This window comes from Chenopodium album, chromosome 19 (genome assembly GCF_948465745.1).
Source record: "Chenopodium album chromosome 19, dcCheAlbu1.1, whole genome shotgun sequence".
Classification (NCBI taxonomy): domain Eukaryota; kingdom Viridiplantae; phylum Streptophyta; class Magnoliopsida; order Caryophyllales; family Amaranthaceae; genus Chenopodium; species Chenopodium album.
Genome location: NC_137852.1, coordinates 3,093,696 through 3,165,784, shown reverse-complemented (window position 1 = coordinate 3,165,784; position 72,089 = coordinate 3,093,696). Strand labels below are relative to the sequence as shown.

Below are 72,089 nucleotides of genomic sequence, written 5' to 3'. Positions count from 1 at the left end.
TTCTCATAAGAAATTATATTAATCAAAGATAAATTAGATAAGTCAATGAATTAATTACCTCATATTGTAAGAAGTAAAATTTTACAAGATGTTTAATTATGTGTTCACCTAAAATAAAATAATGGTTCATGGCCAATTTACTAACAAATAAAATAAGTGTAGCTATTGTCTCAAAAAAAAAAAAAAAAAAAAAAGGTGTAAGTGTGTAACTATTCGAACACGAGTCCTTCCTACCAACAGCCAAATGTTTATCTACCTTACATTATGACCTTATACGGAGTAATAAGTGAATGATTTAATATGATATAATTCCTGTCAAGAAATAGAAATAAAGATAAAAAATGATAAAATCCACTTGCTAAGACGTGCCACCGTCCTACTGGCCAGTAACCACCGCATAAGAATATAGCTTAAACATTAAACAACCACCACTCCTCTCTATTTCCTTCTCTCTCTTTCTCTCTCATACAATCGTCGGCTACCTCACCTATATTCTGTGAATCCCTGCCCTCAAGAATGTAGGCAAAAATATTTCCCTAAAAATAAAATTAAAAATCCCCCAAAATATTTCAGATTTCTTTTCTTCCTTTTTCCTTTGATTCGAAGATATTTCAACCTGCAAATCGATTCATTTGGGAAGAAGAAGAAGAAATCAATGGCAACCTTGAATCAAAATCAAAGGTATTATTTCTCATTTTCTCTGTTAATCTTCTATTTCTTAACCCTAATTACAAAACCCATTTCGTCATTTTCACTCCAAGGCTTTAATGGCGATCAAAATCCCAACTTTGATGCCGATTTCACCCTTTTGGGTGATGCCCAGATCGCCAATGAGGGTAATTTCGTCAATCTTACTTCCCCTTCATCTGGGTTTACTAGTTCTGGGCAAATCGTTTACAAGAAACCCTTTAAACTCGTTGATTCAAAATCTTCGAAACCAATAATTTCATTTTCTACTGAATTTACCTTTACAATTACCCCTGGTAATGGAGATGGATTAGCATTTGTGATTTTCCCTAGTGATGGGGAACTTTCACAGGTTTTCGATCAAGGGTATTTTGGGGTTTCTGATAAAATTGACCGTAAATTTGTTGCTGTTGAGTATGATACTCGTAAAGATGATAATGTAGGTGATTTGAATGGTAATCATGTTGGTGTAGATGTGGGTAGTAGTTTTGTATCTAAAGATATTAGTGATGTTTCTTCAATTGGTTTGCTTTTGAATGGTGGGATTCCTTTGAAATCTTGGATTGATTATGAAGCTAGTTCTAAGAGATTGGAGATTAGATTGGCTGAATCTGGTAGTGAAAGGCCGGTTCAGCCTTTGATGTCGTTTTCGATTGATTTGTCAAAAATGTGGGGAGATAAGGAGATTTTGGTAGGTATTAGCTCATCTAGTGGAAATTCTACACAAATGAGTAGTTTATCTTCATGGAGTTTTAAGGTCAGGACTGTTCCTAGCTCGTTGCATTCGCAACCATTGGATCCCCAGGGTCATAGTGATGAGGAACAGCCAATTCGAAGGAATAAGAGTAGGTTTTTGACTGTTCTTGGTGCGTTGATATTTGCCACAGGATGTGGTACATTGGTGGCATTCGTTGCATTGTTTTTCTGGGTGGTGTTATTTGGTAGGCACTCGAATGTAGTCCCTGAAATGCCTATGAATCAGGTGGATTTCAAATATGAAAAGGTAAATGTGACTGTCAATAATGATTCTCATGATACCACGAGTTGATTCATTTTTTACGTGACAAGTATTCTATCCCCTTGTCATGCCTTGTATGTTTGTTCGTTCGTTGTATCTTTGCTGTGTGATTTGGGTATGATCCTTATCCACCTTGTAAAATTTTCCGCCATTGTAGGTTTATTTGTAATAGCTAGTATGGTGAAGAACACTCATGATGTAGTTAGAATGTTGTAGTAAATGAAATCCATTTTTTCATATAAAATCTTGATTTTTATACTGGCATTTACATTCTCTGTACATTAATTGTTATGGCTACATTATATTGTTGTATGAGTGGTTGATTGCGGTTCTTGAATTGGAGTTTTGATTACCAAGAAGGGACATCCTCAGCCTTATGCAGATAAGTTTTGAATTGCGGTTGTTGGATATTGTTATCAACTGGGTGGTGTCTAGAAATTGGCTGGAATCTGAATTTTGCACCTTATGTTATGACTTATGAGGAAGCACATCACATTGTTATGATCGTGATAGCTTTGTATTATGCCCATTACCCTACAATGAATTTCGGCACACTTCTTGTCTCGATTCCCTTAGTCATTGTCCTCTTATAGATGGGATCAGATAACTACAGATTGTGATTTGCTGATAGTGATTATATCTCTTCTTACCTCGTGTCTTAGTAGTTTGACATTTGTCCTATGAAGAGTGGTTAGAACTGGTACTTAATGAGAAATTCGACATGGTAGGAGTATTTGTACCATGGGGACTTGAGTGCAAGAAGACTAATTTGAGATGTGTAAATAGAAACCTATACAAGTATTTGTTTGAGAACATGGTGGTGTCTCTCTTTTTACAAGATTGAAGATGATAATGTAAGGTTAGAAGAGCATAACTTTGAGCTTTCCATTTCTTCCTTTGTGCAGGAGGGGACGGTGTGTCATGGGATAATATTGTGTATGTCTGTATGAAACCTTCATAGACCCACTGATTGGACTCTGGACTTGCGAGGGGACCTTGAGCTTAATTGATCACTATTCACTACTTCTATCAGCGAAGGACCTTAGTTAAATTGGTCGTGTCATGTGCTGTGGGCTACACATCCTCATGAGATGGAATTGATTTCCCATGAACTTTTTAAACCTCGTCAATGTGGGCTCGTGAGGAGGACTTTTCCCTTGGAGTGCCTGACTTCTCTCTTGGGCTAACGCCTAAGGGCCTTGGTGCTCACAACATGCTAACCAAAAAAATGACAATTCTACATTGTATTGTATTATATTTAGATGGCTCAGTCCTCAGTGAGACTGCATAAGATGTATACTCAGAGTCCGTGTATAAGCTATACGGCTATACCCCTGGAAGTTAGTGATATATTGACTCAGTGTGACTCGAGTCGAGTGATCTAGACCAATATATTAACCCCTGAAAACACGATGATATCGTTGAGGGACATCACTCCTCTGAATAAGCACACAACACTATCTGGAGGCAATCCTAGTCTGCTACTGCTGGGTGTATCGTGTATGCCATTGTGCCGAGTCATATGAGTATATGACCACTCCCCCCCCCCCCCCCCAACGTTACGTCCCTGTCAGTCGTGCCATATTGCCATTGAGTAGCAAATACTTCCCTTGTAGTCCATCGTGTGAGAATTCTTATTAGTCATGTATATTATACCACAATTTTACTCAAAAACCAATTAGTAACCTAGCAGGATCATTTCACTTTATCTTTCATCAAACCTTTTTATTACATATCAATCAATCAATCAATCAAAGCCTTAATCCCAAAAGTGGGGTCGGCTAACATGAACCAAATTTGATTATTCCGTGTAGTCATCAACATAAATCTTTCTCCTCCATCCCTTACGATCCAAAACTTCATCCTCACGTAAATCCATGCACTTCATATCCTTCCTCACTCCTTCCAACCAAGTCATCTTTGGTCTCCCTCTTCCTCGTTTAATCCCTCCATGGTCCCACTCTTCCACTCTTCGCACCGGTGCACCCTCGGGTCTCCGTCTTACATGTCCAAACCAACGCAGACGATTTTCCCTTAATTTATCTACAATGCCCGCCACACCTACTTTCTTGCGAATAACCTCATTTCTAATTCTATCTCTTAAAGTGTTTCCACACATCCACCTTAACATGCGCATTTCCGTAACCTCCATCTTTTTAATATGCTCTTTCTTAGAAGCCCAACATTCTGTACCATAGAGCAACACTGGTCTTATGGCAGTCCTGTAGAATTTTCCCTTCAACTTTAAGGGAATGCTGCGGTCGCATAACACTCCCGTGGCCGCTCTCCATTTAAGCCACCCTGACTTAATCCTGTGGGTCACGTCTTGATCAATGTCACCATTCTTCTGGATGATCGACCCTAGGTACTTAAAACATTCACTCATGGTCAAATCCTTTCCATCCAAACTCACCACTTCATTGCTTGTCCCCCTCTGAGTGCCAAAACGACATACCAAATATTCAGTCTTACTCCGACTTAGCTTAAACCCTCTAGATTCCAACCTTTGCCTCCATTGCTCCAACTTGACATTAACCCCATCCTTAGTCTCATCCACCAAAACGATATCATCTGCGAACAGCATACACCATGGAACCTCATCTTGAATTGGTCTAGTTAATTCATCTAGAACCGTTGCAAAAAGAAAAGGGCTTAATGCAGACCCTTGATGCAATCCGATTGTAATAGGGAAATCTTTTGTCAACCCTCCGCATGTCCTCACATTTGTTGACACATCCCGATACATATCCTTAACTAGGTCTACATACCTTCGTGGGATACCTTTCTTCAACATTGCCCACCAAAGTATCTCTCTTGGCACCTTGTCATATGCCTTCTCTAAATCAATAAAGACCATATGAAGATCTTTCTTCTTTACCCTATAAAACTCCATCATTTGTCTTATCAAATGGATTGCCTCCATAGTAGATCTCCCAGGCATAAAACCAAATTGGTTATCTGAAATGCTTGTGCATGCCCTCAACCTTTGTTCAATCACCCTTTCCCACAACTTCATAGTATGGCTCATAAGCTTAATTCCTCGATAGTTAGAACAATCTTGAGCGTCTCCTTTGTTTTTATAAACCGGGACCAAGGTGCTCTTCCTCCAATCTTGTGGGATCCTTGTAGCCGTCCATATCTTGTTGAAAAGGTTTGTTAACCAATCAATACCAATCTTACCCAAACACCTCCACACCTCTATCGGTACCCCATCAGGGCCAACCGCCTTCTTAGGTTTCATCTTCCTCAGTGCAATCTCCACCTCTACTCTCCTAATCCTTCGCACATACTCCATGTTGATTTCTTCATCACTCATAGAGGTATCTCCTATCACAACTCCATTACTTCCATTAAATAATTCATCGAAGTACCCCTTCCACCTGTCCTTGATGCCCTCCTCTTGCACTAGGACCATTTGGTTCTTATCTTTGACACACTTCACCATGCCAATATCCTTCCTTGCCTCTTGTCTTCTCTTTGCCATCTTATAAATGATCCTTTCTCCCTCCTTGGAATCAAGCTTTTCATAAACCTCCTGATATGCCTTTTCTTTTGCTTGGCGAACAGCTGCCTTTGCCTTACTCTTAGCCTCCTTATACGCTGCAAAGGTTTCATCACTCCTACATTTTCCTAAGGCTTGATAGCATTCTCTTTTTTGCTTAATTACTGCTTTCACCTCTTCATTCCACCACGAAGTATCTCTCTGTACCGAAGTTCTTCCCCTTACTTCCCCTAAGACCTCTTTGGCCACTCTTAGGAAACAGTTCTTCATTCGTAACCAAGTCATGTCCGGATCCACCTCTCCATCCCAATCCGCTTCTTCAATTACCTTTTCTGTAAAAACCTTAGCTTTTGCATCCCTTAGGGTCCACCATCTTATCCTTGGTTCTTCTTGTCTAACTTTTTTCTTCGCCTTCTCTTTCAGACGAATAGTCATTACCAATAGCCGGTGTTGGGTGACCACACTCTCCCCTGGGATAACCTTACAGTTTATGCAACTTTGTCTATCTATGCTCCTTGTGAGCAGGAAGTCTATTTGAGTTGCATTTGCTCCATTCCGAAAAGTTATCAAGTGTGAATCCCTCTTCTTAAACCAAGTATTAGCCAAAATTAAATCATATGATTGGGCAAAATCCATAATAGCTTCACCACCGGCGTCCCTCTGCCCATACCCAAAGCCTCCATGGACACTCTCATAGCCATCTCGGCTCGCCCCAACGTGCCCATTTAGATCCCCTCCAATATATAACTTCTCTGAGTGGTGGACACCCTGCACCACCTCGTCTAGGTCCTCCCAAAATTGTCGTTTCTCTTCTGCATCTAAACCCACTTGGGGAGCATAAGCACTGATAACATTCACAATCTCCTTGCCACATAGCAACTTCAGCCTTATCAACCTATCGTTCTTCCGATAGACCTCGATCACCTCTTTTGCCAACCTCTCATCGAGAACCACACCAACTCCGTTCCTAGCTCCACCATTCCTTGTTCTGTGGCTCGTTTCTTGCCCAACATACCATACCTTATACCCCAAAACCAAGCCTCGAGCTCCTTCTCCTGTCCATCTTGTCTCTTGGAGGCACATGATGTTCACGCGTCGTCTTTTCATTACTTCTACCAATTCTGCTGATTTTCCCGTAAGAGACCCCACATTCCAAGAACCAATCCGCAAACTAAATTCTTTTCTCCCACGCTCCCTCCTGATCCCAACTCCAAGCCCTTGATTATTTGACACCACAATTGGGCAATATGGCGCGTCGCTTCTGGGCGACGACCTAGCAACCCTTACATACTTATCACTGCACCCGGGTCTGGGAAGTGCAGCGCGTCGCTCAGTAGGGAACGCCCCAATGGCACGCCCTTGCTCATTTGACACCACACTCGGGCAATGTGGCGCGTCGCTTCTGGGCGACGACCTAGCAACCCTTGCATACTTATCACTACACCCGGGTCTAGGAAGTGCAGCGCGTCGCTGAGTAGGGAACACCCCCACGAAAATATCTGTTTGGCTCATGTCATGGGATGTGACGAAGTTTTATACTGGCTGTCACTGGCCTACCGTAACCCTCCTCCTTTATCCAGGCTTGGCACTGGCAGCGGGAAACCCACTGGCGGAGTTCTTTTTATTACATATAAATCTTCTTTATGATTGGTCTGTATCCCATATTTGTAACTCAATATATGCATTGTTAATAACCTCATTTGAATTAAAAATCTCAATGGATTAAAATTTCTCAATCATGTACGTTTGATTATAACTCCACATTTGCATAATTTATAACCCTATTTAAACTTGTCACACCAACAAGTCAACAAGTGATGGTGAATTGGTAAGGGACATCATAAGTAATTGTGGAAAGAAAACACACCACCTTTTAGAATATCTAACAAACAAGGGTTTCGAATAATTAATCCACTTGTCCACTTGCTCTTAGCTTTATCACTTTATTCATTATTCCCCTTTCGTGAATGTTTTTGCATTAATAATCCAATTTTTTTTATGTTAACGAAGAGATTAAGAGTAAGAATGATCCAACTTACTATTATTTTTACACGTATAGTAAAATCGTGTCGGTATATTATATGCTTATACTCGTATCAAATTATCATAATAAGCTCTAAGAAACTAAGAATTTATAGGTAGTTGATCTTCGATTTAAGTTGTATTTAATTTTATTTGTTTATGTCAATAAAACAACTTTTAAGTTTTCATATTTTATAATGTTGTATTTTCCATGCAATGTTTTCAACCAAACTACTAAAATTACTTCTTCACTCTATTAAGATTGATGGAATAATTCACCGTACACAAGACTTGTTAATTGGTCATGAATATAATAATTATACGCATTGAGTTAATGTATGTATAGCTTGTATTTTAAAAAATGAATAAATAAAAGTGAAAATATTAAGCATTAGTCTAATATTATTTAATAACACAAAGGTGAATTTTTCAATAACTCCTAAAAGTTTTAGTAAAAAAATTTAATGCTTATATCCCACCCTTAAACTACATGGATCATAAGGATATTTGTTTTTATGTTAGTCAAGAATATATATAATCAAAGCCAATGAATTTCGACTTAAAAATCACTAAATGACCAATCATTTTATTAGATCGTTTGTGTATGTTGCTCACTACCCGTACTAAATAGGTTTGGTTTTAATTGGGTCAGTTAGGTTTTAGGTCAAATTCTAATTAAGACATATTCCAACTTTTTTGATTTTGAAAACAACCAAGCAAATGTATTAAGTAGACATATTCCAACCTTATTTTCTTGATGATTGGAATGAATATGGAGCTTGAATGATTTCAATTTAGGTCATAGTAGATTCTAAGTCATTTAGTATAAAGTGAAAATTAAATCAATTTTTGTAGGGAGCCATAAGGGCAGATGATGAGAATCAATTGCAAAATTTTCTGGAATCAGGAGAAAAGCTCTCAGCACTTGAGCTATATACCTCACTCTCAATAGTTCCCATCAATTTAATGCTCTCACTAGAGTTACAAGCTTATGTCACTTACCTCAGCACCAATTTCATCATATTCAACTCATATGTTAAAATTGGATAAACTCAAGTTAAGAATAGAACTAAAACTGGTTTTACTCAAAAAAAAAAAAAAAAAAGAAAAAAAAAGGGAGTTAGGCCAAAGTTTGCAATTCCTTAGTACTGTACTGGATTAAGCTGGCCTTGAAATATGAGGTTAAGAATTGGATTATTAATGTTTATTATCAATCAACAGAAGCCCACTACGCTATTATGTTGGGTAGTGGAGGCAAAATATCCTTTGCAGTATGGCCGACTTGCCTACAACTAGTTGACCCTATGGCCCATCTTCTTTTTCTTGGGGGAATTGAAGGAGTAGGAGGGTAAGGAAGAATAATACACATCACTCAAAGTGGATTTTTATGGTTTTTTTAGGTATTGAGAGGATTTTATGAGAGAGCATTCTTATTACACCACACATAAAATTAAGGGATTTTATAAGAAACGCGGATGAGAATAATAATAAGTCCACTCTTTGAGACGGCGTATACTTATTCGAGACTAAGGAGAAATAAGATTGGATCTATCTCTGAGAGTGGATTCTTGAGTCTATTCGAAAAATTTTATTACAAAAAATATATGTTGCGCTTTTCCATACTTAAAAAATCCCTTATAATTAAACTAGGAATCCCCCCTGAAGACATGTTATACAATTACTTATAAATGTTAAATTAATCTCTAAGAGTGAATTCTCAAGTCTAATCTAAATTTTACTTTAAGAAATAATTTTAGTTTGAATAATTTTCAGGCTACTTTACATGCGATAGTGTTTGAAAAATCCCTTAAGATTAGACTCACAGTCGACTTTTAGAGATGCAAGTATCACTCCGTGACAGGATGTTATTAGCAAATGAACAACTCATTGTTGTCAAAATCAAATATGTACGGTGTTGGAGGTCTAGAATCATCCCCAGCTAATTAATGAGACTAGATAAGGTTTGTAATCATCATATGGCGCTAAGATGAGGAATCTATATATGCAAGTACACCTTCAAATCGCTGAGTCGGAAACCATTGCCTAGCATTTAATCTACATTTCCTGAATTATCAACTTCTTTTCAAGCTGTAACACTCCAAAATAGCCAATATTATGAACCTACACACTTACCATATGTGCAAAATGTTACAACTAACTATAGTATAGTCTATAGTCTATAGTCTATAGTGTGAGTCCTACATGTATGTAGCATGTAGGAAGAAGGGAACATAATTGCATAAACGCCGTTTCCTTTTTAGAATGTGTGATTAGCAGTTAGCACTTGTATAATTGTTTTCCATCATTTCATCATTATTTAAGCATGTGAATGCAACAGTTTCAACCCATGTTCTTCGTAGTGGGCGTTGCTAAAAGACAATTTTTGAGGTGGTCTTATAACTTCTTATACTATACCAGCTTTCCGGCAGGCCTTCCCCACCACCAAGACCTAAATAAAGATGATACATGAACAATAAACAACCATAATTCACTGTGTTTTGAGTATTGTATGTGCTAATTTTCCGTCTAGTCACTAGTCTCTAACAACTTTGGCGGAGGTGCTTACTTCTGTTTCTCACGACATCGTATATTTTAAAAGATTTTGGTTGAAAAGTAAATTGTACATATCTGCATTATAGAGGTGGCAAACAGGTCATTTGGATTAGGTCTGACGTGAGAAACAAACTGCATATTTTTAATTTGAATGAAATATTTCTTTCGATTTTTTGTTCAATAGATTTTACTAAATACTATTAGTATTAGGGTCTGTTCACATTTACTAAACTGAGCTGAGCTGAATTGAATTATTTATGAGAGAAGAAAATTAGAAAGTGAACTGAATTGAAATGAAATTAAGCTTAAATGAACAAGCCCTTAATCGTAGTAAGTTTTAAATTAAATAATTCGTGTCAAACTTAAAGTATATGATACCGGTTAGGATTTGGGTTTAATTGGTGTAACCTTTCTACATGTTTTTCTTACATCATCACATGTATCACATTTGTGATTTTTCTTAAGCTGAATTATTGCAATTTTGCCATCATCCATCAAAGTCACGCAAATTGGAGAAATAGTCGGTCCACTCCGAAAAATTTGTGATTACATGCATAGTAACAATATTTAATAAATGAATGAATTATCAAGAATCGTAGTTATTCAAACCACCTATCAACTGCCCTAGGCCCCCACATCACAAATTCACAAGTGTGGAAAATTGTAGCCAAAGTTATTGGTAGTATAATTTACCCTAGCAAAAAATTTAGTGCATAGTATGGTAAATTTGAGATTAGTAAAATGCGTGTCAAAATATTTGGAGGTTTACTATCATCGCACCCTTCCACCAACCTTCCGCTCTTCCACTTTGCGCTGGTGCGGGTGGGTCGGCCCATTGACTCATCACACCCTTCTTGGTTGAAGTTTCTTCCTTCCCACTCTTTTCAAAAAGTAATAAACTAATGAAATATAAAAATTACTCATTTACTTTTGTAATTACAATTTAAAAAAAGTGCATTTGTTTTTTGGATTATAATAAGAAAAGTACATCTCGTAAAATTATGACATTACCAGTGTCTCTTTTATTTTCTATATACTAGTTAATTGTAAACATTTTAATCTAACACATCGGTTAGGTCACCTTGTAAAGAGTTCAATACAAGTCGAATAATAGCGTGTTAATAATGCACGAATCAATAAGTGAGCAAGTAATAAGACGAAATGAGTAAACGAGATAAAAATGAGTGCATGCTAATATTTAGTATTTAACTACTTTATCCTTTCCTATCTAGTTGAGATGGTTTGACTGGCACTAAGCTATAGGCATTTCTATTGATGTAAATTTATGTGCCGTAAAATTTTGTTAAATTTATAACTATTTTCATAGAGGTTAAATTGGTGTGACTATTCCTTTTAAGTAAAAGATTAGAGCATGTTCTGATTGACTGAACAGAGCTGAACTTATTGGAGCTGAATTGAACTGGACTAAATATTTTATAAGAGAAGAAAATTAAGATAAGAACTGAACTGAACTGAACTAACGTATTGGAGCTGAACTGAACTGAACTGAATTGAAAATAAGCTGAACAAAACAGATCCTAAAAGTATCTTAACTAAATAGGGATGACTTTATTAGGAAAGCATGTTTATAATAAAAGATTAAATTCAGTATTTCATATAAACAAAGAAAGACTATATTAGCCTTTTTTTTTTATTATTATTTTTTTCACTCACCCTTCAATTTTTGCCCTCCCCTTCTAAAGTTTTTTTTTATTTTTATTTTTTATTTGAAAGTAGCGCTTTTTTCTTAGCTAAGCAAAACAATTTTTTTTCTTTTTTTTTAAACCCAAGCGAATGCGTAAAATGCAATGGCTTTTTTTTTTTTTTTTTTTGTGTGTGCGTGTGTGTGTTAGAGGGCCATAAGGGCATGTGATGACTGATGAGAATCAATCCCAAGATCTTTTGAAACTGGGAACAAAGCTCTAACCACTTAAGCTATTCTTCACTAATTAGTTAATTAGTATATAATGATGATGTCGGTATTAGTGTGAACATCGAGCTAACATCAGAAAATTTTGGCCCCTACGATATACTATCTTATGGTGAGAAGCTCATTTGAGAGAGTAAATAAAAAAGGAACACAAAAGCAAAAGGAGCACATGTGTGTTGATCAATACTTTGACTTATCATAATTTATTTGTAAATGGTTGTCTTCATCATTTTGAATTTTCAATCCATAACTCCATAACCAATTTTACTTGCAACTTCCACATAATAACCGACCCATGGGCCATGGAGAAAGCAAAAGGAAAACGACAAATCTTTGCAACAAGAAGTATAAAGTAATAGTTGTATATTTTGGAAACCATACAAGTTAAAATAGGAACATCTTTTTAGAACAATGGTAATAAGTTGCTTTTTGTTTTTTATTTATTTATTTATTATTATTTTTTTTCCAAAGCCACAAGTGATAAGAATTAATTTCACATGAAAGGAGTATAACTTTTTTATTGTTTTTTTTACTACGAACTTTATTTCTTACATGTGTTAACGCTGTACAATTTTAACCATTAATACTATAATTATTAGTACATAGAAAAAAAATTATACATTGAATATTTTGAAATTATTAATTAACAAAAAGTACTCCCTCCATCCCTAAATTATATTCTTACTTCTCTATATTATGTGAAGAATAAATGCTAGAAATAGGAATGTAATTTAGGGATGGAGGGAGTAAAGAAATATTGCATGACTGTATGTAGTTTGAAATATGACTACCATATTATTTTAATGATAAACAATATGATCAGTTCATTTTTTTCAAATTGTAAAATGGGCATAATTAGTCTCCTAATAATCTAATATGTACAATGCAAAAATAATTTCTGAAAAGTTTAATCCCCACAAAAAAAATCATTATTCGAGAAACTATAAATAATAATAAATATAAAATAAATAAAACTAAAAATTTAATATATAAACAAAGCGTTAACACAACTATTTTATACTAAAAATGATATGATATAATATATTTTTTGGAGAAAAATATGTCAATTATAAACCGTATAATCATGAAAATGTTATGGTACTCATATTTCAAATGACTACTATAGAATTTTCATTTTATAAAAACATGTCTTTTTTTTCCCCTGTTAACACAATTTTTATATCGTTTGCTAATATACAAGGTACAAGTTTAACAACTAATATCCCTCGTCAATATAAAATATTGACATTATGAAAATATATAAATTGAGATGAATCTTATAAAATGCCACACGATATGACTATGAGTCTATGACCATAACTCACGTACAAGTTGACGATTTCTAATTAGAGGTGGTCACACTTTATAAATTTGTTATACAAACATTAAATTTAAACCTCCAAAAGAAATTTCGAATAAAAAGTGAGGTAACAACAAATAACAACTGAAGTCGAAGCTGGTCCAAGAAGAACATAATTTTCAAGGAGTAGGAGAATAACAAATTCCAAATGTTTTGGAGCGGAAAAAACGGGCGTTAACGGTTAACTTGATAAACACGTATTTAAACTAACACTTGATTATACTGAGCTTGCTTTAACTTTAACCTTATGCACAAAATATAGTAGGGCAAAAGTTGTCCTAGGAAACTGGTAAATAATGTCACGATATACTTTTATAAGGCAAACAAGACAGACAACAAACAGCCAAATTCATTGTTATAATGTACTATGATAGTTATATGGAGTATTTTGATGGTGTAAATTTATGCCCAACAAATATTAGGGAAGCTAAGTGTTATCACATCAAATGCATGAATGAAATCGTTTATTGGTACCACACATTATGACACTTTACCATACTTCTTCTCTTTGCCCTTTGCATTGCGATTGCAGTAGCTATAGTGCGCTGTTAAATGCTTTGCTAGTGCTGCTTTGTCTTTGTCACGAAAGCCTTGTTTTGGTAGTTATATGCAATGATGATTTGTACCAACTTAATTTTACGCAATTTCGTGTAAACCATCCGTCTCTAAATAGCGTATCCGTTTCTGTTAACTACTTTTTCTATGGCATATATTTTTGTTAAAAAGTAATTATATGCGAGTCGATAAAAATAGATATGGACCTTGTGTACCAAAAAAAAAAAAAAAAAATAAAAAAATAAAAAAAAAAAAACTTAAATAAAGTTGTACAGATTAGGACTATTAAAACGATATACCTGAGACAACTCAAAAGATTTTTTTTTTGCTAGATGTGAGGCTTTATATTTTAGTTTTCAATGAATATGTTCTATGAATATTTTTTTTTTTCAAAATAATTATTTGAAGATGAAGGAAGTATAATACCAAATTTATATTTACTCTCATAATTCTACTACATATTTTTAATATTTTATTCCACTCATAATCTGTAAATTTGCAAACAAATTAAAGAAAAGTAGTTTTCGTGTGTAAAGAAATGTGGGTGAATGAATGAAAAAAAACTGAAAAAAAGGGATATACCATATACATACAATATACAACTATGACTTTGTATGGAGTACATTATAAATGGCATGTTAAAACAACAGTGTATTAATTGTGAGATAATAAGGAGATGTAATAAAATAATAAACACTACCCGTTTTATTTTTGTTGACATATTTTGACTTTCACCACTATTCACACAAGAAACTTTGACTATATTTGATGTTATGAATTTTTCTCAAGAAAAAAAACTTAGATAAGCGAGGTCTTGTTAAATTTGTCTTATTCTATTATGGAGTACCCTTAAACGTACACATGTATTACAGAGTCTCATAGAAAAAAAACACCCTAAACGAAAACTTAAGAAAGAACGAAGGGGTTACAACGGTACATTATAGAAGTATAAGACAATAAAGTTAACTAAAATCTAAAGAAAGTCTCCCTAGATTTCCTAGAAGTTGCAACTCATTATTAAAAATCAAAATCATTCATGATTACATTCCATAAAACAGTTAATTTAATCTTACCATACACTTGTTTTAGACAAAACCTATTGTTAAATTCATATCAAATTAATGAACATCAAAAAGAAAAATGCAACCGTCACATCCCATTATCCCAAACATAGTAAAGCCGCACTTTTTTCCATTAAGCAAAAAAATTAGATTAATTGTAGTGCTTTCCATCATTTTATGCAAAAGTAATATATTTAGACACATTAATATATTTCGAGGAGATGAATAAACAAGTTCGTTCAATGGAGCGCAATATAATCACGTCATGCAATAAGCTAGTGATGCAATTTAAGTTGGGGAACAAAATCTCTAAACGTATTATAAAATAAGGGGAAAGGGAGAATAAGAGAGAGATGTAGAGAGGTAATAGTGTTATGTCTATCTTCATCCATTTCATGAACATCTATATATATACAAGATGTGAACAATGTAACTTATATGGACAATGAAGAGTCCATTCATGAGAGGATTAATGTGGACTAATGACAAAGGAGGGTTACAAGGATGCTATTACTACCATACTTAAGGTAGTCATAAAAGAGATATTTACAAGCTATAATGACCATTCATAATAACATATTTTATAACACTCCCCCTTGGATGGTCATTATTTAAAAATAGAATAATGCGCTTATATGCTGCCTCATTAAAAACCTTTCCAGGAAAAACCCTATGGGAAAAAACCATGGATAAGGGAAAAAGAGTGCAGCGCACAATTACTCCCCCTCATTATTATATCACTGAAGATCTTTGAGACGACGCAATCCAATACGATAAACTAACTTTTTAAATGTTGCGGTCGGAAGAGCCTTAGTGAATAAGTCTGCTAGATTCTCACTTGAACGAATCTACAATACTTTTATGTCTCCATTCTTTTGAAGATCATGAGTGAAGAAAAATTTGGGTAAGATGTGCTTTGTTCTGTCGCCTTTGATGTATCCTTCCTTAAGTTGAGCAATACAAGCTGCATTATCCTCATATAAAGTTGTCGGTGCCTCCTTCCCAGATGATAAACCACAAACTTCTTTTATGTGTTGAATTACCGACCTTATCCATACACATTCACGACTAGCCTCGCGAATTGCTAAAATCTCAGAATGATTGGAAGAAGTAGCTGCAATGGTTTGTTTCATGGAACGCCAAGAAATGGCAGTACCACCATATGTGAACACATATCCAGTTTGTGATCGACCATTATGAGGATCAGATAAATAACCTGCATCTGCAAAACCAATCAAATTTTCTTTGGACAACTTTGGGAAAAATAAACCCATATCCTTCGTACCTTGAAGATAACGAAGTAAATGTTTGATCCCATTCCAATGCCTCCGAGTTGGACATGAACTAAACCTTGCTAATAAATTAACTGAAAATGATATGTCGGGTTGTGTATGACTTGCAAGGTACATTAGCGCTCCAATTGCACTAAGATATGGTACTTCAGGACCAAGAATTTTTTCATCATTTTCCCGAGGTCGGAATGGATCTTTATCTACTTCAAGTGATCTTACAACCATAGGGCTACTCAATGGATGTGCTGTATCCATAGAGAATCTTTTAAGAATCTTTTCTATGTATGTTGATTGATGCACAAGGATTCCATTCTCTAGGTGCTCTATTTGTAACCCCAAGCAGAATTTTGTCTTTCCAAGATCTTTCATTTCGAACTCTTTCTTTAAATAATTGACAGTCACTGAAATCTCTTCAGGAGTTCCAATGATATTCAAATCATCAACATACACCGCAATTATAACAAATCCCGATCCAAATTTCTTTATAAAAATACATGGGCTGATAGGATCATTCTTATAACCTTCTTTTAACAAATACTCACTTAGACGGTTGTACCACATACGCCCAGATTGTTTCAATCCATAAAGAAATTTGTTCAATTTAATATAGAAATGTTCTCGAGAACTAGATTTTGCTGCTTCTGGCAGTTTGAATCCTTCTGGGAGCTTCATGTAAATGTCATTATCCAGTGGGCCATATAAATAAGCTGTGACTACATCCATCAAACGTAAGTCAAGTCCTTCTCTTATTGTCAGACTAATCAAAAATCTAAAAGTAGTTGCATCCACCACAGGAGAATATGTCTCCTCATAATCAATACCAGGTCTTTGTGAGAATCCTTGTGCAACTAAGCGTGCCTTATATCTTACAACTTCACCCTTTTCATTTCTCTTTCGCACAAAGACCCATTTATATCCCACTGGCTTTACACCTTCAGGTGTACGGACTACAGGTCCGAATACTTCTCTTTTTCCAAGAGATTTTAATTCTGCTTCAATTGCTTCTTTCCATTTTGGCCAATCATTTCTTTGTCTACATTCTTCAATGGATTTTGGTTCATGATCCTCATTATTATCCATAACATCTAATGCTACATTACATGCAAAAACATCATCGACGTCGATTTGATTTCGGTTCCATGTAATTCCTGACATGATATAATTTGTTGAAATTTCTTCATTATCAGGTACCTGAATTTCTTCCTGTATCATGTCTAAATTCTCTTCTGGAGATCCTTCGGAAATTGTTTCTTCAATTTGACCATCATCAATCAATGCTCCTTTTCTTTTCCGAGGATTCTTATCTTTGGAACCTATTGGTCTTCCACGTTTCTGACGTGGTTTAGACTCATTAGCAAATTTATTTTGTCCTTCCGGGACATCTATTTTAAATGGAGCATTTACAGCTGGAATATGTGACTTGGTCACTCTTTTTGGGTCAGCAAATGAGTCTGGCAATTGATTCGCTAAACTTTGCAAATGAATTATCTTTTGAACTTCCAGTTCACATTGTTTAGTTCGAGGATCAAGATGGGATAATGATAATTCATTCCATTTAATTTCCTTTTCCAGCTCTCTTTTTTCTCCCCCTAATGTTGGGAAAAGTGACTCGTTAAAATGACAATCTGCAAAACGAGCCGTAAATAAATCCCCTGTTGTAGGCTCAAGATATTTAATTATTGACGGGGATTCAAACCCAACATATATTCCCAACCTCCTTTGAGGACCCATCTTAGAGCGTTGTGGTGGAGCTATTGGAACATAAACCGCACATCAAAAAATTCTTAGATGGGAAATATTTGGTTCCTGACCATAAACCAATTGTAATGGGGAGAATTTATGATAACTTGTTGGCCTAATGCGAATTAGTGCTGCTGCATGTAATATTGCATGTCCCCAAGCAGAAATTGGGAGATTGGATTTCATAAGCAATGGTCTAGCAATTAACTGAAAACGTTTAATTAATGACTCAGCCAGACCATTTTGTGTATGAACATGTGCTACAGGATGTTCAACATTTATCCCAATAGACATGCAATAATCATTGAAAGCTTGAGATGTAAATTCACCAGCATTATCAAGCCGAATAGTCTTAATAGGAGTATCTGGAAAATGTGCCCGTAACTTAATCAATTGGGCAAGTAATCTCGCAAACGCCAGGTTATGAGTTGATAACAAGGACACATGTGACCATCTAGTTGATGCATCAATTAAAACCATAAAATATCTAAATGGTCCACATGGGGGATGTATGGGCCCACAAATATCTCCTTGTATACGTTCCAGAAAACTAATTGATTCAAAATTAATTTTAGCTGGTGATGGGCGAATTATTAACTTGCCTACTGAGCAAGCAGCACATAAAAAATTATTATGAAGAATCTGCTGGCTCTTCAAAGAATGTCCACATGAATTCGTAATTATTTTTCGCATCATTATTGAACCGGGATGGCCTAACCGGTCATGCCAAACAACAAAATTATCGTAAACTTCTGGTTTACTATAGCATGAGTTTCAATAGTATTGATTTTTGTGTAGTATAAACCGCTGGAGAATGTAGGGAGTTTCTCCAAAACATGTTTTGTGCCTTGAGTTATATTTGTGATTTGAAGGAATTCGCTATTTTCTTCATTGATTGTCTCAATATGATAACCATTGTTGCGAATATCCTTAAAACTTAATAAATTTCTTTGAGACAATGGGGAGTATAAAGCATCAATTATTTTAATTTCAGTTCCCAAAGGCAATTTTATAGTGGCTCTTCCGGAGCCCTCAATGATATTTGTACTACCCGAAATGGTACTCACATTAATCCTTTTCATCATCAAATGAGAGAAATATTTTTTATTTCGAAGTATTGTATGAGTAGTTGCACTGTCAGCAAGACATAATTCTTCACCATTCATAGCAAACTGAACTTGAGTAATATCCATGTTCTTCATGAAATAAAATATATGTCAAAATATTAAGCATAAAAATAAAGATGATAAAATAAATAATTCAATAAAAACACCCAAATAGTTTATAAATTCATAAAACATATAAAGTCCTTATTACAACCATAGAAAATAACATAAGTAAATAACTAAATAAAGTCTAATACTTAAAGTTGACATAAAATAATATAAATTTAATTATTCCCTTCCGGGGCATTGAAGAAATCACCAACTTCTAAATGAGTTGTACTACCGAAATCAAAATTATTCCCTTCCCGGGAAGTAAGGAAATTAGCAACATCGAAATGATTTGCATTGCCAAAATCAAAATCACCTTCACCATCTTCAAGAATAAGGTTTGCCTCAACTTTCTTTCCTTTCTTCAATGATTCTTGATAAAGTTCAATAAGATGCTTTGGAGTTCTACAAACCCGAGACCAATGGCCTTTTCCTCCACAACGGTAACATATATTGGTCTCATTTTTCTCTTTATCATCCCTACGTTCCCACTTCTGGTGGGAATGATAATTTGTGTAATGACCTCCACGACCTCTACCATATCCACTAAAACCACGCCCACGACCGCGACCACGACCTCTACCTTGACCACTACTACTGGAATAGTCTCTGTTTTTAGTTTCTTTCCCGTTATGGGTTGTCACATTCGCTTCAGGGAATGGAGTGGAGCCAGTTGGACGTGATTCATGATTTTTCATTAACAGCTCATTATTTTGCTCAGCCACAAGAAGACAAGATATTAATTCAGAATATTTTTTAAAACCTTTTTCTCTATATTGTGTCTGCAGGACAATATTATTAGCATGGAAAGTGGAGTATGTCTTTTCAAGCATTTCTGCATCAGTAATATTTTCTCCACATAATTTCAATTGAGAAGTTATTTTAAACATAGCTGAGTTATATTCACTAACAGATTTAAAATCTTGTAATCTCAAATTCAACCATTCATAACGAGCTCTAGGGAGTATCACTGTTTTTTGGTGGTCATACCTTTCCTTTAGATTACTCCAAAGGATTTGTGGGTCTTTCACAGTTAAATATTCATTTTTGAGCCCTTCATGGAGGTGATGGCGAAGGAAAATCATGGCTTTAGCCTTATCTTGAGGTGTTGCCTCATTAGCCTCCTTAATGGTTTCACCAAGGCCTTTAGCATCTAGGTGTATTTCAGCATCTAACACCCATGATAGATAATTCTTTCCGGTAATATCAAGGGCCACAAATTCAAGCTTGGCAAGGTTCGACATTTTCAGTAGTAGATGATTTTGTTCCCGTGATAACGTGTTATGATATTTGACTATGTTTTCCTCCGACTTTTGTTAGGTAAAGCAATGGTGCTGATAACGTATTATAAAATAAGGGGAAAGGGAGAATAAGAGAGAGATGTAGAGAGGTAATAGTGTTATGTCTATCTTCATCCATTTCATGAACATCTATATATATACAAGATGTGAACAATGTAACTTATATGGACAATGAAGAGTCCATTCATGAGAGGATTAATGTGGACTAATGACAAAGGAGGGTTACAAGGATGCTATTACTACCATACTTAAGGTAGTCATAAAAGAGATATTTACAAGCTATAATGACCATCCATAATAACATATTTTATAACAAAACGTTGAATTTTAGATTTTACACTTCTGTTCACTATATGGTTTGCGTAACACTTGTAAATTCAGTACACATTTGTAGAATGTATATAGCTTCTCATAGAAGCTTCTCCTAGAAGCTTCTATATTCTGTTACGCTCATAACAGAATTGTACAGCTCAACTATTTCTTGTATTTTATATTTATTGCTTTTCCTAGTCATCAAAGTTAGTTAGGAATTAAGCTATAAATAGTTCTTACAGGCTGTATATTCATTTTGTACATTTGAGAAATAAATTCCCAAATTAATTTCCTCACATTTTTTCTCTCTAAATTTCTGATTCAAGCTTAAGTGAATCAGTTTTACATGGTATCAGAGCTACAGGATTTCGATTTTTTGGTTGATTTCCTGCTTGTTTTCGCTTGATTTCGTTGATTTTGTTCAGCGAATTGCTATTGATTTTGATTTCAACTCAATTTTTCTTGAAATTGAGGTGATTTTTGCGATCGATCGAACTTGATTCATCGATTATTTCAATCAATTTCTGGTTGATTTTCTTACTTCTCTGCTTTAATGGCGGCTCAAGAATCCATTCATCAGCAGTCGATTTCTGCTGGTTATACTGATAAGTATTTCCTTGGTTCTGGTGATCAACCTGATCAGCATCTTGGAGCTCACAAGTTTAATGGCGACAACTTTCTCACCAGGAATCGCGCGATTAGGCTTGCTCTTGGAGCGAAGAACAAACTCTGTTTTATCGATGGAACTTGCCGTCGACCTGCTGCAGATTCTTCAGATTTGCAGAAATGGATCAGGAACGATTATATGGTTCAATCCTGGTTACTGAATTCTATGGAGAAGATAATTTCTGAAGGCTTCATTCTTCAACAATCGGCTAATCAGCTGTATGAAGAAATTGTTGAGAGGTATGGTCAATCGAATGCACCTCAGTTATTTGATTTGCATAAGAAGTTGATTTCAATTGAACAAGATTCTGATTCAATTGTTCAGTATTATTCTAAGATGAAAAGAGTTTGGGATGAGATTCAATTATTGGAAGGATTTCCAGATTGTGATTGTGGAGCTTTAGCTAAGTGTACTTGTGGAATTTTGAGGAAGATTCTTGCTGCTGATCAAAAGCAGAAGTTAATTCAGTTTTTAGCTAGATTAAATAGAGATTATGATGCTGCTAAGACTATATCATTAGTATGGATCCTTTACCTACTGTGAATCGTGCATATTACATGCTATTACAGATTGAGAGGCAACATAAGCTAAATGAGAAAATTCATGTTCCTTCTCAGACTAGTGCCTTTGCTTCTTTCAAGAATAATCAATCTTCTCAGAATTCTTCTCAACCTTCTCAATCTGGTTTTCGTGATGTGAAGCGTTATAAGATTGATAGAACTGATAAGTCTGACAGAAAATGTGATCATTGCAAAAATTCTGGTCATACTATGGATGCTTGTTTTAAGCTTCATGGTTTTCCTCCTTGGTATGTTGCTATGAGGAACAAGCAGTCTGGTGGAACTGGTAATATGTCTAAGTATGCTGGAAATGTTTCTGAGTTTCAAGTGCATGATTCTCCTTTGGATGTTGATGATTCTGTGGGAAATATTAAGGAAGCTCCTGTTGATAATGCTCTTGTGAGTGTTGTTTATAGAGAGATGATGAAGATGATGAAAGGGAAGAATACTGAGGCATCTGATTTCAGTGGAGTTTCTGTCAATTTTGCAGGTATAATTTCTGCTTCTAATGTTGATTCTGATTTGAGATGTTTTCTAGAATCAGATTGGATTGTGGATACTGGTGCTACAGATCATATGGTCTATAACAAACACTTGTTGACTACTTGTAGCTTATTGCCTAAGCCTGTTACTGTTGGTTTGTCAGATGGTCATTTAAAACATGTAGCTCATATTGGCACTGTTCTTTTAACACCTGAAATTACTCTTAAAAATGTCCTGCTTATACCAGAATTTAAACACAACATTCTATCTGTAGGAAGACTTTTAGAGCAAAGCAATTTGATTGCAAACTTTAAGCATGATTCATATGTTTTTCAAGACTCAATCACTAGTCAAGTTAGAGCTGTTGGGATCAGACAAGCTGGTTTATACAAATTCAGTTCACCATCTTTTTCAACTTCCAATAAATCTTTGTATGAAGATTTTTCTCCTGTTTCCTGTCATGTTAATTCTTCTAGGCCTAAGCTTAGTCTACTTCATTCTAGGCTAGGTCATATCTCTGTACAGAACTTGTCCAAATTGACAGTTCCTTTTGATTCAAATAATATCACTGAATTTGGTTGTGAATCATGTATTTTTGCAAAAGCTCACAAACATCCTTTTCCTATTTCTTCTTCTCATGCTTCTTGTGCTTTTGAGTTAATACATGTTGACCTATGGGGACCATATAGGCATGCTACTTTAACTGATGCACACTATTTCCTTACTATACTTGATGATTTTTCAAGAGTTACTTGGACTCACTTGGTTCATAACAAGACTCAAGTTCCTGCTATAATCAAGGGTTTTCTAGCTTATGTAGAAAATCATTTCTCTTCTTCTGTCAAGACTATTAGAAGTGATAATGGGACTGAGATCATTCAAGGTGTTTGTTCTGATTTGTTCTCTGCTAAAGGAATAGTTCATCAGAAAAGTTTGCCTGGGGTTCCTCAGCAGAATGGTAGGGTAGAACGCAAACACAAACATCTTCTTGAGACTGCTAGGGCTTTGAGGTTTCATGCTAGTTTATCAATAAGGTTTTGGGGTGAATGTTTACTTGCTGCAACATATTTGATTAATCTCATGCCTAGCTCAGTGTTACACTAGAAGACACCTTATGAAATGTTGATGAAGAGATTACCTGTTTATGATCATTTGAGGGTTATTGGCTAGCAGAGCTAAGAAATGCATTTTCTTAGGATATCCTTATGGTCAAAAAGGATATAAGCTTTATGATTTGGAGAATAGAAAGATTGTTTTAAGCAGGGATGTTACTTTCTTTGAGGATGTGTTTCCTTTTAAGTCTGATGATTCCAGAATTATAAATTCTGATGTTTCTTCATCTCAGCAAGGGTCTATGGTTAATCCTGCTGTTTTACCTCCTGCTAAAACTGTTTTTCCTAACAATCAAGGGTCTTCTGAATCACCTATTTCTTCTTCTTCTGATTCTGTATCTCATACTCAACCTCATATTCAGGATCATAGTATTTCTATTGATTCTGATCCTGTTTCTGTACCTGAGGTTACTATACCTGTTATTTCTGATGTTCAGCCTGATCCTACTTTGAGAAGATCTTCTAGGCCAATAAAACCTTCTTCTAAACTACAAGGTTTTATTGTTCCTCCTATTGGCTTACCTGGTCAGGTAGTTTCTTCTGGTTCTTCTAGCTTCAATGCTTATGCTTGTCTTGTTATTTCTTCTTCACACAAGGATGATCTTCCTAGTCTGGCTAATTTGTTGTCACATGTTGAACCTGCCTCATATAATCAAGCCAAACAAGATCCTGTTTGGGTGGAAGCAATGAATAAGGAAATTGATGCTTTAGAGAGAAATGGAACATGGGTTTTGGTTGATTGTCCTAAAGGTGTTAAACCTATTGGATGTAAATGGGTCTATAAGACCAAATTTAATCCAGATGGGACTGTTGAAAGATGCAAAGGAAGACTTGTTGCAAGAGGTGATAGACAAATAAAAGGGAAGGATTACAGGCATACTTTCAGTCCAGTTGCAAAATTTACAACTGTCAGACTTGTTATTTCCCTTGCAGCAGCTTGTGGTTTGGAATTGCATCAGTTAGATATTAACAATGCATTCCTACATGGATATATTGATGAAGAATTGTACATGCAGCCTCCTCCTGGGTATTCTAAAGCCAAACCTGGACAGGTTTGCAAGTTAAATAGGTCAATATATGGCCTAAGGCAAGCTTCCAGACAATGGAATCTGGAACTTAGCAGATTTTTGAAATCTCTTGGTTTCATACAGTCAAAGTATGACTATTCTATGTTTACTTCTTCTTCTGGTTCTGATTTTACTATTGTGGTCACATATGTGGATGATTTGCTTATTGCTGGAACAAATCTCCTTTTGATACAAGATTTGAAGGACAAGTTACATTCTCAGTTCACTATCAAAGATTTAGGGCCACTCAAATATTTCCTTGGCATTGAGGTTACAAGATCTTCATCTGGCATTTTGCTCAACCAGAGGAAGTATGTCCTAGATTTACTAGAGAATTCTTCTATGATGGACTTTAAGCCTGCTAAATTTCCTTTGCCAAAGGGTTTAAAACTCAACAAGCTAGATGGTGAAAGGATTTCAGATCCTGAAGTTTACAGGAGGATTATTGGCAAATTGTTGTATCTGAATATGACAAGACCTGACATCTCATATGCTGTTCAGCATTTAAGTCAGTTTCTTGTTGATCCAAGGGTTCCACATTTCCAGGCTGCTCAGCATGTGTTGAGGTATCTGAAAGGTTCTCTGCATCATGGTTTGTTCTATTCTGCAAATACAAATCTGAAGATTCAAGCTTATTGTGATGCAGACCGGGGATCTTGTGAGTTTTCAGCTAGATCCCTTACAGGTTATTGTGTATTCTTAGGATCTTCCTTGATTTCTTGGAAGACTAAGAAACAAAAGTTTGTTTCCAAGAGCTCTTCTGAAGCTGAATATCGTAGCATGAGTCATACTACAAGTGAGCTGAATTGGATACACAACTTGCTTTCTGATTTGCAAGTTATTTCTCCTGTGCCTATTTCTTTGTTCTGTGATAACATTTCTGCTCAGCAAATTGCTGAAAATCCTTGTATGCATGAAAGGACTAAACATCTTAAAATAGATTTGCATTATGTAAAGGAGAATGTGGAATCTGGTTTTCTGAAGATTCATCATGTTAGTTCTGCAGAACAATTGGCTGATATTATGACAAAACCCCTTGGAGCAGAACAACACTTGAATTTGGTTCTCAAGCTTGGACTTGTTGTTCCTGATGTCACTCCTATTCCAGCTTGAGGGGGGGATGTAGAATGTATATAGCTTCTCATAGAAGCTTCTCCTAGAAGCTTCTATATTCTGTTACGCTCATAACAGAATTGTACAGCTCAGCTATTTCTTGTATTTTATATTTATTGCTTTTCCTAGTCATCAAAGTTAGTTAGGAATTAAGCTATAAATAGTTCTTACAGGCTGTATATTCATTTTGTACATTTGAGAAATAAATTCCCAAATTAATTTCCTCACATTTTCTCTCTCTAAATTTCTGATTCAAGCTTAAGTGAATCAGTTTTACAACATTTTAATTAGGAATCAGAATATTTCTTGATTTTAAGATTACGTGTAGTACTATATAGTATTGAAAACTCCTTTTTACTTATTCTTCTTATTTTCTTATTATGTGGTTATGAACGTATAAAATTGTAAACCTCTTCTAATAGTGGTGCATCACACGGCATGTTGCCTTTTCTGATTGTCTATGAGGGTGTCGTGTTAATTGAAGCTAATCATACAATAAACTAGTTGTATATAAAGGAAATTAGCTAGCTACAAGACATGATCAACCTAAAGTTCGTCTAGAGTAGTGGAGTTCAAGTGTGTGTGCTCGATCGAAAGGGTAGATTGGGGCCATTTTTTGGTTTAAAACCCTGCTAAGCTATCCCTCCAAGAGGCACTCATTCAACTATTGTCCATGACTCAAGTATTACCATCTAAAAAGCTATTCTAATGAAAAATAATATGTATAACTAAGAAAATTTTGTTCAAAGTAAGTTTGGCATGTTGTCATTCAAATCATACTAAATGATGACTAAACATTCAGTACGTCATCTTATAATAACACTCAACTGAAATGTAAAATTATATTCCTCGATTTTAATTTGTATCCTGCTGGTTCATCATCGTTCCTTTAATTAAGACTTGATCAAGTCGCTTAGTTTAATTGGCAAGTACTTTTTCAACCTTGCCTACTTGGTTGGACTAACAATTGTATAATACACCTCCACTTTATTTGTAGTTGTTAGGAGTATAATTAGACATTTTAATTATGTCTTACAATGATTATTATTATTTTTAAAATTATAATTCGTAATTTGGTGATAAGCTAAGGTAACTAAAGGTAGATAAGCATGTGCAAAATTAATCATTCATCTTAAAACACACTTTAGGGTTGAGAATGACATAAGAAAAAGAAGTCATCTTCCTTTGCTTTGCCTTTTAAAAATGATGATTAGTGGGTATATCTTTAATTTTTACTTTCTTGAAAAGAAGTGTTGTGGAGCACAGAAATAGGACTAGATTAGGTCATGCAAGAATTATCTTGACTTGTATGTTCATGTCTTTGTCTTAATGTTGCAATCCCTATTATTTTCACCGGTCAAAAAGGATTTTGCCATTGTTTCTACAATTAAAGGTTAGTGTAATAAAATATTTTTTTTCCCTTGGAAAAGTCAAACACAACACCAAACATTAATGTATGATTATTGGCAAATAGAGTATAGAAGTAGTTCGCGCGGTTAGTTAAAAATTAGTCCAAGCAAGATAGTCGATGAGGACAGAGGTCAAACCGATTTACCTCGTGTTTGATTTAAACTTGCCAATTTTTATACACTAATTTTGACTCATATTATGGTAATACGTTGTTAAGTACTTTTAATTTATGCTTATAATATATTGACTTTTTGAAATTTTATATACAATACTTTTAATAATGAGTGCTTTCAATTGTCACCGTATCGACAAGTGTAAAAGTAAAATTATTGTAATGAAAATAATATGGACATTAGTAAATCTTGACGTGAATGGTTATATCAACAATGATCTGATTTAAAAAAGGCTATGTATGTAGATTACGGAGTAGAACTTTTTTTTGTTTAGATTTCATATACTACAATGCCTCGTATACAACGATATAGGGTATTTTCACTTTTCATGACTTCACATGTTACAAACTAGACAAAGTTGAGAGCTTAGGCTTCACATGTTTTAAATTAATCTAGGATAAGTGGAGAGTTTAGACTTCACATGGACATGCCGCAAACAATACAAAGTTGATCTTAAGATTAATAACCAATAGCATATATCTTTTATTTTTTAAGCCATCCTATCAGTGTTTTGGATGTTGTAGAATCTTACTAAAGTTGCCAAGGATAACCCTATAAAGATTTAATGTTTTGGATATGGGAAGGTTTTACAAAGTAATTATAGTTGACAAGGATAACCCTACAAAGATTTCAATCCCTAGTCTTCTATGCTGTGATATTGTACACTTGTATTAGCTTCAACATAATTTATGAATACATTATTTAAATCAAAATTCAAGTATATCGGGTAAAATGTCCCTGCAATTTAAGGTAATGCATGGTTGAAATTTGCATCTTGTATATGTATAAAGTATAATCTAGAGCACCTAATTAAGATACGAATTCGTACATATCGATGGTAGCTAAATCTATAGCCACAAAGAAAGTATGGCAGCATAAAGATGAACACTCAATAATGCTCAATCTAGTCAATTAACTTTATTTGTGAAAATGTAAGATGCTACCAAAGTGGACTCTTTTTATGATAGCGCCAATTTAAAGATAGGACTATAGGAGTATAACATTTCCAAAGGTGAAAGGACGTATTCCGAAGCTATGGTGTAAAGTAGTGAAGATTTAGCCCATTATTATTCTTATTTTAGACTCTATATCCAAGCATGCATACTACTCCATGCAACATGCATGCATGTATATGCTCCCATGAACGAAACTCTTAAGTATTATGACCTTTTTAAAGGTATGTATTAGAACTTTCTTCGATAGCTCACTCGAGAAATACCAAATTTGCCACTGGTTGACATCCGTATAGAGAAGCCAACAAACTTACAATGGATAAGTTAGCTACATCTGTTATTATTGGTCACCATCTACATATAAAATGTAAATTCATATATATATAACGTGTGCACCCTTCGTTAAAAAAACCGGTTCTCATCTCCTAGCTAAATTCATGTATTGTTTTTTTAATTAATTTTTATGTTCATATTTACAAAAAAGAAAAGAATAATGGAAATAGAGTGACAAAATTCATAAAATCATAAAATGTTTGAAAATATTATTATCACTTCATCATCACTTGTTGGTTTATTGGCTAGCAATATAACATGGAGTAGTAAGTAATAAAAATTTTACTTACTGAGGGATTGGCATTTGAGCAACATCCTTTGTTTCCACTTCCCTTCTCCTGGATTACATTGTTGCCATCTATATCTTCTAACATCTCTTATATATGGACCATCTTAGATCTCCACTAAACTGTTATCTTATAGACCATGATGTGAAAGGTTATATATCTCTTTCTTTTTGAGGGATAAACTTAAGGAAAACATGGTGATGAACTCACAAACCGCGTGTGCTCATGATGCATATGATACACTTGATTCAACTAAGTAATAATTCTTTGTTTCCAATTGGTTATGTTGAATAAACTCGAGTTATTATATGTCTTCAAAAAAAACTCGAGTTATTATAGGTCTTGATCTTGTGGACGTTGGTAGAGAAATGCATAAAGGAAGGTGTGACGTTTGTGTCCGTAATTGTCCAAAACTTAGTATGTAGTCATATTAGCTTGTCTAAAGCAATGACAAGTAGAGATCGATACAGCTAGATAAAACAAAATTTTTCAACCATTGCACACACTCATCTATAATGAATACGATGATGAATAAGTCTTTATTATCTTTAATAAGCATGATCACCCTGTGCTGTAACCTCTATGATTAAAACTTTGAATACTAATAAGAAATCTTATTGCGTAAGGGCTTCTCTAAGAGCTAAACAAAGATTCATTGTTTTTACCTACAACCTTAACTATCCACAAATTAAAACAAGTATCCCTTTCAATCTTTAATGATATGACTTCCATTTTGTTAATGATATGACTTCCATTTTATTAATTTAAGCCATTTCGTTGTATATATTTATTGACATTATAATTGTAAAATCTTCAATGCAATAATGTTTGGATTCCTTTATAATGTTTCTTTAAGATACTTTTATTTACGAAAAAAATATTGGTAATATACTCGATCATATGGCCGTATGGGAGGACACATGACACATCTTTACATCAATCAATCAAAGTTTTACATGTTAATAGATATGAGTAGAGGAATTTCGTGGCACCAAAAATAGAATAGAGGATAAAAATAAATAAATAAATAAAAAGAAGAAAAGAAAAAGGAAGATGCTTTGAAAAATAACCAAAATTAAAGATACAATCAAGGCTCGCAAGTACATCCTGAAGTTGTTGAGGCCACTATAGCATTGATACTTGTCGTCAATTCTTTCATCCTATTTTAGATAAAGCTTAATAGTAAACACTCAACTAGTTTGAGTTGAAGGAAATAACACACTTCTGTGAAAATGTGAAATTATCGATTTGCCCTTTTTATCTTCATGTAATTCATAATATACATTCATGAATTTCTAATGCATTCATCCAAAATATCTTACTTCAACTTATTTTATGCTCATACAAAATTTTATTCCACCACGTAAAATTTATCCAATATACTACGTATTTACTTATGAACATCCACCATTTTTATTCGTTTTATATAGACAACATGTTTTTATTATGTATACAAGTAAATGAAATTTCCTATACATGCTAGTATGCTATATGCACATTCTGTGTGATACATTGATCCGAAATTTCTTATTTGTACACCCTCTATATGTTAAGGTCCGTTTGGCATCGCTGTGGTTTTCTGTTTTTTGGTTTTTTGTTTTTTAAAAATACATTATATATGTCACATAATGGATCAAAAAATATTTAGACTTATTAAAATCATGGTAATTTTGAAAACTGACAATAAAAAAGTGGAAACACCTTTTTCTTGTTTCCAGTTTTTGGTTTTTAGTTTTCAATAAATCAGGAAACTGAAAACTAAAAATGATGCCAAACAAGCCCTTAATTATTGTATTTACTTCAATTCCTATATCTTTTATAATTAAATCCTTTATTTGTTTATATATTTCCTTCAGAGAAAAATATGGCTTTTTATTAAGAATTTAGTAAGGGGCAACATAGTTATTTCACGGATGAGTTTATCATTACACGATATTTGGGATAGCTTCACTCTTTTCTTTTTCTTTGTTGCTTGTTTTTTGAGCATTCAATTTTCATATGTTCATGACTTGATGGGTTTTTTTTTTTATGATAGGATTCACCACTTGAGTTATGGAGAGTACACATTTTTGAGATAAACAATGAAAAGAATTTAAGATCATTGTCATGTCAAAAGCAAAGTTATATGCTGTGCAAAGTTTAAGATATCATAATTTGTTAAGATTATCCTTATAGTCCTTTAAATATAATTAAGGTATGAATTTTTGACAAAGCGTCATGTTGTATTTATCCCAACTTATCTAAGTATGTTAAAGTTTCACTTAATTTTATTTGTCGAATCTCTTTAAATTTATAAATTGAACTCAATTGCTCTTATATAAACTTTAAAAATTCATTTTGTAAAACAAAATATAAGTTTTTCTAAAGTAGAATTGAAAGAAACCAGCTTAATTATCAGAATCTCTTACTTTTCAATTAAAAATTAAACATGATTAATGCTCTTGTCTAAACTTTTATGAATTCGTTTTAAGAGACGTAATATCAACTTTATTTTAAGTCGAAAGAAGTAATCAACCTATGCATAGGCTCAATTTGTTGTCACTCCTACGTACACGTACTTCTCAACTTGTGGTCAACATGAGAGAATACTTATTGAGTTTGGAACCCTAATCTTGAGAAAAATAAGGTGAATCGATGCCAAAAAACCTCTTGAAACTTTTATGTATACTGAAATACATAACCAATGAAGAAATCATAGTATTATATAATGTGGCTATTGTCAAAAGGGCAAAAGAATAAGAATTTTGCACCTCATATTGACAGTTTCAATTTTATACAAACATGATTGATGGATATTATAATAATTTATAAAAACAAACGACTTAAAAGAAAAGAATTTTAATGTCATGTCTAAATCAGCCAAAAAAAAGTTAAATACTATAATCATTAAAATGCTTGTTAGAGGCTAGTCTAACAAAATTTGGTAAGATCCCCACTTTCCTCCCCACCAAATTAGATCATATAAAGGGAGTAAAAGAGCAAATTTTGCTTTTGTGTATTAGAAGGTTCGATCGAATTTCAATGAGTAAATGAATTTTAGGGGAAAAATAAAAGAGGTTGCATTATTTGTCCAAGTTGTTCATTGAGATATGCACACGTCTATCGTAGGTAACGCTGCTTCTAATCTTCTGATTCCGTTGCATGCAGCTTCAAGCCTTCAACTGTTTACTATTATTATTTGCACTAGTCAATTGTGTGTTGAATGATGAGTTGATGACTCATATGCGATCTGTAATTAGTGTCAACTCTGTTATCAAGGTGTGAGATACTGAGATCGATATGTTATTGTTTATCAGGTGTATAATAGACATGTTGTTTATTACCAGTTCGCTTAATGTATCAAATATTAAAAATTTTGAGCTCATAGATGTACTAATTGATGTATTTGCATATTATAAATTCTCTTGTTTTTCTAATAGTCAAAATATTAGTCGTCGTTCAGTTTTTCTAATATTACCTTCGGTCCAATTTACTCGCAACAAAGGGGTATTATTTGTAAAACATAAAATATTCCTTTGTTGCGAGTAAATTAAAATTTGAGTTGTTGGCGCAAGCTTTTGTCTTCTACGAAACTTGGAATTGAAATTTGAGACTCATCAATTACCTCCCTCATTTTATACAAGTACTCGTATTTTCTAAGATTAGGTATTTACTATTAGGTATGTTGTAAGAAGTTGATTAAAGATGGCCTTTTTTGTAGTGTTTTGTAGCAACGGATTTTAAAAATATCTTATTTTCTAATGAATAATTTTCATTTCATTTTATTACTTGCACGTCGTCATCCCCACTTCATTAGACACACAAAATTTGTGTCAACAATTTTTTTTTCTTTTTTTGCTTTTTTTTCGTCTCGTGTAATGACCTTTAGAACCAAGCAAAGCTTGGTGAAGTTTGGTGGAGTTGGTGAGAAACTCACCTTATGAATTTGAAGTGATGAAGTTACAAGTTCGAGCCCCACCAACAATAATTGCTTGGGAGTAGGGGGATTCCCTAATTTCCTCTCTCTACTTTCAGTCGTTGAGCTGCAGAGGTGGGTAGGCTTAATATGTTAAAGGTGTTGGTTTAGTAAGGTCCTTCATCATTTACTATTTAAAACCATAGCCTCTCCTCTACCCCCACCCCTTTTCTCTCTTTTAAACCCTTAGCCTCCATAAATGAGGAAAGAGCTTCCATCTATTTCACTGACCTCATTTTTTTTTTTTTTTTTTTTTTTTTTTTTCAATCTCCTCTTTTTGAATGAGACTTTTCATTTTTAAAAGTCCGTAGGTGTAATGGATTATTTTGAAATTGCATGCTTCGTTAGTTGGTAATTTGGTAAATAGTTATAAGGGGTTGCAAAAAACCCTCAATTTTTCGAATGCAAACATTCTCATGAGAATAAAAAATCATCATTAGATTGTCTATCCAATTTGAACTTTTCAATGACATAAGTGAGAGATGCTCCACTGCAAGATCTAATCTAGGATTGTAATTTTTTAAGGATAGATTTATTCGATTGAACATGTTATGTATTTGTTAAATTTAAATTTTTTTGCAAATGTAGTTGACTTTTTAGTAAATTAATTATACTATTTAAAATAATATTATAACCTTAAGCAGTTTTGTTTACCCATACACATCCCAAAAGGATACGGAGTAATAATTACTGATTTTCACATACACATGAACACATCCCAAAAAAATAAAATAAATAGTACTCGTACTCCATATATTTAGACTTAGCTTTTAAAAAGCTTGTCACTAATTTTGAAAGAATTTTGCATTAGAAGTGAACCAAGCTATCCTTATCAAAGTTAACAATTGATGTACTAGTACTACTATACCACGGAGTATTAAAAAAAAAACCCCTACTAGCTACTACTTTAATACACCGTTAATGTAAAGGAGTATTGAATAAATATGAGGTTAATATTGGATATTCGAGGATACTGAAAAAATTAGGTTGATTTTTAAAGTGACAATTAAAAAAAAAAAAAAAAAAAAAAAAAAAAAAAAAAAAAAACATTAATTCTAATCTATTCTGTTCTACACTAACTTCTTTTAAATACTCCGTCCATAGTACAAGGCTATAAGCTTTAAAAAGGCAATATTGGACCGCTTCTTGCTTTCTTAAATAATACTTCGTACTTCCTAGTTCCTATGCCACATTTAATTTGGAGTTTTCTTTGGAGAATTGATTTTCAATATCAAAAGATTTAAAGCTATCTTGCACTAATTAAGGAGTTATTGTAATCTTTCATTGAAATTCTTGCCCCTTGACATATCGTATGAGGATTAAATACGCCTTGATTTGATTTATTGTAACAGAGGATCATTAAAACTTTCCATGTAATTATACTTCCTCCATAATATTATTGAGGAATGATTTAAATATATTTGTTGATTGCAACATTCTTGTTTCAAAAAATCAATTTTTATAAGATAATTCGTTTAATACTAGATTGTGGGAGAGTCATTACTACAAACATGTATGGAAAAGTTATGTGGAATTAACTAAAAGCTATAGAGTAAAAATAAATTATAGAGTGAAGAGTAAGTCGAATTTAGGATGATTAAGTTTTTTTTTTTTTTTTTTTTTTTTTTTTTTTTTTTTTTTTTTTTTTTGGTGTTTAGAGAACCACAAGGGCAGGGGTGAGACAGAGAATGGATCCCAAGATCTCCTAGAACCCCATCCTCAACATAAAAAGTCCATTCTTAATGTGTTCACCTAATCCTTGATAAAAGGAAATGCAACATGTTTCTTATAATAGAGCTTCATTAATTCGTAGATTCTTTGTGCTCAATCCGTATCGTGTGTATACCTATCGTGTTTGAAAAAATGCAACTTGAGTAACTTATTACGAGTAGGTTACAATAATTTGCAGTAATCAATACAAAATTGAAATTAAGCATACCAATATTAAATATAGATTCACTAGCTATAATAGGAAAAACATATCCAAAGTGGTTGGCCAAATCAAACTGAATATCAATTACTTCAAACTTCATATATACGGACAATAATTCTCCCAATTTCATTTTAGAGAGACGTAGTAGTAAGCTAGATGAACTTCAATTGGAATCTCACACAAAATTTGGACAAATTACTTTTAGAAAGAGTTTATTAATGCTTTTCTTTTCTAAAATGATTCTCTTACTTTTATTGTTCCTACCTACATTCTAAACTTCTATCCATATGAATATCTCCTCTAGTCTATGATGGTCTGTCTATCTATAATTCTATATATTCCTGTTTTGTCAAATTTTGGCACGTCCTTTGTTCCTTGCTTGTTCATTGTGCAATCTCTAGTGCATATATTATGCATGTGGTTTTATCATACACTTGGTTTTTTTTTTGGGTCGTGATCGTGAACTCGTCATAAGGGTATTAAAACTAATGATTGAGGATTAGGGATTAATATCTATGACTTATCATAATTAGACTATCAGTTTTGACTATTAACCCAATACCTCATTATACTCGTACTATATTGTTTTTTTTTTTTTTTTTTTTTTTTTTTGAAAACCACCTCATTATACTTTATAATCACTATGTTTTGTATGAATGTCTTCTTATATATATGGGGTTATTTTAGTTTGAGGCCATTTCATTAAATTTTTTTTTAAAAAAAAAAAATCCATTTTTACTCCTTTGTTTTTCCCTTTTTTGTTAACAAAATACTTTATTTAATTTTACCACAAATTGACTCACTTTTTTAAGAAACTATTATTATTGCACTCTATCTCTCTCCTTATAATGTACCCGTAGGCTCGTGGAGGGTTGTCTATTGTTCTCTCTTTTTCTTACCTTATTTTTTTTTAAAAAAATAGCCATATGTATCAACTTACATTGCAAAGTACTTTATTATCTCCTTGGTATATGAATCTATACTATAGTAACTAAGAACCTTTTTTTTTTTTTTTTTGACAACGGTTAACTAAGAACTTAGTTAATGAACAAAGAGAGTAGAGTTTGGAAAAAAAAAAAAAATTTTGATTAATTTTACGATAAACAGGCCTAACCTGCCTAAAATGTCTATTTTAACATCTAAGGAGATTCTACCTAAAAATAATATGATAATGAGGGGAGTAATCTATTAGCCATATAAAGTGAACACAATTTTATCTTTTCTTCAATGTGGGATACACATTCTTATAGTTCATTTCACATTTATGCTCTTATAATGTGGGACAATATTTTCACTCACATGTGAGTTTGAGCACGGGCCCAACAAACCAACATTTATTACCAAGTATGTATTAGAATGAAGGGAGTATATGTATTACATCCTTCGTCTCATTTAGTGTTTTTATTCTTTTCGGTGCAGTGTTTCAAATTAAATATTTTCTCAACTTAGACTAAGGCCCTGTTTGATTCACCTTAATTTTGCTGAACTGAAATTATTTTTACTGAACTGAACTTATTTTTACTGAACTGAAATTATTTTTACTGATTTTCTATTATAATTCTTCTTTAAGAAAACTGAATTTTACTGAACTGAACTTATTTTTACTGAACTGAAATTATTTTTACTGAACTGAACTTATTTTTACTGAGTTGAAATTATTTTTACTTAATATTATTTTTTTAAGGTGAAAAGAACAGGGCTTAAAAAAATATTATTTTTTTAAGGGCCTGTTCTTTTCAACTTATATTAGTTTAGTTTAGTTTGGTTCAGTTTAGTTTTGTTTAATTCCGTTCATAATTTCCTTCCCTCATAAACAATTCAGTTCAGCTCAATTCAGTTTAGTAAATCAGTACATGCCTTAAGAGTTGAAACTTGAAGATCATTTTTCTTTTTTGTAAGTAAATAGCATGTGCCTTATCAACCCGATTTCTCTTAAATGTTAACCCAATCTAGATTAGTAGGCAAAACTTCTTGAAAGTTGCGAGGACAATAAGAAAATGGGAGTAATTGATTTCACAACCTCGTAATCCCATAAATCCCACCTCAAATTGTGAGATACTCAACTATAAACCAATAACGGAGTATTATTTGGCGAACGACAATTATGCATGTCACGGTCTCATGGAAAAACGACATATTCTTGCAATTAAACCTTTCACATTTATTTCTTTATTTACTCCTACTAAGCTAAGGCAATTATACGTTACTGTTGAATCACAGCCGAAAGGAAACGTAATTAACTCAATTATCTTTGACTGGGGAGTTATTATTTACAAATTAATTAATTAATATAAAGCTATGTTTCAATTAAAGTCAAAAAATAAAATATAGAAGCAGAAATCATTGATAAAAAAAAAAAAGATAATTTTAACTAAAATAGAAAGATACCATACGGCATACGGTGGAGGTGAATTTATAGTTTAAGATATACTCGTATACGAGTATCACGAAATCAACATCACTAGAGGACCAAAATCAATATCACCACTTTGATCAGACCCCCACGTGACAAGCCTTCAAAGTTTAATCCTAGTTCAACGGACAACTGTAATACATAATAGATGGAGTCTTCCCCAGATAACCAGATATTGCATTCTCCAATCATATGCCCATATTAAAAAGGTGTTTATGGATCGGACCAGACCAGACCATATTAAAAGATAAAGATGGTTATAAGTCAAGTCGGACCAAATTGTAGCCCATATTTTGAATTGAGTTAATTGTAGCCCATATTTTGAATTGAGTTTGATTAGATTAAGTGAATCGAGTGGATATTGGTTGAATTGTAGCCCATATCCTAATTTGAGTCTCATTAGGTTAAGCGAATCGGATTAGACATGTTTAGCTAAAGATAAATGTGTAACTTAGGAAAGGTGAATCAATTAGTGATTAACATGTTAGATAAGATTTAATGTTAAATGCCAAGGAATATTCTTTCAATAAGATCCCATCGTCGATTTGATTGAAAGAATTTCCGGCAACATACTTTAATGTTGATATCATTCCCAAATTTCATTAAATAAGATCATTCTTAAATAATTGATGTAGATATAGACAAGTTATACTCCGTACGTATTTGACAAGCTTTTTTATTTTATTTATTTTATTTTTTTGTTTCTGTGTGTGTAAAAGATGATCTACAAAAATAATTACTACGTGTATTGATTGCTGTAAGGTGTAAGAATCAAAAGAATAATAGCAAAAATTTATACTCCGTATTTTGATATTTTTTAATATGCTTGAGCTTAATTAGCTTAGGGTCAAATAAAAAAACAATATCATATGTCATTGAAAAAAAAAAATTGGAATCTTAATCTTAATTTTACCCAAAACTAATTAGATTAATCTAAGGCTCTAAGCATAACTAAAATAAACAAAATGTGGAAGGAGTATCCCACATTAATTTTTTTCTTAAGGGAATTTATTATATGTAAATCTAAAGGCTTGTTTATTTCAGCTTAATTTCAGTTCAGTTCAGTTAAGTTCAATTTAGCTCCAATCAATTCAGTTTAGTTTAGCTCCTAATTTCATTCTCTCGTAAAATATTCAGTTCAGTTCAGCTTCAATCAGTTCGGTTCAGCGCCAATTAGCTCAGCTCATTTCAACAAATTTGAACAAGCCCTAAATATACTTGTGTGTAAAAGAAAAATTTACCATGAATATGAATCTTATTAGTTTTATATTACGGAGTATAAATTACAGGTAATGAAACCAAAGAAATATATCGTTTTCCTAAATATATATTTGAACTAGGTTTAAAGTATTTTTATTTTATTTTTATTTTTTGGTTTGAAATGAGTCAATTTTATTTTAAATGCACTGAGCCTAACAAGTCATCAAATTGAGAGATCGTTATTACGGAGTATTACAATCGAATAGTGAATTTTTAATTAATTTATTTAATTATTATTGTTATTACTTAAGCCCGGTTTGATTCACCTTAATTTTGCTGAACTGAAATTATTTTTACTGAACTGAACTTATTTTTACTGAATTGAACTTAATTTTACTGAACTGAAATTATTTTTACTGAACTGAAATTATTTTTACTGATTTTCTATTATAATTTTTCTTTAAGAAAACTGAATTTTACTGAACTGAACTTATTTTTACTGAACTGAAATTATTTTTACTTAATATTATTTTTTTTAGGTGGAGAGAATAGGGCTTTATTATTAATTGGATATTTTTATTAAAAAAAAAAAAAAGGTGAATGCAATTAAAGAGTGTGTGAACCCCACCATCCATTAAGAAGTTGAAAAAGGCGAAATAGTCCCTGATAGCCCAAAATAATTCCGTGACAAAAAATAAAACAAAATCTGAATTTCTATCTATTACAGCGGGGAGCTAAAAGGAAATTAAAATAAATCCTACCCCTTTTCCAACTCCTTTTCCTCTCTCTAAGCTCCAAATATGAGAACAAATTACCTTTTTTAAGGAAATAAATTATATTTCGAAATTAATTTAATTTAATTTCGGAAAATAAAAAGAGAAAAAGGAGGATCCCAAGGATTGGATTATGGGGTATATAAAGGAGGCCATCCCCAAACAATCGGACTCAGAAATAACAACAGCTCTCTTGTTTTCTCAACACCCTTCACACAACCAACCTCAACACATTCATACTCCTAACAACATTAACAACACTTCCAACAACACCAACAACACAAACAACGTTGCTAACACCGAATTTATTGTACAAAACCCCTCTTCTTCTTCTTTCTCTTCTCTAAATTATAATTCAATGTCGTCTTATGACCCAGAAAATGGTGCTTCTAATGGCGCCGTTTCCGTCAACAACGATAATTCTAATCAACAACAAACTATTGTTGTTCCCGAAACTGCCCATCAGATCAGCACTGGTATAGTTTTTTATTTTTCTCTTTCTTCTATTATTATTTTTAATTAATTCTTTGTTGGGTGTTCAAATGTCATTTTCTTTCGTGTAAGTTGTTAATTTCGTGATATTTTTTAATTTTGTTTGTGGAATTGTGGTGGAATTATTTTTTGTGATTTTAATCAATTTTTTTTGGTTTTTTTATGCGTGTCCGTTGGTGCAATTCTCAGTATGCACCGCGACACTTGGTGTAACTATTTGTTGTTTCTTCGTAGTGTAGTTTTGTAACCAATTCAGCAACAAAAAATAGTCTTTGGTGCAACGTTACACCTTTCCAAGTGTATAATGGACACTCAGTTAAAATTACTCCATTTATAGAAAATATTGTTGTTTAGAAGAATTTACTACTCTTAAATTTTAATTTTCTGAAATTTCTCCGTTCTTTAATGTTCGTCTCATACGGAGTATTTTTTAAATTTTAATTTGTGTATATCTTTGATTACATATAAGAACAAATTTATATTTTGATACTCATGAATGTAACAAGATCATTTATATTTTCATATATTAATAAATATCATGATTAAAACTTCTCTGTTTAATATTCTATATATGGGTCACATAAAAGAAAAGAACGAGTATGACAGATCAAATGATGAGTAAAAAATACTTGTGTTTTGAATTAGGCTAATAAACTAACCGAGGTATTTCCTCGTGATTTCATTATTTTAAAGTAAAATTACATCTTGAAACTGTTCAGCATGTTAGCTCTCAAAGACAATCGGTTAGCTTCTGTTTTATTAATTTTCCCGCTTATTTACTCTTGAAAAATGTATAATGTTAGGAATTCATGACAAAAACACGCGCAAATTGGTGTAATTAATGTATTTTTGTTATGATTTTCTAAATTTAAACAATTTTCTAGAGTAAATTAAATGCTTATATCATTATATGTAAGGGCTATGTATAGCATTTTCCTTATTTTTTTAAGGACGTTAAACTTAACATGTTTCATGTTTGTCTGTGGGGTGCATCTTAACTTCCGCAAGGTTAAGTTGGTAATTTTGTTACATAATCGTATAATTTATTTTAGTCTATGATTTTGACCCCTGGGTCCCAAGTCACTTTGGTTACTTTATAATTTGTCTGGCATACACATATTGTAGAATTTTACAATATTACTTGTAAAAAAACATGTTACTATTTAAAATTACAGTAATTTAATTAGTTTTACATCATTGGATACTTGTATAATTTGGTTAACTATGGTTGTGTGTAGATTCATGGCTGCAAGCTGGATTTGTTCTGACGACTGGAATAAACAGTGCATATGTACTGGGATATTCTGGCGCAATAATGGTCCCACTTGGATGGATACCTGCAGTACTTGGTCTAATTGCTGCAACTGGAATTTCTCTCTATGCTAATGCTCTTATTGCCAAACTTCATGAGTATGGTGGCAAAAGACACATCAGATATAGAGATCTTGCCGGATTTATCTATGGTAAACTACTCCTTCCGTTTCTGTTTAGTTGTTACGCTTCTACTTCATGTTACACTATCAGCGTGACCCTTAAAATTTTTGTGGATTTTGTAGGTCCAAGAGCCTATTCACTTACATGGGCTTTGCAATATATCAATCTTTTTATGATCAACACTGGTTTCATTATCTTGGCTGGTTCTTCTATTAAGGTAAATCTTAAATTGATAACCAAGTATATTGAATATATGTTACTGAAGTAAAATTATCTTTACCGAACTAAATATTTTTTGTTTAAGATGATGAGAACAGGACTTAATTAGTTAATTCTGATGGTTGATTTTGACTCTGCTTATGTGAATTTTGTAGGCTGCATATGAGTTGTTCACTGAAAGTCATGCACTGAAGCTTCCATATTGCATAATCATCTCTGGGTTTGTATGTGCCCTTTTTGCCATTGGGATTCCTCATTTGTCTGCTTTGAGAATTTGGCTTGGAGTTTCAACGTTCTTCGGTCTGATTTACATAGTAATTGCTATTGCTCTTTCACTTAAAGATGGTAATGCCTGATTCCATTCCCAGCCTTTACCATTCTTTACAGAAAATCATGCACACATCACAGTACATGTGTTTTAAAATGTTGTAGTCCATGTTACAAAGTATTATTCAATCTATTGTAATTACTAATGATTCATTAGTAATAATTTTTTTGAGATGTAATGCAGAATTTAGTGAGCATGTGAATCCTGTATATATCAATCTGTGTACCTGGCCTACAATTATGTTTAAATCAGCATGTATGATACTATATGCATGAATGCTAAAGCTCATTTTGTATAAGAGACATGATTTATTCTGATATTCTTCTTAGAGTTGCAGGATTGGTTGCTGAAACCTTCCCGGTGGTAAGATTTTATAGTTTCGTTTTTATTTGTCTTACTGCTGTCTTATTTTGCTGCACGTTCCTCGTCTTTCTTCAATGGAAAAGCTAAATCTAGATCATCTAATATTACTTACATGTTTGAAACTTTAATACATGTTAGACTGTACCAATCAAGTATACTGTATGCTTGTTTAGTACTGTAAAACGTAAATAAAACTAATTTTTAGAACCTAAGGAACTTTTAAATGTATGCATCAAATTTGGTAGGCTTGCGACTGAGCTGAGTATAGATACAATACTTGCAATTTTGAACACTATCCCCTTTCTATATAATCCGTCACCCTTAACTTTGAACCTTTTTTTATGAATTGAAGAGTCTTCATGTATCCAGACTATGTTTTCACTCTGTTTAGACTTTTATATCTGTCCCTTTTGCCTTGCCTTGTTGCTTTGTCCAAAATTTCATCTGAAAATCATCTCAAGACCTTTAACTTGAAGGGTGCAATCCAAAGCTAGGCGCAAACCACTCATATCTTGTAGCAATATGTTGTGTTTATACAACTACTGTGATAAACTAAAATTGTGTATTAATGATGTACAGGAATCAATTCTCCGCCTAGAGACTACACTGTACCAACTGAAAGAGGCAGAGTCTTTACAACTATCGGAGCAGCTGCTAATTTGGTCTTTGCGTTTAACACAGGAATGCTTCCTGAGATTCAGGTGTGTAATCGTTTCTTGCTTAATCCTAAATGAAGTGTGATAATATATATTCACATAACTGCATTATTATACTCATAATACTTGAGACATGAATCTTAATTCTTACATGTTTTTTTGCAATTGAATTGTATGTGCAGGCAACAGTAAGAAAGCCTGTGGTTGGGAACATGATGAAAGCCCTGTACTTTCAATTCTCGGCTGGAGTCGTACCCATGTATGCTATCGTTTTTATTGGTTACTGGGCATACGGGAATAAAACCGATTCCTATTTGTTGAACAATGTCCATGGTCCCGTTTGGGTGAAGGCCTTGGCTAATATCAGCACTTTCCTTCAAACTGTCATTGCTTTACATGTAAGTTTACATCTCCACTGTCTTGATTTTTATTTCCAAAATTCAGGAAAAAATTGTTCATAATTCTTATTGTTTGTATTTCTCAGATATTTGCAAGTCCAATGTATGAATACCTTGACACAAGGTTTGGGATCACAGGGAGTGCATTCCATCCCAAAAATTTGGGATCGCGAGTACTAATCAGGGGAGGTTACCTAGCATTGAACACTTTCGTCTCAGCTCTTCTGCCTTTCCTAGGGGATTTCATGAGCCTTACAGGTGCTATCAGTACTTTCCCACTCACCTTTATCCTAGCAAATCACATGTACTTCAAAGCGAAGAGGAACAAGTTGAGCATGGCAATGAAGATATGGCTTTGGATCAATATTGTTTTCTTCTCCTGTATGTCTGTAGCTTCCTTCATTGCTGCTTTGAGATTAATCGCTGTCGATTCCAAAACATACCATGTCTTTGCTGATCTAGAAGGTTAAATATATATTTTTACACATATTTAAGCCTTATTAACTATGTTGAGTAATCAGCAATTAGTAGTGTGTGTGTGTGTTTTTTTTTTTTTGGTAATTTTTTTACCAGCAACTTTAGTTTACACTTCCTATTTGGCTTTTTGCTCCATTTGGGATTTTCCTGTGATTCTTCATAGTGGGTAATATGTACGTATTGCATTGTATTGGAGAGAAGGATAAATAAAATGAAAAAATCAAAAAAAATAATAGGAAGCATATTATTTTCCCCACTTGCTTTCTTTTTTGTTGCCTTTACTCAAAGTTCATGCATTTCTATACTTTATTTCTGCCCTTTTTCACCAACAAAATATGCTGAGGTCATACTCCATAGTTCCTTTATTGAATTATTAGGTTCCTAAAAAGGAAAAAAAGACAATTTTTTTTCTAAATATATTCACCTGTAATATACAGTAAAGAAAAAGTATTGTAGTGTCTGTGTGGCTCTTGTAACACACATACTATCAATAGGTGGCATGTCATGTATCTAAATATCCAATACTGCCCATTGAGTATCAAAGTTTGGTCTAGTTGTGCGATTTGTTATCTCATAACTAATTAGTTGTAGGATCAAAACCCACTAGAGGCAGTGAAACACCGATACTCTCCTTTTTCAAGGGTCTAGTTTGCCAATCCGATTTTCATTAGAGTATTGCAACTTCGACACACACAATATGTGTTATTAATTTTTTTTGGTATTTCCGTCCGTGCATTATAGGGCCTGTTCTCATTGACTGAACTCAGCTGAACTGAACTGAACTGAACTCAGCTGAACTGAACTCAGCTGAACCGAACTGCACTGAACTGAATTTCAACGTAAGAGAACAGGCCCATAGTGTTCGTTTGCATGAAAGCAAAAAAAAAAACAATGTAATAAGAGAAGCACATGATGAAATTAAGAAAGTGAGCAGTGTTAAGAGCTACGCTGCAAATGTTCTGCAGTTATTTGGAAGATATAAAAGCGTATACTGATACATGGTTATGGGCAACCCCTGATGCAAAGTTATTCACTAAATTGGTTTTATTTGATAAGAGAAATACTTTGTATATACTCCTTATTTATAAGCATCAGCAACCTCGTAACTATCAAATTCAGGGAAGAAATAAAGTTTGTATGTATTCAGCATTTCAACTACCAAGGGAAGCACGTTATTACGGAGTAACTCTTATTGGTAAACTTTGTCACGAAAGCTCGTGAAAGTTACGCTTCTTGAATATACGGAGTACGTTTTATTTGGATAGAATTTCAACTTTAAGAAAACAAATCAATTCAAAATTTGTTTATATTGTTGATTTTATAATGGATTATATTGTGCTACAAGGAGAAGGGTCTATCGAGCTAGAACCTCTCACAGGTCCTCCCGGCTTGGGTTAGCGGGCTAGATAATTTGGAAGAGTAGGGGGAAGATAAAGGAGTCCCACGCATATTCTTAGGTGCACACTCATGCACCTAGAAATAGGTGTAACTACAGCACAATATGAACATTAGCTTTTCAGAAAGTGAACATAGGTATAAAAAATATGAACATTAGCTTTTCAAATGTGAGCATAGGCATAAAAATGTGTGATTTTCGATTTCTTATGTGGAGACTTTGTGATTAACTTCAATTGATTAGGTTATACTACCTTCGTTAACATTTAGTTGCAACTTTGGGGTATTACTTGAGAGACATAAATTATTCCAAAGTTGCAACTAAATGTTAACGGAGGTAGTATATGATTTTCTTAATTCTAACGAATTGAATTTTATCTGATTTTCTGCATTTTTTTTTATCAATGAACTTAATCAAGCAAAATATGAACATATGCATAGGCTCCCTTAAATGTGAACATTAGCTTTTCAGAAAGTGAACATAGCCATAGAAAATATGAACTTATGCATTTTAGAAAGTGAACATAACATTTCAAAATATGAAATTAAGCATTGGTTTTCTTAAAGTGAATAATAGCATTTAAAAGGTGAACATATACGTAAAAAAAATATGAACATAAACCTTTAAGAAAGACAACATATGCATAAACAAATTTAATTAATATTTCATGAACAACACTACATATTTACATTATGAATATTTGAAATTATATATGAACATATAAAATATTATTATGAATATAATGCATTTAATTATGAACATAAAAATTTTAAAAAATAAAAAATAATATGATTATGAAACATATGCATTATAAGTATTAAATGTTCATTTTTTATTATTAAATGTTCATATTTTTTTAACTAAATGTTCATATTTGTTTACTAAATGTTCATTTTGTAGAGCGTAGTGTTGATTTTTTTTACGTTGTTGCACCTATCTAAGGTGCACCAGACTAATTGGGAATCCCACTCCCTCAAATAGTCACTAGTGGGTATTGAACCCTCAACCTCATGGTTGAAAGGTACTCTCCTTTTCATTAGACCAAGCTTGGCTTGGTACTATTGTGCTACTCTTGATTGTCATGTTTATGCAATACTCGGATTGTATTTTGTCACTTCGTATCATGTGTGATATCTATCGTATATATGTGATACATGCTTTCACTATTAGACTGTAGGCTTGAACCTTATTAACATCATACACGGATGCGATTACTAATTTAATACGATTATTTCATTAAGAATTTAATGCTGATAACGCGAATACGACACTTCCTAGTAACCCACTCTTCATTAATTTATCTTGGATAGATATTATGGACGTTTGGAAGCCATGTGATCAAGTGGATCCATTTGACTTATTACACGCACAAAAATAAGTTACCCAATTGGATTATGTAATTCATTATTGCATAACCAAATCAATGGACTTGCCAAACTATGGACTTAGTTAAATAAGATGAATAATAATGTAGGTGCAGGAGCAGGACTGCTAAACATAAGTTTGGGTATGGGGGACCATGATAGTTTGGAGTCTTTGGACCCAAAGCCTTAATGGTGGGGTTGGCCTTGGTCTCATCTTATTAAGATACATCTCTAATGGTCCATTTGTCCTCATGTATTCCAATCTGCTGGCATCTACTGATACTATTACATAGGGATTGTGTGCACTTGCACAACTGCTTTTGACTTTTTATATCAGAGTTATTGCATACACCCCCTTCCCACAACGATTAACTGAATTTCAAGAAACACTTTCCTATAATCTAATCAGGATCATATGTATAGTTTGATAGGAATCATAAAAGCTGTCAAACATATCTTCAAGGTTTCAGTGCATGCACTTCATTGAGTGAGTATTCTGTATTGTGCTGATGATAGGGAATAGATTAAGGTTTTGCAATTCATTTTATGCATAAACTCAATTTATGTTACTAAGAGAACAAGATCCAATACAACCCTAATGGTCAAGCACTATATCTTTTTTGCATACTTTAATGTGCTTTTGATCTAATCCTACACTTATATAGTTATATGTGTGACCTCATACAATTCAGTCTTTAGTTGCTAAGATATTATAAAGGGAAGGAATTCTTTTCCTTAACACAATTATTCTATAGTCTAAATCAATCAAATATTACAATGATCACTTATACAAGTATACTTGTAGGAATAATCGTTTAATATTTCACATAAGTTATGAAGTAACACTTGGTCTAATGTTAATAAGCTAAGCTTGGTCAAGTGGGAAAGGTTGGAGGTTCACCCCATTAGAGACACTTTGAGGGTGATAGTTTCTTACTTCCCTCTCTCAAAGTGTCTGACTTGCAAATACCGAATCAAAAAAACTGTGAGATTTGAAATTCGGTCGGGATGCTTCTCCTAATTATTTTTTAAAAAGAACACTTGGTCTAGTGCTAAGGTTTGTCATTTCACATTGTATTTGTTTAATGTTAAGGGTTGTCATAATCACATAATATGTTCTTAAAATCGTTAAATCTAAAGGTTATGTGATCAAATCTTACTAGAGGCCGTTTTAAAAAATAAAAATAATACTGTTCAGAATGTATCTCCCCTGTCCAACTCCGCGCCCGGTCACCGCCTAGCATCACGGCTATCTGCTGCGGCGCGTCCTAACATCCTCCGTCGTAAGGTACTTTTTTCTCCTCCAGAAGCTTTTCTTTCTTTCTTCATACGACTTCTATTGTTCTCTCTCTACTTCTTGAAAAGCCTAAGAATTTGTTTCAATCAAAATCGTCATTAATACTCTCTCTATATGCTATATCTCACATCAATATGGTGAAATTCCTTCGTGATTTAGTCCAAATCGCTGCAAATTCGGTTCATCTTCGGTCAAATTGTAGTTCAGTTCATAGAAATTGCTGCTGGTGTATTGTATGATCCAACAATGGTGAAAATTAGGGATAGGACTGAGGATTTCTAAGATGCTGTTCGTCGTGAAGCTGTTTCTTTGGATTACAATGAGGTACATTTGCCAATTTTGTATTTTAGGTCAAATTGAATTTATTTTGGTTTATAATATTGACTCATGATGATTGATTGTATTGGAATGGCTTGAATTATCATAATATAGATTATAATTGTATCCTGATAGATTCTATAGAATTTTGCAATTGATGCAAATTATAGAAATTAATTCTTATGAACTTTCAATTTTGGTGTGTTAGTCATAATGGCATGTTGATTGTTGCTGCTAGCATCATTGATCATTCATAATACACAAGCCTGACCAAAGGACTCCGTTCATGAAATCTTCCTTGAAAAACAGTAAGCGGATCAATTTAATCTTGGAGGCTTTAATTTGATTAGCCACAGAATTTTGATGCATTGCAATGCTGTAATGTGCTGATTTTTCTTGGCATTTTTGAATTTATAATTTGAGAGCATTGGAGAGTTGGAAAAATATTTGATGAAACATAAAGCGCGATTAACGAGAGAGATAGCATTGAGCAGGAAGTAAGTTCTAAGCTATCTTTAAATTGGACATATTGTGTATAATCATTGTCATTCTTGTGCTTAGTTTTGGTACCTCTTCTGTATGTATCATTAAATTAGCTACAATTTAATTAGTGGTGAGACCATTGCAACATTCAATCTTTGTAATTTCAGTATATGAATCTTTGGTTCTGAGAATATAGGAAATGACTGTCTGTCTGTTCTCATTCAAATTTCAGAATGTACAGTTGAGGTTATTCGCAAGAAAGTAGGTGTGGCAGACATTGCAGATAAATTAAGGGAAAATCGTCTGCGTTGGTTTGGACATGTAAGACGGAGACCCGTGGGTGCACCGGTGCGAAGAGTGGAAGAGTGGGATCATGGAGGGATTAAACGAGGAAGAGGGAGACCAAAAATGACTTGGTTGGAAGGAGTGAGGAAGGATATGAAGTGCATGGATTTACGTGAGGATGAAGTTTTGGATCGTAAGGGATGGAGGAGAAAGATTTATGTTGATGACTACACGGAATAATCATATTTGGTTCATGTTAGCCGACCCCACTTTTGGGATTAAGGCTTTGATTGATTGATTGATTGATTGATTGACAGTTGATGTCATTGCAAAAGCATATACTCGTATGAATTATGAGTACATATTCAGATATTCTAAGTATTGTGTCTGCCTCGCATATTTCGTATTTAAAAAAAACAATATTGATGAGGGGCTTGGTAGAATAAGTTGAAAAAGAAACAAAGGTGGGAGAGTAGGAAATTCCTCACTACACATGATTTTTTTGAACTGTTTGTGCCAGTGTGCTAACATGTTGAAGCTTATACAAGTAGAATTGTTTGACTCTAGAAAACATGTTTCCAGTTTCCTACTACCTTGTCATTCAATGAAAGTAGTTGGTTTGGATGTTAAATCTAATCTCTTCTTGCTATGAAGGATTTTTGCCGTTCAACTTCAGATGGCTAAGGATACATCCCTTCTACGTGGAAGACTGCATATATGCCCTTTTACTTCGTATACTCTACATTTCAGCCCTGTCGTACTTGCTGAAGGTGAAATCCTTGCTAAGGACCGGAAGCTAAGTTAATTGATACAGGTATGTTTGTACTCCTGTTAAGCACACATTGTTCATTTACTAATTTGTTCTCTCAAAGTTCAATCAGGAAAAAGAAGCCTACCTAGCTTTATACGTCAATAAATTAATAGAACCCACCCTAAATGAAAGGGTGGAAAAATATTTTATAGGTTAGTTGGTCTGAAACTTTTTAATATTTAAACTGCGAGTCCAACAAATCCATGGAAATTAACTGTGCACAAGTTGCTTATTGGCAAACTAATAATGCTTTTATGATCAAGGGCAACCTTTTAAGTTTTAGATCGATTTTATTGCCCCATTAAGGACAATCTTTGTAAATTTAAACTTGGCAGAATGGCAGATGATGATTAAACTTGTAAATATATTCACCTTAGGTTTTAAACTTTTACGCACATAAACTTAATCTTAGGGCCTGTTCACATTTACTGAGCTGAACTGAATGAGAGAGGGTAATTAAGAGCTGAACTGAACTGAATGTGTTGTTTACCTTGTATAGTTCAATATTGAGACCACACTGTAATTTAGCGTTTTACCCCCTTTTTTTTGTTGAGGGATGTAGTAGTATAAATTAAAAATTTTCGATTTTATGTTTAACGTTCTTGCCAAACATATAATATAAGCTGAATTTGAATATTAGCATGATTAAAAAGTCTTTACCATATGGTAATAGTTGCTTGAGAAAATGGAGTATAGAGTGAAAACTCGTATTTCCAACAAATGTAATGCTGAATTTTCGCACATAATAAGAGGCTAATTCTGATTATACAAGCATTTGTAAAGTCATAATCAATAATATTAACAGTAGCATATAACATAATAAATGGATCGGAAATGCATCATTGCACCTTAAATCTTAAGCATGAAAATATAGGATTCCATTGATGTGTTGGAGTAAGACACTACACACTAGACTTTCGTCCCAAGGAAGACGGTAGTAAGTACAAATTTGGTCTCCAAAGACGCTTTCAACATTGCTATTGCCTGCAAAAACAAACATAACACAACAATGCAATATCAATCTAGCGTTTCTTTCATAAACCACACTCATATGAATAATTAAAACTTAAAAATTTATTACCTCCTGATGACCAAATTTAACTTGTCTCTCTTCAAAGGAAGTCAAGTCCTTTAGAAGGGAGGTAATGAGAGAAACTGACATGGGTTTGATCTCCAAATTATCCATCACCATATACGGCACTGCCTCCTTCACATAACCCGGTGCTCTGGGCACATATTCCAACCTTTTCCGAGCCATTTCCCTGCAGTGGCGAGGACAATGGGTCCCTTGGCGATCACTTATCAAGCAATCCTTAGCGGAGCAGTAATAGTATTCTAAATATTTAGGGTTTTGATAATTATAGCAATATTGTGGCTGTTTTGTAAGCAAAGGGACAATAAGAGCAGTCTTAGGGTTGAGCACGGAGTTCTTGTCGAGATTTTCCTGGAGATAGGCATTGCTCAGAGAGTCAATGCCTTTGTAGAGGTCTCCAAGACACCCTATCATGTTAATCTGATTTTCGTTTAGGAGTTTTACAACTGTAGCAAGCGGCAATGACAATATGTGGAAGATGAGATCAACAACTTGCTTATCTGCTTCTGCAAATACCACCTTGTTAATCTTTTTGTTTACTATGATTTTCATCTTCTCATCAAGCTCTAGTCGCCACTTGCAATTTCTGATTTTTAATCTTTGTGTTTGTAAATTGAATAAGGTTATGCTGATAATTTATAGAGAGGAAGATTATTGTAAAGATTCTAGTAATAAGAGATACAATCAAGTAAAGTAATGATAATATTTTAGAGAGTATCTTCTGAAAAGATATATGTTAAATAATGTGATGAATTTTAGGTAGTTGAGATAAATAGGGTATATTAGCCCTATTAGGACTTGCTCTCCAAGCATTCCTATTGAGACCTAAACGTAACAATATAACTAGATAAATCCTTAACAGAAAATCTTGCGTGGACCTGGTTCACAATAATATTATTGTGGACCTAAGATTTGTACACACGTAACTGGCATTATATTCAACATAGTGACCCCTAATTTTAATATAGTAAACTTATTTCTAACATAGTAACCTTTTTTAAAACTTGTGTGACCATTAATATTATCATGAACTTAAAGTACGAAATTATGTTGAATAGTGACCTAATTTTAACATAGTGATCTTTATTATTCATATTGACCATTATATTAAAAATTTCATTAAAAAAATAACCTCTTATATCTTTTAATGTCACACTAACTTTTATTTCAACATAATAACCTTTATTTTAATATAGTGACCTTTTTTTATTAACAAAACAATCATATTGTCTCTAATGTTAGTGGTTCACAATAAATTAGTGTGAACTAGGTCCATTTAAGAATTTGTAAATCCTTAATTCAATGATCTAGTATTTTTATTTCATTATGTTTTTTTACTGTTATATTTGCCTCTTTTAAGATATGTATTTAGACTTTATAGTAGCATGTAAATTTTACAATATGGAATGAGTTTGAAAATACAAACAAATTTGTTTTGTACTCCGTATCTTTTAATTTCTACAATGAACTAAAAAATTACTCTGTAATCAAATAATGTATACCTTTATTCATCAACATATGAAATACATAAATAAAACTTATAAACGGTCGATTAACATAATTCTTCTAGAGTCCCTAAGCTGATCTGAGTTAGCTGCGCCTGCACAGCATCCACAATTTTATTTTCTAAATTTATGGTTGAAATCATTCTGACCTGCAAATTAGTAGTGTGCAAAAGATGAAATGAGACACTATAGCCATTTGTAACATTGTACTGCATGCTGCTAATGTCGAAATCAGGAGTCTAAAACTGGAACTGAAATTATTTGACATCAAGATTGTACTAATAATTAAAAATCACATATTAATAAAATATACTCCGTACAATAATGCAAATATAACAAGACCCCACTTGATATATTTTTTCCGTATAGATTATCGTATATTTAAGGTCAAAGTTTGATTAAATTTGACATTCAGATCAGACCAGTTCAGATAAGCAAATATAAAGCGAACTAAACAGGGCCTTAGTATATATATGCCGGCCTATCTGTCTAGCATTCTTACGGTAATCCCGGCTGTCCTGCCTCCCATTGCACATCCGAATACCAGCTACTCTATATTCAATTCATCGTATTGACTCCTACAATACTACAAGTATTTATCATGTGATTGTATAAGTACTCTGTACTTCAGCATTCTAGGGACTTTCCTGAACTAAGTTTGAGGGTACATAACTAATGTATTATCCCCTGCATACCACAATTCAAGCCACCTAGTGGACATAATACCGTCCATCATCCCATCTTCAGTTTTAGTAAGGATTGGAATTCTTTTTATTCAGCTAGTCATATTTGCATTGAAATGGTTTCCTTAGCTTAGGCTTGCATTATACTCGTATTGCTTGTAACAATTAATTTACGTATAAAGAGAATACTAAAGCAGAACCTGATATTATAAATGGTTCATTAAGTCTTTTCATTCTTCCTACAGTTATAATACAGAGTAGTAGATAAATTTATAAGGGTGCTCTAAGATATTTAAATTAAACACCACAAAAGGCTATACATAAAATATAGCAATGTACAAGCTAGAGTTGATTTACACCATCACAAAAGACCAGATTCACATCCTATATAACCTTTAACTTCTAAAATGACACCAACATTTCAGCAAAATAAACCATAAACATCACCAGGCCGATCAACACACCCAAAATGCAACTACTATACCATACTTACGCACCAACTAAAACCATCATGAAGTCTAGAACACACTAGATCTTGTTTCCAAGGAAAACATGAGTTAGCACAGCTTTGGTCTCCAATGACGCTTTCAGTATTGCCAAACCCTGCACAAACATACCACTCAAAATTGAACACAACTCTATATGAACTAATTAAATGAACACACAAAATATACTTGTGACGAATATTAAAGTACCTCTTTGAGACCAACTTGAACTTCCATTTCAACCAAGGAAGAGACATCCTTAACATTGAACTTGTTAATGAGAGTAATCCCAGAAATTGTTGACATCGGCTTCACTTCTAAATTATCCATCACCATATAAGTTACAACCCCTTTCACATATCCTTCATCACTTCCATTTCCACTGCTTGACGACGTCGGAATCCCCGTACCTGCTGGAAGCACAGCAAACTTCATTTCTGTATTCATTCCGTTTCCACAACCACCAGGACAGATTACCCCTCGGATATCAGTTACATAGGAATGATATGTCGAGCTACACCTGTAGAATATCTTATGAGTATTGGCAGTTGGAGACTCTTTCAGGGACAAAAGAGGAACATTAACAGCAGATTTTGGATTAAGAACTGAATCTTTCTTGAGATTGGTTTGAAAGTACTGAGTGTTGAGAGTCTTGACACTTTTGTAGAGGTCTCCAAGACAACCCACCATTTTGTTGTGGGTAAGGAGTTTGACAATGGTACCAAGCGACAAAGACATCATGTGGAAGATGAAATCCACAAACTCTTTGCCTGCTTCTGCAAATAACACCTTGTTTGCCTTTGTGTCAACTAGCAACTTTAAGCTTAGCTGTGCCTCATTTCCAGCCATTTTCATCTACTGTACTAGCTACTACTTGATTACTGCTCTAGCTCTAGGGTTTTGTTGATATAAGCTCTTACTGCAAGTGCAAGGGTATTTATAAAGGACTTAGGGAGGAAGAGGTACAAAAGGATAAATGAATTATTTTTGTTATTTTTACTTTTATTTATTTAAATATTGATGGGATGAGTCATGAGAATATTGATGCATGGTCTTTTTATAGGGGTTTTTATTCAATTTTCGGTTTGTATTGAGGCCAAGTTTAATTTGATCTAAAATGTAATTCGATTTTCAATTGACGAATTCAATCAGATCCAATCGGAATTAAAACTTACGTAGGTTAAGTAAAAAAGAACAGAGGAAGTAAATCGGAATTGGATAAAGTCATAAAACCTACGTAGTATACAAGTACGGAGAAGTTCTTAAATTTGTGGAGTGAACTCGTTATTTTTTTTTTTAAGGAATAACTCTGTATTGAAACATCCCTTTTTTTTTTTTTGACGGGAAGCAGTCACTTATTTTTGAAACATCCCTACATTGATACAACAATAACTTTTTTGATATGTCACTAATGTCACAAATTATAATCTATATAGTGTCATCCAAAATTACAAATTACTCCATGCCCTATTGTTATGATTTACTTTCTCCGTTCTTTTTTACTTAACTTGTTTTTTATCACGCTTACCAATGTAAAACTTTAACGATCAATAACTTTAATTCTCCATAAGTAAAAATTATAAAAGTTACATATTTTGATTGTATTTATTGAGACGAATTCAAAAAGATCTCACATGAATATGTTTTTCCTTACATATTTTTCACAAAAGAGGGTCAAAGGAGGGGTGATGAATAGTGTAAAAGTTAAAACAGGTCAAGTAAAAAAGAACGGAGGAAGTATGATTTACGAAGTAAATAAATAATTCCTCCGTTGAGATATTTCTATTGTTTTATAATACTTTTTTCGTTTTTCAATCATAAAGTTTGAAATGTTGCACATACAATTAATACAATGCTTTGATCGTTTTTGTAATTTATATTCGGGAAAAAAATATACTTATGTGAAATTTTATTAGATTAACATATACGTTCTCCATTTTTTTTTTTTATATAGTTGCAAGAGTTTAACTATTACACTGTTTATGTCTTTCACTTTAACTAGCTTTGATGATTTAAACTATGCAAAAATATAGTTATATGGGATCATATTAGATTTGCCACGATGTATACTATTTTAATATCAAATGTTTAAATTTTACATATTGGTAATTAAAGATATTAATGATTGAAATCATACATCGACGAAAAGTATTGTAACTAGAGTATTAAGGAGTAAAAAACAGACGAAAAATAATTTTACAATTACTTTTTTTTTTTTTGAAACCTACAAAAATTACAACTTAGAAAACGTTGTACTGTACTCGGTTTTGTGTATGAACATGTGTGTAATCCTCAATATGCAATTTAAAAAGAAAAAAAAAAAGAATCTGAATTACTCCATACGAAGCATGAGGTATTGATATGGTCATGTGGTGGCGTAGTGCAGTTCCAAGGCAGTCCCCATGACTACTCACTGTGTCTGAACTCTGAAGTCTGAACATTGCCATTTGAAATGATTACTCTGTTTTTTACTGATCGAGGATAATTATTATTCTTTCTTTTTTTACTGAATCGAAATGACTACTCACTCACCTTGCAGTGAGGTCAAATGACTTTGGGTTGCTTCATCATGTTGCTATTTTGCTAAAGACCATCATTACCAAAATCTAAGAGTAAAGATTATAAAGTACTCCGCAAGTCCGTATTACTAGCCATTTCAGTTGGATTAATTTTGGTTTAGAATGTTTAGATTAAAAAAATCAAGAAGATGGGTATTTTGGCTATGTTAATTCACCTTACTTCATGGCCTATTTATTTGTCTCAAATCAAATCTTAAAAAACAAGGTTGAATAAGAAAAAAAAAAAAAAAAGTTTTGAATGTAATTTGTCATTTTATATGCAATTTTTTTATCAATAAATATTGTAAATTTTATAATAAAACAATTATGATAATAGCGTATACACATTACAATTATTACTTATAAAGACTTAGGGCCTGTTCTCATTGAATGAACTGAGCTGAGCTGAGCTGAGCTGAACTGAATATTTTATAAGAGAAGGAAATTAAGAGCTGAACTGAACTGAACTGAACTGAACTGAACCGAATATTAACGTAGAACAGGCCCTTATTCTAAATTAGACACAAATTCTTATGTGGTCGGTCATACACCACATGGTATAAGGTGTGTGATTAGCTATTTGGGGTGAGCTAAAATTCAGGGTACCCTGATCTGGAACCGGAACCTGTTCGAAACCGCAGGTTCCAAACCCGGAACCTGTTGATCAGGTTCTGGATCCGGGTAATAAAATTAAGAACCTGTTGCAACAGGTTCCGATTCCGGGTTATAAAATTTTGGACCTAGAACCTGTAGGGTACCCTGTTAGTACATGTTTCCTATAGGGTACATGAAACCGTAACCTATATGATATTATATATCTAGACAATTAGTGTTGGTTTGTTATATTTGAAGTAGTTTACTAAAGTTGTAAGTTTTTATTGTGAACATCCATTTTTAAAAATATAGATTTGTCACAATTTATCAAGTAACTATTAAGCTTACTTTGAAAGACAGGGTACCCTGTTTAGGAACCGGAACCTGCAGGTTCCGGTTCCCAATTCTTAGGAACCTGTTGCAACAGGTTCCGGTTCCGGATACCGATATTTTTACAGGTACCCTGCTACGCTCACCCCTATTAGCTATCATGGATCTTACAAGAGTTATTTCGTCAATGTTATAGAGTTATTTGGTTAATATTACTATGCAAAAGTCATTCGGTCGGTGTTATAAAGCAGGTTATTTTGTTTTTCACAAATAACCACACGATGTGGCTAGCCGCACACAAAATGCATGCCACTTGAATTGGCGTAATCTGAAATCAATCTAATAAAGTGTGGTTTGAATCTAATTTGATATGGTCTGATTGAATGAACCCCTCCATATTTTATTACTTACTTAGGGTTTGTTCACATTTACTAAACTAGGCTGAGCTGAACTGAACTGAACTGAACTGATTGGAGCTAAACTGAACTGAGCTGAAATAAATATTTTATGAGAGAAGGAAATTAGGAGCTGAACTGAACTGAACTGATTAGAGCTGAACTGAACTGAAATTAAGTAAATATGAACAGACCCTTAATTGGTTTTGAAATTTAAATAGTGTATAATTTATTGGTTTATGTGTGATATTTTATCATTAAATATAAAAAATTTAGTAATATAAAATATTATAAAAAATACATTAATAAAAGATGTACACATTTGAAAAATACACATTAATACAAATCTAATATAGTGATTACATGTTTCACTGATATGTTTCAATACTTGAAATAACGTAATCTGATCTAAGGGTCTGTTAGCATTTACTGACTGAACTGAACTAAAGTGAATATTTTATGAGAGAAGAACATTAGGAGCTGAGCTGAATTGAACTGAGCTGAACTGATTGGAGCTCAAACTAAACTGAACTAAAATGAATATTTTATGAGAGAAGGAAATTAGGAGCAGAGCTGAGCTGAACTGAACTGATTGGAGCTTAACTGAATTGAACTGAATTAATTGGAGCTGAACTGAATTGAATTGAAATTAAACGTATTGACTTCAGCTTAATTTCAATTCAGTTCAGTTTCGTTCCTAATTTCCTTCTCTCATAAACAATTCAGTTCAGCTCAGTATATATAAATGACCTAAATTTATTAAGGTATGTTTTGAATCAATTTTACCGCTTTTGATTTAATTTATTTTATTTTTTTTTTGAGGAAAAGAGATAGAGCTATATATTAATCAAGGAGAAATGTCCATCTCCGCAAGAGTTACAATACTATGAGGAAAAGAACTAAAACAAACAATTTCATCGTTCCCTCCCCTATCTCCTCTAGCCGCAAGGTGGGCTACCGTATTGCAACTTCTTCTAGCATGCGAAAATAAACACACATTAAACCACGCTCTATCTTTTCTAATGTCATCATAAACGACATGAATCGGGGCACGACCATTTGCATTGGAAGAAATAGCCTTAATGACATTCACAGCATCCGCTTCAACCCATAAGTTCCTATACCCAAACCGAATTGCCAATTGCAGAGCATATCTCACCGCTTGAGCTTCGACACACTCCGGATTTGATGAGCTAGCTGCCTTCGTTGCTGTCAGAACCAGCTTACCATCAGCGTCCCTAAAGACAACACCCAAACCCGCGCTGCCCATCACAGGTACATGGGCATCAACATTAGCTTTGATGCACCCATATGGAGGACACTTCCACACCACACTACTCGTTGTTGCAACTAAATCAGCAGGGAGGAACACTTTCTTGGCATATTCAGTATAGTCTTCGACTAGTCTGCAGAACCCGGCCGCAAGCATGACTGCATCAGGTTGCTCATTCTCGAATATGGACAGATTTCTACAGCGCCAAGCAGCCCACATCAGAGCTGCCATTCTTCTCAGCACACCGCTCTCAACTTTGCTATACAACCACAACCATCGAGCAACAAAAGATTCAGTGGGAGCCTCAATCAAAAATTCAGTAAGGGTGCTATGTTCCCATATAACTAATGCAGCAGAGCACTCGAATAAAGAGTGAATAATCGTCTCCCTAGCAGCTCCACATATCTGACACGAGGATTCTTGAGTAATATGTCGCTGCATTAGGCGATCCTTGACAGCAAGGTTGCCCTTAATCGCCCCCCACAAAAAGTGCTTGAGCTTTGGAGGTCCTTGTATGCGCCACACTGACTTCCAGCAGTCTTCATTGCTTCCAACATCACCCCCCTCACCTGCTATGTTCCTTGCGAGCCAATAACATGACTTGACAGTAAACAAACCATTCTTAGTGCAGCTCCAGTAAATGTCATCCCTAGTTGAGTGTGTTGGCAGAGGGTTTGCAAGGATCGTAGCCGCATTCTCATTGCTAAACAGAGCTTGGATTTTATTATAATCCCACCTCACACACCCCTCCACCATAAGCTCCTTCACGAGCATATTCTCATCCACACCTGACGGTTGCTGTAGAAAGAATTGCTTGCCATTCTTCACAATCCACGCATCCTTCCAAACCTTAATTTCACTTCCATCTCCAACACGCCACACAAGACCATCTCGAAGCAAGCCCTTAGCACCCCATAGACTCCTCCAAGCATAGCTTGGATCATGCCCTCGATTAGCCTCAATAACATTGGAGTGCTTATGATATCTAGCTTTGAGAATTCTAGAAATGAGGGTGTTCGGATTCGATTGAAGCCTCCATACTTGCTTTGCCAAAAGTGCTTGATTGAAACACTTAAGATCACGGAATCCCATCCCCCCTTTAGCCTTTGGAATACACAATTTTTCCCAACTTTGCCAATGCAATTTCCTATGATTATCCGTCGATCCCCACCAAAATCGGCATAGTAGACCATGGATTTCATCAATTAATCCCTCCGGCACCTTAAAGATGCTCATCATGTATGTTGGGATAGCCTGTGCAACCGCTTTAATGAGAACCTCTTTTCCTGGCTTAGACAACAATCTCTCTTTCCACCCGTTCAACTTTTTCCAAATTCTTTCCTTCAAGCTAGCAAAAATGGCCTTTTTCGATTTCCCAATGATCGTCGGTAACCCCAAATATTTCTCATGTCGATCGACTTCTCGAACCCCCAATGTGTCCACAATAGTTTGTCGTCTTTCTGCCGTCACACTCTTACTAAAAGCAACCTCTGTCTTATCTAAATTGACTTTCTGACCAGATGCTCTTTCATACAAACTGATAATTTCAGCTATCTTTGAACATTCCTGCAGAGTAGCTTTAGCAAATAAAATACTATCATCGGCAAAAAACAAATGGGACACCCTAGGGGCCGAATGGCAAATTCGAGCACCACTTAATTTCTTCTCATGAGCAGCTTTTGATAATAAACCCGAGAAAGCATCCGCACATAAAAGAAACAAATACGGGGAAATTGGATCACCTTGACGGAGACCACGAGATGGAATAACAGAGCCACATATATCGTTGTTCACCTTAAAAGAGAAAGAAACAGACGATATACATTTCATAATTCTATTCATCCAGTTTTCAGAGAAGCCCATTTTGCCCATCACCCTCTCCAAAAAACACCATTCAACTCTGTCATACGCCTTGCTCATATCCAACTTAAGAGCCACAGAACCATGCCTCCCCTCACCCCCTCTTTTCATAGAGTGAAAAATCTCAAAAGCAATCATAGCACTATCAGTGATCAGACGGCCCGGAACAAAAGCACTTTGATTTACAGAAATAATATCATCAAGAAAAATTTTTAACTTATTTGCCATAGTTTTTGATATTATTTTGTAAATCACATTGCAACAGCTAATCGGCCTAAATTCAGTCATAAATTTCGGATCATTGCATTTGGGGATTAAGACAATGCACGTCCTATTTATTTCTGAAATATCAACCAAACCATTCCACCAATTTTTCACCAGAGTTACGATATCAGGACCAATAATATGCCAAAATTTCTGGAAAAATAAAGCGTGCATACCATCCGTACCTGGAGCTTTGTTCGGATGCATCTGAAAAAGAGCGATTCTAATCTCATCTGCACTCGGTTCCTCGTCCAATACCATATTCATGTCTGCCGAAACAAGGTGCTCTATACCATCAAGGGCTTCCTCAAAATTTGATGGATTACTCGTTGCAAAAAGGTTGCTGAAATAGTCTGCTACAATGGATTGTATGCGTTTCTCACCCACCTGCCAATCCCCATTTGCATCAAATAATCCATCAATGCGGTTCTTCTTACGTCTCTGGCTTGCCTTATGGTGAAAGTAGGCCGTATTCTTGTCCCCATCACACATCTCATTAGCTCTAGACCTAGCATACCAGAAAGACTCCTCCATCTTACGCAACTCATTAATTTCCCCAGCAATTTCCTCACATCTCGCAAGCATAGAGGCGTCTACTTGAGCTGCTTGTGCTTCTTGTAAAGCACTCTCCTTACTTCTGATTTTTTTCTTCACATCACCGAAAGAGGTGGCTGCCCATTTCTTCAAGTAATCAGCACATAAAGCAATGCGGGCATGGGGTTCACGACCTTCTCCATCTCTCCAAGCCTTCGACACCACCTCTCCACAATCATCTCTAGACAACCACATCGATTCAAATCGAAATAGTTTCTTCTTCCTCCCCCTCTCAAAATAATTAATGGTGTCTAGTAATATCGGAGAATGGTCTGAGGAGACCCGAGCCAAGTGTTGGACTGAGTAGTTTGGGTGCAAAGTACACCAGCTCTCATCCCCTATAAATCTATCCAACCTTTCCCGCACAACTGTGTTTGCATAATTTCCCCTTTGCCATGTATAAATACATCCTTTAAATCCAAGATCACGGAGTGCACAAACATCGATTGCCTCACGGAAGGCATCCATCAAACATTCCCTTCTAATAGCACCACCATCTTTCTCCGACATACTCACTATCTCATTAAAGTCACCAAACATAACACACGGGATACTACAAGAACGTTTTAAATTTTTCATCAAATCCCATGTTTTATGCTTATTCTCCGATTCCGGCCACCCATAAACTCCAATAGCTCTCCAAATAGGAACATCCTCACCATCACAAACATCTGCTGCTACATGATGCTCCGAATATGAAATCAAGTTAACATTGAGGTCCCTCCACCAAAAACAAAGACCCCCCGATCTACCATTGCTACTCAAGCAAATACCATTCTCATAGCCACATCTTCTTTTTATTCTCTCCATGACACTACTATCTGACTTAGTCTCCATAAGAAAGACTACATTTGGCCTCTCTCTCCAACACAAATCCCGGAGAGTCCTTTCCGTCGTCGGGTTGCCAATCCCGAAGACGTTCCAGCTTAAAATTTTCATTGTCGTTCGAGGGATTGGCTCATGCCAACTCCCTCTACTTGGATAGGACTGTCCCCAGTAAGCTTAGTAACTTTCCTTCTCTTCTCCCCATCTATTGTTTCACCTTCAGACCCCTCATACTCCATAATAGAACCCCCTCTTTTTTTACTTTTTTCAATCTCACCTACACGTCCCTCACTGATCAGATCCCCACTAGCTCCCTCTTCCATCCTCTCATATCTTTTCCATCCTCTCATTCCCTTATTTTTTGTGTTTTTATTTTTTCCCACCTTTGACAAAAAATCACCCCCTAACAGAACATGTTCACCACTACCCCTCACATTACTTCCCTGCCCCACATTATTCTCCATACACTCCTTATTCCCCTGCACTTCCCCTGTTGCATCAAGATCATTATTAATTTCCTCCAACATAGTAGTACTACCAAAAACGAAAACATCATTCCCACCCAACTCCAACTTCTCAACATTGTCAGCATTCATAGCCTTTGTATTTTGTAACTCCACTCCATCAAACTTATCCAACAATTCATTCACACGAGTAGTCTCTTCAATCCCAGGAACATGTTTCTTCGGTTTAGTGACAAACAGAGGACGAGCACACTTCGAACTCCCAAGGTCAGCCCCAACACTCATCACCCCCATGTTGTACTTCCATGGCGACGCTTTCATCCAAGCACCATATGTAGTAATTGGATTATCCTCGTCCTTGTAGTCATCACAATCCTTAGTACCATGCCCCATAAGACCACAATAAAAGCAAAAAAGTGGCGGCTTCTCATACTTCACATCAAACAACTCCTCAATTCCACCCCTTAGCTTTAACTTCACTTGTTTTGTCAACGGTTTTCGAACATCAACAAGAACACGAATTCTTATAGATTTATCAATGCCCACCCTAGCCTCACTATCCATCTTCACAAAAACCCCCAATTTATTACCAATTTTTTCTACATTACTGACATTTAATCTACCCTTAATAGGAAGGTTGTATACCCTAACCCACATTGGCAAAAAGAAAAGCTCAATATCAGAAGGTTTTACCGATTCCGTTGCTTCACCAAGAATCAAAGCATGTTTATCGAAGTGCCATGGTTGCTCCTCGAGAACACGGTTTTTGTCACGCCAATGGTAGAATTGAAACATGAACATGTTCTTTCCAATACTTGTGATATCGACACCATGCTTAGGTTGCCACACACCTTTGATAGTTGAAATAAAAGCATTCACATTGATAGTACGTTCAGTCCAAATCCTCCCGACGAGAGCAAGTTCTATACGATCATCATCATCATTCCCACCTGTCTCATCCCAGTCAATTGCTTCGGTCGAATCAATAGCAGTTTCAATTGTAGTCTCACGAATTTTATTCTTTTCCATACCCCCCTCCTTCTCTACTGTTGAAAGGGATAAGTTATTTTGGTCCATTACGAAGAAAACACGCAGCACAATCAAGAAAAACACAGAAAAATTATGAAAACTCGACCTAAAATCGAGAAGAAACCTTGAAAAACAGGAAGCCCTAGCCAAAGAGACTAGAAGAAGCCCTCCCAAGGAAAACCTAGAGGGAATGCATCAATTTGATGTTTTGTAGTAAAGTGTTTGATTTAATTTATTCATTTAATTCAAATTTTTTTTTTTTTTGAAATTGCTACCCACCTATTGTAGGTGGGTCATTTAATTCAATTTTGACCATACTTTTACACTAAATTATACGGCGTGTCTAACTAATATTCTTCAAATATACAGAGTATACTTTTTGTATATTTTTAATTCGCAATCAAAGATTTTTATTAATAAGTAAATGAGAATCAACAAAAATTAAACTAGTCTAATTTGATTTTTTTGGTATCTGATTTGATTTACATGCTTATAATTTTTAATTTTTTCACGATTTATATGCTTAATCAGGAGTTTTGTGATTGTAGAAAGTGGCAATGACATTATTTGAAAGATGAAATCTACGAAATTCTTACCAGCTTCTGCAAACACTACCTTGTTAGACTTTACGTCTACCAGGATTTTCAAACTCATCTTTCTCTTACTTCCTGAATTAGCCATATTGGATTATTTGTGTAGTTGGGAATAATATTTTTTTACTAGCAAAAATGAAAATTATTGTAAAGGTTATGTTGGATGTACGAGTCTATTTAACCCATATGCATTATACTACGGAGCACTCGTACTTCGTAGCTGTTTCCAAATTTCTAGGGGAATTTCAAAAGCCAGTGTTTATTAAAGGTTCTTTTGTTTATGTTATTAAATACATACAACACCATTTGAATTTCCAACATTTAATTTATTGCTTTTACGAAGCACCATACATCAACTATTGAACCAGTCGCTTCATGAATGAACAAGAAATTATTACTTCGTATTGTGAATTGAACATACACTTATTGTAGCAACTTTTTTTTTTTTTAGGTCACAGTGCAAAAATTATGACCTTTTAACATTTTCAAAAAAAAAAAAAAAAAAAAAAAAGAAAAAAAGATATTGTACACTCTTTGAGATTAATAAAAACCAACAGCATGCATTTGCTAATTTAAATATGACCTAATGCATGAACTAGAACTTGCTAATTTGTATCCATGCATGGTAAAAACACAATTTAAGTCAATTATTTTTTTGATTCGGAAAGGAGAAAAGTACATCTATATGTGTTCATTTTTTCTATATAAAAAAAAATGATAGATATTATATTTAGGATAATATTTGTCGCAGATTAGTATATATTTTGTATGTTTATCGTAACTAGGTTTCCTAACGTGATTAGGCCTAGCATTGTAAACTCTATATATTTTGATCAACGGTACACACTCCAGATGGAGGAGTTTTCCCGAAATCTAACAAAAAAAAATTTAATTCGTTTGCAAAAACACAACTAGCCTACATAAGCCATAACGATTTTCAAAACATTTAAAATAGAATAGATCCTAAACTCTCTAGTTACATTAATTAAAACAAGAAACTCATTTTACAAACAAGGTTATTACCTACAATGTTCGATGTATCCACAATTCATCTTTGCTTAAGGATAGGAATTGTTTTACAGTTTGCATCGATAAATCATAGATGGGGTTCAAAATTAGCTGAATAAAATGAATCTCAAATTGGATTATAATACAGAATATTAATTTGGTCTAACAGTTTAATTTATCATCGCATATGATTTAGATTGTGTATTGGACAACACTCATAGCTATAATGCCTATATTTATCAGCAGTTTCAGACTTACTTTGCTCTCACTCTCGCTCTGACCTTCCATTTTACAATGCCTCTCGACTTTAAATATTTTTGGCTTAGATTAATCGCAATTAGGAATGCATGTATAATGCCGATATTTATAAGGAGAGTTTGTAGCTGTACTGTTGTTGCTCTTAATACGAGTAGTTGCAGAACAATTTGAATATTGTGCCTGGGTGGTAGATCAAGCGCTCTCTCTCGTAAGTTGAGAGCAGCGTGGTTCCAAAGGCACATATTGAATTATTTACACTTCCAAAGTTAGTAGAATACTAAAGGTCAGTGACTTTTGTTAGAGTTCACTTTAAAATTTCAAAAAAATTGGATGATTCTAAAGGTCACACTTGTGACAAAACAAATTAAATATTGTTACAATCTTATGTACTGTAGACCTGTAGTTGTGTAACACTAATTTAAGGAAGAAGCTTTAAATTTTGCAAAACAAAAGTATCATACCCTCTTTTTATCTTTTGTAAGATTAAGATGATATATTAAGTTATAATATGTAAATTACGAAATATATATTAGTCCAAGTTATAAAAAAAGTGGAGTGTGCTTCTAATTACTACGTATAATTAGGGATGGCAATATTAAGTGGATATCCACGAACCCGCTCCACCCGCTATAAATAAATGGACGAAAACCCGAATTAAATGGATGAGAAGCGGGTGACGGATGAAGCGGGTGATGGATCGGATCGGATGTGGATGATACTTTTTTCACCCGCTAACCATCCACCCACCCGTTTAACATATATTATATTTTTTAATCTAAGAATTTTAATAATAAAATATGAAATGTGCAAGAAAATTACTTATTTTTTTGTTGCAAATTAATTTTTCAAACAATATATTGTTATTGTTTCATTTTGTATTAATAAAATAAAAAAATTATTGTACAAATAACCGAAAATTAGAGTTTATGTGAGTTTTTTTCCACTTTAATACTCATCCATTAGTCATCCGCTCCACCCGTTTCATCCGCTGGATGATGGACGGACGGATTTGGATGATGGGTGAAGCGGATGACGGATGGATGTGGATGGAGTGATTAGAGTAATGGATGGATGCGGGTGAAGCTCCACCCGATCCGAATCCGATCCATTGCCATCCCTACGTATAATGAGCTCTTCACTTCCACTTTTCATGTGGGACTTGGGATGAGCATACAGCACCTCAACATACCACACCATGCATACACTAAGCTAGGAATTTAAGTTGTTGAGTGATTTGATCTACAACCATAAAACCCTCTCATACTAGGTACATTATTACATCGCCAATTTACAATGCATATTACTCGGTACATTATTACTCCTTAATCCTAATTAACAAGTTCTCAAATACACTAGTTTAATCTGAATCAACATAGCTACTACATCGGAAATAAACAAAACATATTACTCGTACTTAGGAAAACAGAGGACCTTAGGCGTTTTTACTGTATTAATTATTCCGTAATTTTAATTGGAAGTGATGGAAATCTTCCACAAACTATGGTCAAAGGCGCACAATGCAAGTGATTTGAAATATAATGTCATATTGCACTAATAAATGTTAAGTCCATTACATAGAAAAACTTGAATTGAAAGACAGATTCACAAGGCATTACTACGGAATGCAGAGACTACAGAGTAGCTAGTAATTCTTGTAGGAAAATGTCTAAAGCATAACAATTCAGCTTGGAGGCCGGGCTGAAATCCTATATCTCCTTTGAACAGAACACAGTAGTCAGCATGGTGTTGCTAACCTCCAATGAAGCCTTCAGAATTGCTATTCCCTGAAATTACAAAACATAACAATCACCAAAATAAAAATTGTTGGAAGTTCTTGATATAAAACAAGAGTGTTGGGAAAAATAAGAGAGAAAGAGAGAGAGAAATAAATGGAAGGGGAAAAGTCCCACATTGATTGGGGAGGAAGGTTTTTCCTTGTTTTTATAATGTATTGCTTTAGCACTACTTAGTTGAGTGAGTTGGAGGTGTGTGTTACTCCACACACGCGCGCGCCGAGCCGAGCCGGGTCGGGCTCGGGACTTGGGGAATGCGATGCGCGGGCGTGGGTCCTTGTTATCTTTTTGGAGAAATTTTATTTCCCTTTTCTTTGTCAAACAGAATATTCCTTTTTTGTCTGTTGGGTTTATTCTTTTCTGACTGTTGTGAGAATTAATCAGCCATTAATTCCTTGATTGTAGCTGACTGATTAATTCCTTGTTTCTTGCCTCAGTTGTTCACTGACCAGATTAATCTGGTCGTTTTCTTGGCCAGATTCTTCCCACCTTTCATGTTTTCCGTTTTTCCTCTTCACCCTATAAATATTCGGTGGTTTTCTTAGCCAAAATACACAACACAATCAGTCTTCTCTCTTCTCTAAACTTATCTAAACACATGTTCTTTCTGTTCTGTTTTCTGGGCAAGTATTCTGAGTTCCAGTCGGGTTTGTGAGTGCACATAAACTCCGGCGCCGTGCTTATCCTGGAGGGCGACCGCAATTGTCTACTGCACCGGGAGGTAGCGCGGAATCGTCTTTTAGGTCAGTGGTTCTCCACGACGCGGCTATTGTCAGTTTGGTTCACGCATCAAGAGATAAGTTATTTCTGGTTTATTGCTTATTAGTATAACAATCTAAAAGACGATTATGGCTTCCAAATTCCTTGTTCCTGATATGTCTAAACTAGAACCTCTTGATGGAAAGAATTATAAACGTTGGGCTGTTAGGATGCATTTTTATTTGGAGCAGATTGATGTTGCATATGTTCTTGATGATATTGTTGAACCTGTTGATAAAGATGATTTGTCTGAATCTGAGATTAAGTTTTCTAAGGATGATAGAACTTGTAAGGGCATGTTGTTGCATTATATGTCGAATAGTCTGTTGGATATTTATATGGGTTTCTATCATGCTAAGGATATTTGGGATGCTTTAGAGAAAAAATATGGAACTGATGATGCTGGTACTAAACGTTATTGTGTTAGTAAGTGGTTAAGTTTTCAAGTTGTTGATGATAAGCCTATTATTGATCAGATTCATGCTTATGAGAGTATTTGTATTAATATGGCTGCTGAAGGTCTGTCTATTTGTGATACTACCCTTGCTATTGTTCTTATTGAGAAACTCCCTCCCTCTTGGAAGGATTTTCGTAACCAACTCATGCACAAAAAGAAAGACCTAACCTTAGAGGAACTTGCTGCCCACCTCAAAATTGAGGAGGAAAACCGTATCAAAGACAAAACCCCTTCTGTTTTCCCTTCCTCTTCTTCTGCCAAAGCCAACCTTGTTGAACCCAAATCAAACAACCAGTCCAAAGCCAAAAACAGTAACCTTAAGCCTAATGGGAAAATTCAGAAGTACAAGTTTAAGGGAATCTGTTATGAGTGTGGTTTGACTGGTCACAGGGCTAGAGATTGCAGGGTCAAGAAGAAGAATGGGCAAAGTCAAGCAAATCTTATTGAGGATTCTGACGTTATTGTTGCTGTTGTTTTAGAAGCTAACTTTACAGGTAATGCTGCTGAGTGGATTGTTGACACTGGAGCTACCAGGCACATCTGCGCCAACAAGGACATGTTCACTACCTATGACAAGGTTGAAGGTGAAAATGTCTTCATGGGCAACTCAGCTTCTGCTTCTATCCAAGGCAAAGGGAAGATCGTTCTCGCTCTCACTTCTGGAAAATTGCTTACTCTCACTAATGTTTTGCATGTTCCAGAAATGCGCAGGAATTTAATTTCTGGCAGTTTGCTCATGAAAGCTGGACTGAAGCTCTCCTTTGATTCTGATAGATTAGTTCTTACTCGCAATGGGGAATTTGTGGGGAAGGGCTTTTGTAATGGGGGGCTTTTTACTCTTGATGTTAAAATTGACACTATGAATAAGAATGCTAGTACTTCTTCTGCTTATATTGCTGAGTCTATTGATTTATGGCATGCTAGATTAGGTCACGTTAATTTTGATTCTGTTAAAAGGCTTAAACACTTAAATTTGATTCCAAGTTTTTCTAAAACTGATTTTTCGAAATGTCAAGTTTGTGTTGAAGCCAAATTTACTAAGAAGCCATTTAAATCAGTAGATAGACAGACTGAAGTACTAGAACTTGTTCATAGTGACTTAGGTGATTTGGGTCGGGTCGGGCTCGGGCTCGGGCCTCGGGACTTGGGGTCTTGGGGAATGCGATGCGCGGGCGTGGGTCCTTGTTATCTTTTTGGAGAAATTTTATTTCCCTTTTCTTTGTCAAACAGAATATTCCTTTTTTGTCTGTTGGGTTTATTCTTTTCTGACTGTTGTGAGAATTAATCAGCCATTAATTCCTTGATTGTAGCTGACTGATTAATTCCTTGTTTCTTGCCTCAGTTGTTCACTGACCAGATTAATCTGGTCGTTTTCTTGGCCAGATTCTTCCCACCTTTCATGTTTTCCGTTTTTCCTCTTCACCCTATAAATATTCGGTGGTTTTCTTAGCCAAAATACACAACACAATCAGTCTTCTCTCTTCTCTAAACTTATCTAAACACATGTTCTTTCTGTTCTGTTTTCTGGGCAAGTATTCTGAGTTCCAGTCGGGTTTGTGAGTGCACATAAACTCCGGCGCCGTGCTTATCCTGGAGGGCGACCGCAATTGTCTACTGCACCGGGAGGTAGCGCGGAATCGTCTTTTAGGTCAGTGGTTCTCCACGACGCGGCTATTGTCAGTTTGGTTCACGCATCAAGAGATAAGTTATTTCTGGTTTATTGCTTATTAGTATAACAAAAATTACTCCTAAAAAACAAACTTCAAAAAAGTAGAGAGTAGGTGATTTGTTTAACCTCTTTATAGCCAACTTGAACCTGTTTCTCCTCCAAGGCAGATACATCCTTAACACCGAATTGGTTGATGAGAGCGATCCCAGAAATAGCACTCATTGGCTTAACCTCCAAGTTATCCATCACCATATAATTTACTAACCCCTTGACGTATCCACCATCTCCAGTGCTATAACACGGTGGCCTAACATAGTTCATCTGAATGTTCATTCGGCGCCCACATTTAGGACATGGTGTTGTTGGTGTAGTATATTGACAGTCAGTATAATAACTTGCACAACTACTTCGTGTATTGTTGCATCTATAGTGTGGCGCGTAAGTGAGATTCAGAGCCAGCAAGGGAACAGTAACAGATGCTCTAGGGTTAAGCACTGAGTTCTTGGATAAATTTGGCTGTAAGTAGTCAATACTCTTGTATAGCGTTCCGAGACTATTATCAACCGTGCTATCAACATTCAAGAGCTTGATAATGGCTCCCACTGGAAGAGACAGGATTTGGAACAGAAAATCAACAGTCTTTTCTTACTTCAGCAAACAGAACTTTGTTTGCTTTCGTATCTATCAGCAGTTTCAGACTTACTTGCATCTCACCTCCCCTTTTTTTTTTCCTTCGGATTACTTCTATTTGATAAGGATACTACTATGGTCAAGCCGTAGACTAGTTATTATTGCTTAAATTAACACTTATCTTATTAATACTGTTATTAAAATTGTTAAGATGTATATCTTGTATACCTCCAAGGGATAAGTATCCTAATTCCTATCTTTTGTTGTAACTGACTGCGAATTCTAAATACCTAACCTAGCTTGTATTTAGCCATTAGTACCTACATATTCTATGTGCATAACACAAGTATAGCAAAGCTATTGGAGTACTACTAAATGAGGTCACTTGTTTGACAATTGACCGGGAAAATCAACAGGAAAGATATATATAGTACTAGTAGAATTTTTAACAAGCATTGAGAGTGCAAGTAGAGTTTAAAACCAATTACATCACGAGAGATTGAAACACCATAACTATGATAACTACTTTATTTGATTCCAAAATTTTAAAAAAACAACACGAACATGCCAACATTAACACTGCTTGAAAAAAAAAAACATCAAAAGCACCAAATCCCAGGACTTAGCACATGAGGTAGGTCTAGTAGTTAGTTTTTCTTGCCCAGAAAGACAGTAGACAACACATCCTTGATCTCCAAAGAGGCCTTCAGCATAGCTAATCCCTGTACAAACATAAAAACAAATTAAAGTTTGTCGCATTTTTCTTTTTAATCAAATATAGATAAATCACAATAATTGGTACAAAGTACTTTAACTATTACCTCCTTCATACCAACTTCAACTTCTTTCTCAATCAAAGACGTGACATCCTTGACATGAAACTTATTCATGAGAGTAATCCCAGAAATCGTAGACATCGGTTTCACCTCTAAATTATCCATCACCATATAAGTCACTACGCCTTTAACAAACCCACCTCTAGGATTATAGGCATTAGTATTAGCGGTCAACAAAGGAACATTCACATTAGCATTAGGATTAACTAGCGCGTCAACCCCCACTTTGTTCTGCAAGTAGTCAGTGTCAAGAACACTAATGCTCTTGCATAGGTCACTTAGACAACCAACCATACCTTTTGCCTCGAGTAGTTTCACAACGGTTCCTACTGGCAATGACAATATGTGCAGCAAGAAATCCACAAAATCCTTGCTGGCCTCCGAGAATAAAACCTTCTTAACCTTGGTGTCGATAAGGAGCTTTAAACTCACCTTTGTCTCTGCCATTGTTTGATGATAGGGTTTTAAAGTTCGATAATAACATATGGACATGATTGAATGGTTTATATAGTGGGTGAGAATGTGAAATGTTTGTAACCTTTATATTAAGGCTTTGAACATCATCATTAAATCGGAGAATTTCAAGAGCTGATTAACCTAATTGATCTACTTTGAAGAATTAATAACTGTATATAATTAGAATTAAAAGGCTGACTGATAGTATACATATGGTTACGGTTACTACCCCATTGGACATGATCAGAATGGTTTATATAGCGTACTTGTATTTTATGAGAATGTGAAATGTTTGTAACGTTAAAGCTTTGAACTAACACCATCATTAAATTGGAGAATTTCAAGAGTTGAATTGAATACCTTAACTGATCTGATCTA

At 34.3% G+C, this 72,089-nt stretch overlaps 5 protein-coding genes across 5 annotated transcripts; 2 read left to right on the top strand and 3 right to left on the bottom strand.

The window, feature by feature from the left end:
- Positions 1–655: 655 nt before the first annotated feature.
- On the top strand, positions 656–1,735 carry LOC145596140 (lectin-like protein At1g53060). Its single transcript, XM_081652565.1, has one exon. The coding sequence runs from the start codon at positions 656–658 to the stop codon at positions 1,733–1,735; it is 1,080 nt and encodes a 359-aa protein (XP_081508691.1).
- Positions 1,736–38,974: 37,239 nt separating this feature from the next.
- Positions 38,975–43,602, top strand: LOC145595073 (proline transporter 1-like). The gene is made up of 7 exons (XM_081651428.1): positions 38,975–39,455; positions 40,710–40,934; positions 41,028–41,122; positions 41,280–41,469; positions 42,395–42,516; positions 42,654–42,869; positions 42,956–43,602. Exons 1-7 carry the CDS (start codon positions 39,113–39,115, stop codon positions 43,337–43,339), a joined length of 1,575 nt encoding a protein of 524 aa, XP_081507554.1. The 5' UTR covers positions 38,975–39,112; the 3' UTR covers positions 43,340–43,602.
- Positions 43,603–49,451: 5,849 nt separating this feature from the next.
- Positions 49,452–53,915, bottom strand: LOC145596139 (uncharacterized). The gene is made up of 3 exons (XM_081652564.1): positions 53,277–53,915; positions 53,111–53,184; positions 49,452–51,021 (listed from the first exon to the last, which is right to left on the bottom strand). The coding sequence occupies exons 1-3, from the start codon at positions 53,913–53,915 to the stop codon at positions 50,367–50,369; spliced, it is 1,368 nt and encodes a 455-aa protein (XP_081508690.1). The 3' UTR covers positions 49,452–50,366.
- Positions 53,916–57,790: 3,875 nt separating this feature from the next.
- LOC145596138 (uncharacterized) lies at positions 57,791–61,771 on the bottom strand. Its single transcript, XM_081652563.1, has one exon. The coding sequence runs from the start codon at positions 61,769–61,771 to the stop codon at positions 57,791–57,793; it is 3,981 nt and encodes a 1,326-aa protein (XP_081508689.1).
- A 9,132-nt stretch (positions 61,772–70,903) lies between these two features.
- On the bottom strand, positions 70,904–71,738 carry LOC145593480 (uncharacterized). Its single transcript, XM_081649725.1, has 2 exons — positions 71,241–71,738; positions 70,904–71,141 (listed from the first exon to the last, which is right to left on the bottom strand). Exons 1-2 carry the CDS (start codon positions 71,700–71,702, stop codon positions 71,067–71,069), a joined length of 537 nt encoding a protein of 178 aa, XP_081505851.1. The 5' UTR covers positions 71,703–71,738; the 3' UTR covers positions 70,904–71,066.
- Positions 71,739–72,089: the final 351 nt, after the last annotated feature.

Coding starts and splice junctions, on each gene's coding strand:
- LOC145596140 (XM_081652565.1), top strand. CDS start 656: ATGGCAACCTTGAATCAAAATCAAAGGTATTATTTCTCATTTTCTCTG.
- LOC145595073 (XM_081651428.1), top strand. CDS start 39,113: ATGGGGTATATAAAGGAGGCCATCCCCAAACAATCGGACTCAGAAATA. Junction 39,456..40,709: donor TGCCCATCAGATCAGCACTG/GTATAGTTTTTT, acceptor GGTTGTGTGTAG/ATTCATGGCTGCAAGCTGGA. Junction 40,935..41,027: donor TCTTGCCGGATTTATCTATG/GTAAACTACTCC, acceptor TGGATTTTGTAG/GTCCAAGAGCCTATTCACTT.
- LOC145596139 (XM_081652564.1), bottom strand. CDS start 53,915: ATGGCTGGAAATGAGGCACAGCTAAGCTTAAAGTTGCTAGTTGACACA. Junction 53,185..53,276: donor TTCAAGTTGGTCTCAAAGAG/GTACTTTAATAT, acceptor ATGTTTGTGCAG/GGTTTGGCAATACTGAAAGC. Junction 51,022..53,110: donor TTCCTTGGAAACAAGATCTA/GTGTGTTCTAGA, acceptor ATAAATTATCAG/CATAACCTTATTCAATTTAC.
- LOC145596138 (XM_081652563.1), bottom strand. CDS start 61,771: ATGGAGACTAAGTCAGATAGTAGTGTCATGGAGAGAATAAAAAGAAGA.
- LOC145593480 (XM_081649725.1), bottom strand. CDS start 71,702: ATGGCAGAGACAAAGGTGAGTTTAAAGCTCCTTATCGACACCAAGGTT. Junction 71,142..71,240: donor TTGAAGTTGGTATGAAGGAG/GTAATAGTTAAA, acceptor ATGTTTGTACAG/GGATTAGCTATGCTGAAGGC.